This window comes from Lucilia sericata, unplaced genomic scaffold (assembly GCF_015586225.1).
Source record: "Lucilia sericata isolate MDLA Ls3-8-SP2 unplaced genomic scaffold, ASM1558622v1 Contig001742F_arrow, whole genome shotgun sequence".
Taxonomy (NCBI): domain Eukaryota; kingdom Metazoa; phylum Arthropoda; class Insecta; order Diptera; family Calliphoridae; genus Lucilia; species Lucilia sericata.
In genome coordinates, this window is record NW_023995645.1 from 4,923 (window position 1) to 77,011 (window position 72,089).

At 30.5% G+C, this 72,089-nt stretch overlaps 1 protein-coding gene and 1 long non-coding RNA gene across 7 annotated transcripts; both read left to right on the top strand.

Annotated features, from left to right (window-relative positions):
* The first annotated feature begins 2,934 nt into the window (after window positions 1-2,934).
* LOC119612578 lies at window positions 2,935-24,371 on the top strand. The gene is made up of 3 exons (XR_005232154.1): window positions 2,935-3,093; window positions 6,541-6,616; window positions 24,279-24,371. It is a non-coding gene; the product is annotated as an uncharacterized LOC119612578 (long non-coding RNA).
* A 217-nt stretch (window positions 24,372-24,588) lies between these two features.
* LOC119612577 (zinc finger protein 502-like) lies at window positions 24,589-33,620 on the top strand. Of its 6 annotated transcripts, none has more exons than XM_037968383.1 (6): window positions 24,589-25,363; window positions 27,872-28,727; window positions 29,333-29,518; window positions 29,611-29,897; window positions 29,966-30,070; window positions 32,628-33,620. In XM_037968383.1, the coding sequence occupies exons 1-6, from the start codon at window positions 24,854-24,856 to the stop codon at window positions 33,138-33,140; spliced, it is 2,457 nt and encodes an 818-aa protein (XP_037824311.1). In that variant the 5' UTR covers window positions 24,589-24,853; the 3' UTR covers window positions 33,141-33,620. The 6 variants fall into 6 exon arrangements, with proteins under 6 accessions (XP_037824311.1, XP_037824312.1, XP_037824313.1 ...); XM_037968384.1 differs by having other exon boundaries at window positions 29,966-30,067; XM_037968385.1 differs by having other exon boundaries at window positions 29,333-29,512.
* Window positions 33,621-72,089: the final 38,469 nt, after the last annotated feature.

Consider the following 72,089-nt stretch of genomic DNA (forward strand, 5'->3'; position numbering starts at 1 on the left):
AACCATCCTATCCCTCACTTCTTTATAAACTAATCTCTTACTACACAATATTATATAAAATTTTTTTAATTATATAAAAATCTAAATTGCTTTTTATCACCCCCCTCTCCCTCAAAAAAATCAATAAATTATGCAAAATATCAACAAAAAAACACTGACCAACCAAAAATATACAAAATCTTAAATCTTTACACAAACTCTTACTAACAACTAATGAAAATTTCAATAGCACCTCAAAGTAAAAGCCCCCCCAAAAAAACGAACATTATTGACTGGGTTAACAATTATTGGAATGGGGGAGACTTCACTTATGTATGTATGTACTCAGCAATAAAAGCAAAAAAAAAAAACATATGTACATACCAACACTTACAAAAACCATGTAACAACAATGTATGAAAAGTAAAGTGCAAATGCATGTTGTTTTTTCTTCTATATAGAGAAACCAGCAACAACTACAACAACAACTCAGAGTAATGTTCAATTATAGAATAGAGAATTTGGGGAGATTTTAGAAAATATTACTTGATTATGCTCTTGCTTATATTACTGTCAATGAAAAGAGCGTGAATGGACCTGAAATGAGTGTAAAGAAAAGAGCAGGAGAATTGTAAAAAGACCCCCCAAAATTCAAAAAGAGTTTCATTAGAACTTAGGAGAGTAATTTACTTAATCAAAATATTAATAGAGGATGCCAGATGATGGATTTGTTAACAGTAAAACATGGGAAAAACTTTATAGAAATCGAACTACAACGAACTAGAAATGAGCTAGAACTGAACTTTCAGTTGTAGTTCAGTAGAACTGAAATAGAACTGAACTAGAACTGAACTAGAACGAACTAGAACTGAACTAGAACTGACTAGAACTGAACTAGAACTGAACTAGAACTGAACTAGAACTGAATAACTGAACTGAAACTAGAACTGAACTAGAACTGAACTAGAACTGAACTAGAACTGAACTAGAAACTGAACTAGACTGACTAGAACGAACTAGAACTGAACTAGAACTGAACTAGAACTGAACTAGAACTGAACTAGAAACTGAACTGAACTGAACTAGAACTGAACTAGAACTGAACTAGAACTGAACTAGAACTGAACTAGAACTGAACTAGAACTGAACTAGAACTGAACTAGAACTGAACTAGAACTGAACTAGAAAAACTGACTACCTAGAACTGAACTAGAACTGAACTAGAAACTGAACTAGAACTGAACTAGAAACTGAACTAGAACTGAACTACTGAACTAGAACTGAACTAGACTGAACTAGAAACTGAACTGGAACTGAACTAGAACTGAACTAGAACTGAACTATAACTAGAACTGAACTAATAACTAGAACTGAACTATAACTAGAACTGAACTATAACTAGAACTGAATATAACTAGAACTGAACTATAACTAGAACTGAACTATAACTAGAACTGAACTAGAACTGAACTAGAACTGAACTAGAACTGAACTAGAACTGAACTAGAACTGAACTAGAACTGAACTAGAACTGAACTAGACTGAACTAGAACTGAACTAGAACTGAACTAGAACTGAAACTAGAACTGAACTAGAACTGAACTAGAACAGAACTGGAAATGAACTAGAACAGAACTAGAAACAGAACAGAACTAGAACAGAACTAGAACAGAACTAGAACAGAACTAGAACAGAACTAGAACAGAACTAGAACAGAACTAGAACAGAACTAGAACAGAACTAGAACAGAACTAGAACAGAACTAGAACAGAACTAGAACAGAACTAGAACAGAACTAGAACAGAACTAGAACAGAACTGGAACAGAACTAGAACAGAACTGGAACAGAACTAGAACAGAACTAGAACAGAACTAGAACAGAACTAGAACAGAACTAGAACAGAACTAGAACTGAACTAGAACTGAACTAGAACTGAACTAGAACTGAACTAGAACTGAACTAGAACAGAACTAGAACAGAACTAGAACAGAACTAGAACAGAACTAGAACTGAACTAGAACTGAACTAGAACTGAACTAGAACTGAACTAGAACTGAACTAGAACTGAAACTCTGTATTCTATAGAAATTGTCTCTCCCTGATGGAGCAAAAGTCTATAGAAACTGTCTCTCTCTGATCTAGAAATTTCTATAGAAATTGTCTCTCTCTGCTCGATATAACTCTGTAGAAATTTTCTCTCCCTGATCGGGCAAATGTCTATAGAAACTGTCTCTGTATGATCGAGCGAATTTCTATAGAAATTGTCTCTCTGTGATTGAGAAAATTTCTCTGATCGAGAAAACTTCTATAGAAATTGTCTCTCTCTAATCGTAAAAACTTCTATAGAAATTGTCTCTCTCTGATCGTGAGCATTTCTATAGAAATGTTTCTCTGCAGAACTGAAGTAATTCTATATAAATTTTCTCTTTATTATCGAGAAAATTTCTATAAAAATTGTCTCTCTTTGATTGAGAAAATTTTTATCGCAATTGTCTTTGAAGTTCGAGAAAAGTCTTTAGAAATAGTCTATCTGATCGAGTAAATGTCTATAGAACTTGTCATTCTCTCTCTGATCGAGAAGATTTCTATAGATATTTCGCTCTGTGATCTAGAAAATTCCTTTAGAAAATATATCTCTCTGATCGAGATCTTTTCTATAGAAATTGTCTTTCTCTCATAGAGAAAATTTTCTATCTGTGATTAAAAAAATTTCCATAAAAATTCTCTCTGTGATCGCGAAAAAAATTGCTACTGTTGATGGAAAATTTCTTTTGAAATTGGGAGTATTTGGGTTTGCAAAAATCTGGCAGCTTTTTTTTTATTTAAAATGTGTATTTTTTTGTTGATATGTGCAAAATTTTTGCAACAACAACAAACGATTTTGGGGTCTCATAAGAAAACAACAATTTTGCAAATATTTTGCACAACAACTTAAATTGTTTAGTTTAGTATTTGTTGTGAACTTTTTCGATAGAGATTATTTTGTTTTTTGTGTTGCTCCTCGTCGCCATCGTCATAATTCGTCGGTGTGTAGTGTTTATACTATTTTTTTGGCGTACGTACGGTACGGAACCAGAATCCAACCAATGCAGGGATGTGTATTTATAATTATGGTTAGGTTTTCGCTTTTTTGTTTCGTTATTTACACTATGAACTCGTGCGGTGGAAGGAAATAACAAAAAATTGTGTAGAATTGTTGTTTTAAATTTGTTTTTATTCGGCTGGTGGTAGTGTTTTTTTTTCGGAAATTTCTTTTAAACGCGCAAGTGGGGTAGTAAAAATAAAAATCATAACAAATCGTTTTAAACAAATAGAGAAAAAAATCTAAAGAAGAATATAAAAAACAACAACAACGGTTTTATGCAATATTTTGTTTGTTGTATATATAAAAATTTTAACTAGAAAATCAACAACAACACCACAACACGATAGACAGCAAAAAAAAAAAAAATAACAATAAATTTTTGTTATTGTATTTTTGCCGGTAAAAATAATATAAAAAAAATTTACAAAAACGCCAACGAGAAAAAAAAATAACAAAACATAAAAAAACATCATTTTAGAATGAAAAAGCATAAAATCAAAACAACTAACTAATAAAAGCAAAAAAAGAAAACAAAGTGTTTTAAAAAATGTTCAAAATTTCTCTAAGTGTATAAATATTTTTGTACCATGACAAAATTTTAAGCAAAAAAAAAAAAAAATTTTTTAATTTTTTTGTTATTTATGTATTAAAAGAAAATTATAAAAACAACAACTCGTTATTATAAAATTTAATTTTGTTTTTTGACATGTAACACGTCACTTTGGGTTCTGACACTAAAAGCAACTATAACAACAGTGTTTTTTTCTGTTTTCTGCTTCATGTAGGTATTTTAAGTACTTTTGCTTACAAATGCATAAAATTTTTTGTTAAAATTCCAATTTTTTTTAAATTTTGTTGATGGTTTTTAACACCTTTACACTAATTGGCAAAAATAAAATTTTATAAAAAACACAATTTTAGGTTTTACTGCTTTAGTTAAACTTAGATTAAAGAACGTATACTAACTAAACCTGGTTTGAATACAGTTTTTAAAATCTTCATTCTCTACAATGATGACAAAACTTCTTTATACTAGTTCAGTTTTACATCAGTTCTAGTTCAGTTCTAGTTCAGTTTTAGTTTAGTACTAGTTCAATTCTAGTTTGGTTCTAGTTCAGTTCTAGTTCAGTTCTAGTTCAGTTCTAGTTCAGTTCTAGTTCAGTTCTAGTTCTGTTCTAGTTCAGTTCTAGTCAGTTCTAGTTCAGTTCTAGTTCAGTTCTAGTTCAGTTCTAGTCAGTTCTAGTTCAGTTCTAGTTCAGTTCTAGTTCAGTTCTAGTTCAGTTCTAGTTCAGTTCTAGTTCAGTTCTAGTTCAGTTCTAGTTCAGTTCTAGTTCAGTTCTAGTTCAGTTCTAGTTCAGTTCTAGTTCAGTTCTAGTTCAGTTCTAGTTCAGTTCTAGTTCAGTTCTAGTTCAGTTCTAGTTCAGTTCTAGTTCAGTTCTAGTTCAGTTCTAGTTCAGTTCTAGTTCAGTTCAGTTCTAGTTCAGTTCTAGTTCAGTTCTAGTTCAGTTCTAGTTCAGTTCTAGTTCAGTTCTAGTTCAGTTCTAGTTCAGTTCTAGTTCAGTTCTAGTTCAGTTCTAGTTCAGATTGCTAGTCAGTTCTAGTTCAGTTCTAGTTCAGTTCTAGTTCAGTTCTAGTTCAGTTCTAGTTCAGTTCTAGTTCAGTCTAGTTCAGTTCTAGTGTCAGTTCTAGTAGTTCTAGTTCGATTCTAGTTCAGTTCTAGTTCAGTTCCTAGTTCACTTCTAGTTCCTTCTAGTTCACTTCTAGTTCACTTCTAGTTCAGTTCTAGTTCAGTTCTAGTTCACTTCTAGTTCAGTTCTAGTTCAGTTCTAGTTCAGTTCTAGTTCAGTTCTAGTTCAGTTCTAGTTCAGTTCTAGTTCAGTTCTAGTTCAGTTCTAGTTCAGTTCTAGTTCAGTTCTAGTTCAGGTTCTAGTTCAGTTCTAGTTCAGTTCTAGTTCAGTTCTAGTTCAGTTTCTAGTTCAGTTCTAGTTCTAGTTCAGCTCTAGTTCAGCTCTAGTTCAGTTCTAGTTCAGTTCTTGTTCAGTTCTAGTTCAGTTCTATTTCAGTTCTATTTCAGTTCTAGTTCAGTTTAGTTCATAGATCAGTTCTAGTTCAGTTCTAGTTCAGTTTCTAGTTCAGTTCTAGTTCAGTTCTAGTTCAGTTCTAGTTCATTTCTAGTTCAGTTCTAGTTCAGTTCTAGTTTAGTTCTAGTTCAGTTCTAGTTCAGTTCTAGTTCAGTTCTAGTTCAGTTCTAGTTCAGTTCTAGTTCAGTTCTAGTTCAGTTCTAGTTCAGTTCTAGTTCAGTTCTAGTTCAGTTCTAGTTCAGTTCTAGTTCAGTTCTAGTTCAGTTCTAGTTCAGTTCTAGTTCAGTTCTAGTTCAGTTCTAGTTCAGTTCTAGTTCAGTTCTAGTTCAGTTCTAGTTCAGTTCTAGTTCAGTTCTAGTTCAGTTCTAGTTCAGTTCTAGTACAGTTCTAGTTCAGTTCTAGTTCAGTTCTAGTTCAGTTCTAGTTCAGTTCAGTTCTAGTTCAGTTCTAGTTCAGTTCTAGTTCAGTTCTAGTTCAGTTTTAGTTCAGTTCTAGTTCAGTTCTAGTTCAGTTCTAGGTTAGTTCTAGGTCAGTTGTAATTCATTTCTAGTTCAGTTATAGTTCAGTTCTAGTTTAGTTCTAGTTCAGTTATAGTTCAGTTATAGTTCAGTTATAGTTCAGTTCTAGTTCTGATTTACATCAGTTCCAGTTCAGTTCTAGTTCAATTCTAGTTCAGTTTGCTATATTAAGAGTAAATTGTGATGGAAATCTTCTCTTTACATTATGGAAAATTTCCCGCCTTATTTATTTTCTCTCAGTGTATGATTTGTTTATAAATTAATATATTTATTCTGACAAACATAATTTCATTACCTTTTTTTCCTTACGTTCAATCAACTTAATTTTGAAATATTTTATTATTAATATCAGTTTATTGTTGTTGTTCTTTTATTTAATTTTTCATTATTGTTTATTTGTTGTTTAATTTAAGAGTAAATGAACGTATGAATTTTTTAAAATTTATTAATAACAAAAAAATTGTATAAATAATTATTATCTGTTATTAAATGAACTTTTTTTTTTTGGGTTGTATACTAAATAAATAATGCAATGAGTTATTTTTGGGCTCGAGAACAACCAAATATAACAACAACAACCATAAATGAAATTATGTAATATTCTTTATTTAAATTAAATTTTTAATAAATGCATTTTATATACATATATATTTTTTTTAAATTTTTGTTTGGTGGACTTTTGGTAAACAAAAGTTTATTATAGGAAATTATATGTTTTTTTTTAATGTAAATAAATAAATATTTATTTTAAAGGATTTGCATTTTAATTAAATTTATTAAATTATATAAAAGAATATTAAAATCTATCATAACTTTATGAGAAGAAGTTTTAATTTAAATTATTATTGGAATTTTTTTATTTCTTTATCTTTGCAGTGAACATTTTCTTGCATTACTATTGGATTAACTAAATCACAATCAAAAGAATATAAATTATTTAAAATTTATAAAGGTAAGTTTCAAAATGTTTAATAAAAACCTATGTATATTCCAAAGTCTTATAAATTTACATAAAGCAATAACAATGTCTATAGATATCTTCTCCAGATCATAGAACATTTTCCATTTACCGATGATCGGGAAAATTACTAAAACAATCTTCCCTTTATTGGAGAGAGAGTTCAGTTTTAGTTCAGTTCTGGTTCAGTTTAGTTCAGTTCAAGTTCAGTTCTAGTTTAGTTCTAGTTCAGTTCTAATTCGGTTTTAGTTCAGTTCTAGTTTAATTCTAATTCTGATCTAGTTCTGTTCTAGTTCTGTTCTAGTTCTGTTCAAGTTCTGTTCTAGTTCTGTTCTAGTTCTGTTCCAATTCTGTTCTAGTTCTGTTCTAGTTCTGTTCTAGTTCTTTTCTAGTTCTGTTCTAGTTCTGTTCAAGTTCTGTTCTAGTTCTGTTCTAGTTCTGTTTAAGTTTTGTTCTAATTCAGTTCTTGTTCAGTTCTAGTTCAGTTCTAGTTCAGTTCTAGTTCAGTTCTAGTTCAGTTCTAGTTCAGTTCTAGTCTAGTTCAGTTCTAGTTCAGTTCTAGTTCAGTTCTAGTTCAGTTTCTAGTTCAGGTTCTAGTTCAGTTCTAGTTCAGTTTCTAGTTCAGTTCTAGTTCAGTTAGTTCAGTCCAGTTCAGTTCTAGTTCAGTTCTAGTTCAGTTCTAGTTCTGTTCTAGTTCTGTTCTAGTTCTGTTCTAGTTCTGTTCTAGTTCTGTTCTAGTTCTCTTGTAGGTCTGTTCTAGTTCTTTTATAGTTCAGTTCTAGTTCAGTTCTAGTTCAGTTCTAGTTCAGTTCTAGTTCAGTTCTAGTTCAGTTCTAGTTCAGTTCTAGTTCTGTTCTAGTTCTATTCTAGTTCAGTTCTAGTTCACTTCTAGTTCACTTCTAGTTCTGTTCTAGTTCTGTTCTAGTTCTGTTCTAGTTCTGTCTAGTTCTGTTCTAGTTCTGTTCTAGTTCTGTTCTAGTTCTGTTCTAGTTCTGTTCTAGTTTCTGTTCTAGTTCTGTTCTAGTTCTGTTCTAGTTCTGTTCTAGTTCTGTTCTAGTTCTGTTCTAGTTCTGTTCTATGTTCTGTTCTAGTTCTGTTTTAGTTCTGTTTCTAGTTCTGTTCTAGTTCTAGTTTAATTCTAATTCTGTTCTAGTTCTGTTCTAGTTCTGTTCTAGTTCTTTTCTAGTTCTGTTCTAGTTCTGTTCAAGTTCTGTTCTAGTTCTGTTCTAGTTCTGTTCCAATTCTGTTCTAGTTCTGTTCTAGTTCTGTTCTAGTTCTTTTCTAGTTCTGTTCTAGTTCTGTTCAAGTTCTGTTCTAGTTCTGTTCTAGTTCTGTTTAAGTTTTGTTCTAATTCAGTTCTTGTTCAGTTCTAGTTCAGTTCTAGTTCAGTTCTAGTTCAGTTCTAGTTCAGTTCTAGTTCAGTTCTAGTTCAGTTCTAGTTCAGTTCTAGTTCAGTTCTAGTTCAGTTCTAGTTCAGTTCCAGTTCAGTTCTAGTTCAGTTCTAGTTCAGTTCTAGTTCTGTTCTAGTTCTGTTCTAGTTCTGTTCTAGTTCTGTTCTAGTTCTGTTCTAGTTCCTCTTGTAGTTCTGTTCTAGTTCTTTTATAGTTCAGTTCTAGTTCAGTTCTAGTTCAGTTCTAGTTCAGTTCTAGTTCAGTTCTAGTTCAGTTCTAGTTCAGTTCTAGTTCAGTTCTAGTTCTGTTCTAGTTCTATTCTAGTTCAGTTCTAGTTCACTTCTAGTTCACTTCTAGTTCTGTTCTAGTTCTGTTCTAGTTCTGTTCTAGTTCTGTTCTAGTTCTGTTCTAGTTCTGTTCTAGTTCTGTTCTAGTTCTGTTCTAGTCTGTTCTAGTTCTGTTCTAGTTCTGTTCTAGTTCTGTTCTAGTTCTGTTCTAGTTCTGTTCTAGTTCTGTTCTAGTTCTGTTCTAGTTCTGTTCTAGTTCTGTTCTAGTTCTGTTCTAGTTCTATTCTAGTCAGTTCTAGTTCACTTCTAGTTCTGTTCTAGTTCTGTTCTAGTTCTGTTCTAGTTCTGTTCTAGTTCTGTTCTAGTTCTGTTCTAGTTCTGTTTCTAGTTCTTTTATAGTTCTGTTCTAGTTCTGTTCTAGTTCTGTTCTAGTTCTGTTCTAGTTCTGTTCTAGTTCTCTTGTAGTTCTGTTCTAGTTCTTTTATAGTTCAGTTCTAGTTCAGTTCTAGTTCAGTTCTAGTTCAGTTCTAGTTCAGTGCTAGTTCAGTTCTAGTTCAGTTCTAGTTCTGTTCTAGTTCTATTCTAGTTCAGTTCTAGTTCACTTCTAGTTCTGTTCTAGTTCTGTTCTAGTTCTGTTCTAGTTCTGTTCTAGTTCTGTTCTAGTTCTGTTCTAGTTCTGTTCTAGTTCTGTTCTAGTTCTGTTCTAGTTCTGTTCTAGTTCTGTTCTAGTTCTAGTTCTGTTTTAGTTCTGTTTTAGTTCTGTTTTAGTTCTGTTCTAGTTCTGTTCTAGTTCTAGTTCTGTTCTAGTTCTGTTCTAGTTTTGTGCTAGTTCTGTTCTAGTTCTGTTCTAGTTCTGTTCTTGTTATGTTCTAGTTCTAGTTCTGTTCTAGTTCTGTTCTAATTCTGTTCTAATTCTGTTCTAATTCTGTTCTAATTCTGTTCTAATTCTGTTCTAATTCTGTTCTAATTCTGTTCTAGTTCTGTTATGGTTTTGTTCTAGTTCTGTTCTAGTTCTGTTCAAGTTCTGTTCTAGTTCTGTTCTAGTTCTGTTCTAGTTCTGTTCTAGTTCTGTTCTAGTTCTGTTCTAGTTCTGTTCTAGTTCTAGTTCTGTTCTAGTTCTAGTTCTGTTCTAGTTCTGTTCTAGTTCTGTTCTAGTTCTGTTCTAGTTCTGTTCTAGTTCTGTTCTAGTTTTGTTCTAGTTCTGTTCTAGTTCTGTTCTAGCTCTGTTCTAGTTCTGTTCTGTTCTAGTTCTGTTCTGTTCTAGTTCTAGTTCAGTTCTAGTTCTGTTCTAGTTCTGTTCTAGTTCTGTTCTAGTTCTGTTCTAGTTCTGTTCTAGTTCTGTTCTAGTTCTGTTCTAGTTCGGTTCTAGTTCTGTTCTAGTTCTGTTCTAGTTCTGTTCTAGTTCTGTTCTAGTTCAGTTCTAGTTCTGTTTTAGTTCTATTCTAGTTCTGTTCTAGTTCTGTTTTAGTTCTGTTTAGTTCTATTCTAGTTCTGTTCTAGTTCTGTTTTAGTTTCTGTTTTAGTTCTGTTCTAGTTCTGTTCTAGTTCTGTTCTAGTTCTGTTCTACTTCTGTTCTAGTTCAGTTCTAGTTCAGTTCTAGTTCAGTTCTAGTTCAGTTCTAGTTCAGTTCTAGTTCGGTTCTAGTTCAGTTCTAGTTTAGTTCTAGTTCAGTTCTAGTTCTGTTCTAGTTCAGTTCTAGTTCAGTTCTAGTTCTGTTCTAGTTCTGTTCTAGTTATGTTCTAGTTCTGTTCTAGTTCAGTTCTAGTTCAGTTCTAGTTCTGTTCTAGTTCTGTTCTAGTTCTGTTCTAGTTCTGTTCTAGTTCTGTTCTAGTTCAGTTCTAGTTCTGTTCTAGTTCAGTTCTCCCACCTGATCACAGAAAAATTTTCTATAGAAATCTTCTTGATATCACAAGCGAAATATCTAAAAAAAAATATTCTCTATATCACAGATATATTTTTGTAAAAATCTACTGTAGATCAAAAAGAAAATTTCTGTAGAAAAGTGGATAATATTGAGTGAGTTCGAAGGACCATTTAAATGGTTTAAAATTTGAATTGATTGTATGCAATCACTGCTATAGCTTCTTAAGTTTTCTTATTCAATTTAGATTTTAAAATCTTCTGATTATAGCTTTTTTATGTTAAAATATTGTTTAAATTACCTTCGTAGTGTTTTCATTTTAAAACTCCACCCACTTTTTTCCATGATGACTTAAATTACAACTGAATCTTGTTAAACGTTGCATTATTATGATTTTATTTATATTTTTCTCTTTGTTGTTGTTATTGCCACGCTTTAGTTAACGTATTTATGGTAACAGCTGCTATATTTTTGTTGTTGTTTCTACTCAAATGCGGCAAAAAGCAAAACCATAACAGAGGAAAATCAAACCTCTAGTTTAACGTAAAAGTGAGCATTGGAGTGGCAGTTAAATGTGGCAACTAAAACTTAAAACACACTTCAAATCAACTTCAATTCATTTTATTATTTCATTATGGAAAAACTAAATAAAACAACTACAAACCAAAACTAAAGTACATTCATGGTAATAAGACTTTAAAATGAAATAAATGGCTGAATAAAAAAAAATGCAAAAGAAACCTAGAGTTTTTATTGGTGGAAATTGGTTAGCAAACCAACAACTAATGTTACCAAAACAAGATACACCGTCGCCGCGTCATTTACACAAAAATGTTTGCCCACATTTGAATTGAATTGAATTTTTGGTTTTGTACTTGTATTTAGATACAAGTACTCAAATCGAAATGATGTATTCGAAACAAAAAAAAAAAAAAACTAACAAGTGCAAGATGCCAACAAAAAAAAATCGCATTTAACTTTCACTAAATATTTTTATGATGACAAAACTAGATCATTTTGCACAGAAATAAGTTCAACCAACCACCAACAGCTAAAACTTTAAAGTCTGAAAGAAATTCAAAAACCCAAATTAATAAATAACGACGATGCATTTACACACCAAAAAAAAACGAACAAAAACAATTTCACAAATTAACAAATAAATGCAAAAGTAACATTAAGAAAATTTAAAAAAAAGAAATCTATAATATTTTCCTCAAGTCATCAATAACACGTACATAATAAAAGACTTGTTGCTACAAAATTTGTTTTTGTCCGAAATAAAAAAACTCCTTGTTGGTTGAAAAGCTTCTTTCATGAATTACTTGTTGCTACGACTTCCTTGGCTTTGATCAGTAAAACTTAATGTCCTCTTAAAATTTATGGTTTTGTTATACATTTTTATTTTATGACCTAAAGATTTATTCAATATGAAGCAGAAAATTTACTGTACATCCTCTACCATATAGGAAAGATCTTTTCTAGATCTAGATTATTATATAGATTTTCTCAATCAGCGGGAGAAGATACCTATAGAAATCATCTTGATGATCTCTAGAACTAGAAGTGAACTAGAACTGAACTAGAACTAAACTAGAACTGAACTAGAACTAAACTAGAACTAAACTAGAACTAAACTAGAACTAAACTAGAACTAAACTAGAACTAAACTAGAACTAAACTAGAACTGTACTAGAACTAGAACTGAGCTTGAACTGAACAAGAACTGAATTAGAACTGAACTAGAACTGAACTAGAACTGAACTTGAACTGAACTAGAACTGAACCAGAACTGTACTAGAACTGAACTAGAACTGAACTAGAACTGAACTAGAACTGAACTAGAACTGAACTAGAACTGAACTAGAACTGAACTAGAACTGAACTAGAACTGAACTAGAACTGAACTAGAACTGAACTAGAACTGAACTAGAACTGAACTAGAACTGAACTAGAACTGAACTAGAACTGAACTAGAACTGAACTAGAACTGAACTAGAACTGAACTAGAACTGAACTAGAACTGAACTAGAACTGAACTAGAACTGAACTAGAACTGAACTAGAACTAGAACTAGACTGAACTAGAACTGAACTAGAACTGAACTAGAACTGATCTAGAACTGATGTAAAGCTGAACAAGAACTGAACTAGAACTGATGTAAAGATGAACTAGACTTGACTAGAACTGAACTAGAACTGAACTAGAAGTGAACTAGAACTGAACTAGAACTGACTAGAACTAGAACTAAACTAGAACTAAACTAGAACTGAACTAGAACTGAACTAGAATAGAACTAAACTAGAACTGAACTAGAACTGATGTAAAGCTGAACAAGAACTGAACTAGAACTGATGTAAAGATGAACTTGAACTGAACTAGAACTGAACTATAATTGAACTATAACTAAACTATAACTAAACTATAACTAAACTATAACTGAACTATAACTGAACTATATCTGAACTATAACTGAACTAGAACTGAACTAGAACTGAACTAGAACTGACTAGAACTGAACTAGAACTGAACTAGAACTGAACTAGAACTAAACTAGAACTGAACTAAAACTGATCTAGAACTGAACCAGAACTAGAACAGAACTAAAACAGAACTAGAACAGAACTAGAACAGAACTAGAACAGAACTAGAACAGAACTAGAACAGAACTAGAACTGAACTAGAACTGAACCAGAACTAGAACAGAACTAGAACAGAACTAGACCAGAACTAGAACAGAACTAGAACAGAACTAGAACTGAACTAGAACTGAACTAGAACTGAACTAGAACTGAAACTAGAACTGAACTAGAACTAAACTAGAACTGAACTAGAACTGAACTAGAACTGAACTAGAACTGAACTAGAACTGAACTAGAACTGAACTAGAACTGAACTAGAACTGAACTAGAACTGAACTAGAACTGAACTAGAACTGAACTAGAACTGAACTAGAACTGAACTAGAACTGAACTAGAACTGAGCTTGAACTGAACAAGAACTGTACTAGAACTGAACTAGAACTGAACTAGAACTGAACTAGAACTGAACCAGAACTGAACTAGAACTGAACTAGAACTGAACTAGAACTGAACTTGAACTGAACTTGAACTGAACTAGAACTGTACTAGAACTGAACTAGAACTGAACTAGAACTGAACTAGAACTGAACTAGAACTGAACTAGAACTGAACTAGAACAGAACTAGAACAGAACTAGAACAGAACTAGAACAGAACTAGAACAGAACTAGAACTGAACTAGAACTGAACTAGAACTGAAATAGAACTGAAATAGAACTGAAATAGAACTGAAATAGAACTGAACTAGAACTGAACTAAAACTGAACCAGAACTAGAACAGAACTAGAACAGAACTAGAACAGAACTAGAACAGAACTAGAACAGAACTAGAACAGAACTAGAACAGAACTAGAACAGAACTAGAACTGAACTAGAACTGAACTAGAACTGAAATAGAACTGAACTAAAACTGAACCAGAACTAGAACAGAACTAGAACAGAACTAGAACAGAACTAGAACTGAACTAGAACTGAACTAGAACAGAACTAGAACTAGAACAGAACTAGACAGAACTAGAACAGAACTAGAACAGAACTAGAACAGAACTAGAACAACTAGAACAGAACTAGAACAGAACTAGAACTAAACTAGAACTGAACTAGAACTGAACTAGAACTGAACTAGAACTGAACTAGAACTGAACTAGAACTGAACTAGAACTGAACTAGAACTGAACTAGAACTGAACTAGAACTGAACTAGAACTGAACTAGAACTGAACTAGAACTGAATAAAAATTTACTAAAACTGCATTAGAACTGAACTAGATCTGAACTAGAACTGAACTTGATCTGAACTAGAACTGAACTAGAGCTGAATTAAAACAAAACTAGAACTGACCTAGAACAAGACAAGATTTTTATAGAAATATTCTCTATGATTTCTCTATGAAGAATATAAATTATTCATTAAAATTATAGAAACCAAATATAATTACATTTTATCTTAAAACATTTACAAGCCTTTTGCAATAATATATACGTGTCGTGAGTACATTTACCTTTTAACAAGATTCATTATTGCCAATTTTAAAATTAAAATAAAATACCATTTCTTTGCAAAAAACAATCTAATAAATACGCACACAAAAAGACCTTATACCACCAGCCAGACAGACAGAGAGCAGCTACAAAAAATAACCGATGATTCATTAGCAAGAATATTGTACTTTTTTAGTTTTTGTATTTCGATTAGTTTTGCTTTTTTTTCTATTCTTTCTTAAAAGTGGAATTGTTCAACTCATTAGAATGTGCGAAATTTTGTAAGTTTTTTTTTCTAGTTTTGCGGTTTGGCAAAAAAATAAATACAATGTGTTTAGATTGTTGTAGTAGTGTATTTATACTCAGACTAGATTACACAATTATCATAAATTTCTAAAGGTTATTGATGGGGTTTTTGAGCTGTAGTATATGCCGGTAATTTGTTGTGGTTCTATGTGCCGATCGTTTAGTTTTGCGGAATTTTTTTCTCCTATAGTTTGGTTGGTTGTTTCTTTACAGTTTTGCAAAATGAAAGCTTTTTTTTGTGCATGATTTCAATCAGTTATATTCGGATTTTATTGGCTTTAAGTAATTGATAGATTTTGCAGTGGAGACTTTTAAATACCCTACAGTTTTTAGTTTTAATCAAATAGTTTTTAATAGTCCAAGTCTAGTCTGGACTATCGTCTAGTCTATAGTGTAGTCTATAGTGTAGTCTACAGTCTAGTCTATAGTCTAGTATGTATATAGTCTAGTCTATAGTCTAGTATATAATTAGTCGATAGTCTAGTCTATAGTCTAGTCTATAGTCTAGTCTATAGTCTAGTCCTATAGTCTAGTCTATAGTCTATAGTCTATAGTCCTAGTCTATAGTCTAGTCTATAGTCTAGTCTAATAGTCTATCTAGTCTAGTCTATAGTCTAGTCTATAGTCTAGTCTATAGTCTAGTCTATAGTCTAGTCTATAGTCTAGTCTATAGTCTAGTCTATAGTCTAGTCTATAGTCTAGTCTAGTCTATAGTCTAGTCTATAGTCTAGTCTATAGTCTAGTCTATAGTCTAGTCTATAGCTAGTCTATAGTCTAGTCTATAGTCTAGTCTATAGTCTAGTCTATAGTCTAGTCTATAGTCTAGTCTATAGTCTAGTCTATAGTCTAGTCTATAGTCTAGTCTATAGTCTAGTCTATAGTCTAGTCTATAGTCTAGTCTATAGTCTAGTCTATAGTCTAGTCTATAGTCTAGTCTATAGTCTAGTCTATAGTCTAGTCTATAGTCTAGTCTATAGTCTAGTCTATAGTCTAGTCTATAGTCTAGTCTATAGTCTAGTCATAGTCTAGTCTATAGTCTAGTCTATAGTCTAGTCTATAGTCTAGTCTATGGTCTAGTCTATAGTCTAGTCTATAGTCTAGTCTATAGTCTAGTCTATAAGTAGTCTATAGTCTAGTCTATAGTCTAGTCTATAGTCTAGTCTATAGTCTAGTCTATAGTCTAGTCTATAGTCTAGTCTATAGTCTAGTCTATAGTCTAGTCTATATTCTAGACTATAGTTACATTCTATAGTCTAGTCTATAGTCTAGTCTATAGTCCTAGTCTATAGTCTAGTCTATAGTCTAGTCTATAGTCTAGTCTATAGTCTAGTCTATAGTCTAGTCTATAGTCTAGTCTATAGTCTAGTCTATAGTCTAGTCTATAGTCTAGTCTATAGTCTAGTCTATAGTCTAGTCTATAGTCTAGTCTATAGTCTAGTCTATAGTCTAGTCTATAGTCTAGTCTATTCTATAGTCTAGTCTATAGTCTAGTCTAGTCTATAGTCTAGCCTAGTCTAGTCCTAGTCTAGCCTATAGTCTAGTCTATAGCCTAGTCTAGTATAGTCTAGTCTTAGTCTAGTCTATAGTCTAGTCTATAGTCTAGTCTATAGTCCTAGTCTATAGTCTAGTCTATAGTCTAGTCTATAGTCTAGTCTATAGTCTAGTCTATAGTCTAGTCTATAGTCTAGTCTATAGTCTATAGTCTAGTCTATAGTCTAGTCTATAGTCTAGTCTATAATATAGTCTTATCTATAGTCTACTCTATAGTCTAGTCTATAGCTTTTACACTCTTTTCAAAAAGTAGCGTGTTTAAAACAAAAAAGCTTAAAGTTCTTTCTCAATTTATTTTCCATTCTATAAAGAACTTTTTTTTCTATAGCAAGTAATATTTGCAATAGTTTGATAAAATAATTTAAAATAACCTTGAAGTTAATTTACCGGCAATTGCCAAAATCTTTTTATGTTTTTTTTTTTTTTTTTTCATTCTTTCTTTATTTATATATTTGCGCTTTTATACTTTATAAGTTATTTATTATTTGTTTATAAGAATGGCAAATAAAAAGAAAGACAGCAGAAAAACGATAAGAATAGAAATGTTTGTTTCTAAAAGATTTATCGCACAAAAATATAAACAAATACACAAACAGATAAAAACAAATCAGAACATTATTAAGACTGACAAACAGAAGAAGCGGAATGTTTATTTAAAGAATGTAAACTGTTTTTCTTAATTTATTTTTGCACAAAAATAAACAAAAGCTTTATAATAAATATAATTTTGGCGCCAAGATTAGATGAAAAATTAGCAAAAATTGTTTTTTGGCAACAAAAGAAGAACATTTTAGGTGTTCGGAAATAAACTATTTTAAGCCTTCTCTTTAGTAAGAATCAGTGTATACGTTTTAGTTTTCGAGCTTTATACAGTACGGTTTAGTATACGATAATTTAATAATGTTCGGCTTAACAATTCGAGATCGTTGTTCATTTTCAATTGCATTTCTTTAAACGTTCGCATTCCAGATCTTTTAACAGCACAACTTTCAATCACAGATCTTTAAACTGTCCCAATTTCTAATCGTAGATCTTTAAACATTGCAATTTACAATCGAAAAATCTTTTAAACCGTCGAATTTTCATTCTCAGATCTTTCAACAGTCTAATTGGCAACGGTAGATCTTTAAACAGCTCAACTTTTAAGCGTAGATCTTTAAACAGTCTAATTTAAAGTCGTAGATCTTATAAACAATCCAATTTTCCATCGTAGATTCTTAAAGCATTCCAATTTTCTATTTTAGATCCCTAAACAACTCAAATTTTAATCGTAAATCTTTAAACAGTCCAATTTTCAATAGGCGATCTTCTAAACAGTCCAACTTTCCATTGCATAACTTCACACAGCTCAACTTTCAATAGTAGACCTTTAAACAGTCCAATTTTCCATTGTAGATCTTGAAACACCTTAACATTCAATCGCAGATCTTTAAACAGCTCAATTTTCCGTTGTAGATCTTTTAAACAGTCCAACTTTCCATTGAATATCTTTTAACAGCTCAACTTTCAATCGTAGATCATTTAAACAGTCCAATTTTCCATTGTAGGTCATTAAACAGCTGAACTTTCGATTGAAGATCTTTAAATAGTCCAATTTTCACCCACTGATCTTTAAAACAGTCCACTTTTCTATTGTAGATCTTGAAACACCTTAACTTTCCAACGTAGATCTTGAAACAGTCCAATTTTCCATCGTAGATCTTTAAACAGCTTAACTTTCGATCGAAGATCTTAAAACAGTCCAATTTCACCGGTTGATCTTTAAAACAGTCCAATTTTCTTCTGTAGATCTTGAAACACCTCAACTTTCAATCGTAGATCTTTAAGCAGTCCAATTTAGCATTGTAGCATCTTTTAGCAGCTCAAATTTTACATTGTTGATCTTTAAACATTCCAGTTTTCAATCGTAGACCACTTAAACAGTCCAATTTTACAATTTTAGATCTTTAAACAGTCTAATTTTTAACTATTAGTCTTGTAAACAGTTGAATTTTTCATTGTAGATCTTTAGTCACCTCAACTTTCAATCATGGATCTTTAAAATAGTTAAATTTTGTAGACCTTTAAACACCTCAACTCTCAATCGTAAATCAATTAAACAGTCAAATTTCCGATCGAAGATCTTTAAACAGTTCAATTTTCACCCGTCGATCTTTAAAACGGTTCAATTTTCTATTGTAGATCTTGAAACACCTCAACTTTCAATCGTGTGTCTTTAAACAGTCCAATCTTCAATAGTAGATCTTTTAAACAGTGAAGTTTTCTGTTGTGGATCTTTAAACACTTCAACTTTCAATCGTTAATCTTTAAACAGTCCAATTTTCAATTGTAGTTCTCTTAAACAGTCCAATTTTCTATTGCAGATGTTTAAACGCCACAACTTTCAATCGTAGATCATTTAAAGAGTCCAATTTTCCATTGTAGATCTTTAAACACCTCAACTTTCAATCGTAGATCATTGCAGCAATCCAATTTTCACCCGTTGATCTTTAAAACAGTCCAATTTTCTCTTGTAGATCTTAAAAGACCTCAACTTTCAATTGTAGATCTTGAAACAGTCCAATTTTCCATTGTAGATCTTTACAACAGTCCAATTTTCAATCGTAGATCCCTTAAACAGTCTAATTTTCCATTGTTGACCTTTAAACGGTCCAATTTATAATCGTAGATTACTTAAACATTAAAATTTTCCATTGTAGACCTTTGAACATTCCAATTTTCAATCATAGATCACTTAAACCGTACAATTTTCCAATTTTAGATCTTTAAACATCTCAACTTTCAATCGTAGATCCTTAAACAGTCCATTTTTAGCTATTGATCTTTTAAACAGTCCAATTTTCAGTTGCAGATCTTTAAACTTCTGACCTTTTGATCGAAGATCTTTAAACAGTCCAATTTTCAGCCGTTGATCTTTAAAACAGTCAATTTTCTATTGCAGATCTTGTAACACCTCAACTTTCCAACGTAGATCTTGAAACAGTAACCAATTTTCCATCGTAGATCTTTAAACAGCTCAACTTTCGATCGAAGATCATTTAAACAGTCCAATTTTTTCATTGTAGATCATTAAACATTTGAATTTTCGGTCGAAGATCTTTACACAGTCCAATTTTCACCCGTTGATCTTTAAAACCGTCCAATTTTCTATTGTAGATCTTGTAACACCTCAACTTTCCAACGTAGATCTTGAAACAGTCCAATTTTCTATTGTAGACTTTTAAACAGCTCATCTTTCGATCGAAGATCTTAAAACAATCCAATTTCACCCATTGATCTTTAAAACAGTCCAATTTTCTTTTGTAGATCTTGGAACACCTCAACTTTCAATCGTAGATCTTTAAGCAGTCCAATTTAGCATTGTAGCATCTTTTAAGAGCTCAAATTTTACATTGTTAATCTTTAAACATTCCAGTTTTCAATCGTAGACCACTTAAACAGTCCAATTTTACAATTTTAGATCTTTAAACATCTCACCTTTCAATCGTAGATCGTTAAACAGTAAAATTTTTAGCTATTGATCTTTTAAACAGTCGAATTTTTCATTGTAGATCTTTTACCTCAACTTTCAATCATGGATCTTTTAAACAGTCCAATTTTCAGTTGTTGATCTTTAAACATCTGACCTTTCGATCGAAGATCATTTAAACAATCCAATTTTCACCCGTTGATCTTTAAAACAGTCCAATTTTCTATTGTAGATCTTTAAACACCTCAACTTTCCAATGTAGATCTTGAAACAGTCCAATATTCTATTGTAGATCTTTAAACACCTCAACTTTCAATCATGGATCTTTTAAACAGTCCAATTTTCAGTTGTTGATCTTTAAACATCTGACCTCTCGGTCGAAGATCTTGAAACAGTCCAATTTTTCATTGTAGATCATTAAACATGTGAACTCTCGATCGAAGATCTTTAAATAGTCCAATTTTCACCCTACATTATTTAAACAGTATAATCCTTAATCGCAGATCTTTAGCCAGACCTATTTCCTAGTAAACTTATTCAATAAATTCCGTTATCTTTCTATTTCTACTTTCTGCAATCTTTAAACTTGTTCCTCTCACTGTATTTAACCTTTATCCTACCTTTCGCATTCCCATTTATGGTACAAAATAGTTATTTTCTTTACAATTCTTCGTTTAATTAACAGCTAAAAACCACATTTCTTTAGAAGAAAACAAATCTAAATCATCTTATAATGACTTCATATACAATTCCTAAATATTGGCAAAAGTAAAAAATGCAATAATTGTTCACTATAACCACAATATATATATATATATATATATATATATTCTGTATAAGTAAATAAATGATCAAAAGTATATAAAACTTTATCTGTTTTTTTTGCACAAAACCAAAAAAGACCTTGATCCCGCATTAAACAGCAAAAAAAGCGAAATTGGCAAAAAAATAAAAAAGCAACAAAAAAAATTGTTTTAAAACGATTTCTTAAATTGCATGAAACATTGTCAAAGTGTTGGCTTAAATAAATTTTCAAAAGGAGTTCCCCTCTCACATTCTTTTTATGGATGGTATAATAGCAAGAGATGGTGGAGGGGGGTGGAGTAATAAGTCTTTAGGCTGCCAGCAGCAGGCACTCCTTAAAATAAAAAGTCCATTAAAAAAAAAGAACAGAACACAATACAGCACAGAATACTTCGTTTAACAGATGATCATGACTTTTATACTTGGCTGTTTAAGTCCGTCCATACATAGATTCGTGTGCCTTTTCTGTTGTTGTTGTTGTTCTTGTTGCTATTGGATCGTTGTTCATAAAATCTCTGTGTGTTCAGACTTTAGCAATAATACAAAAAATAATACTCATAGCTTGATCTTGCCCCCATATAATATCAACAACAACAACAACAATATATTTACAACATCTTTTTTTTGTTGTTGTTGTATTTTTATGGAGAGTATTTTATATTCATTTCATTGTGTTTTTCATTTAATTTTGCTGGATTTTTTTTTGTATAAATAAATTCTTTGTTTGATGATGAGTTACCCTTTGCCTTTATGTTATTAAATGTTATTAATAACCCTTAAACGGGACGAAAGTAATTTTAATCCCTATTTTGTATCCTAGATCTATAAACCATACAATTTGTAATTGTAGATCTTTAAACATTTAAATTTTCCATCAAAGTTCTCTTAAAAACCGTCAAATTTTCATTTGTTGATCTTGTGACAGACCAGTTTTCAATAGCCGATCTTTAAACACTTCAGTTTTTTAACAAAAATCTGTTTAAATAGTTATATTTTCCATCGTAGATCTTTTTGCTAAGAAAGATCTGATAAACATAAACATTTTCTACCTTAGATCAGTCAAACTACCAAAATTTTCATCACCCGATCTTGTGACAGTTCAGTTTTCAAACGCAGATCTTCAAATAGTTCTGTTTTCTACCAAAAATCTTCTTAAACGGTCTAATTTTTAATCTTGAAGCTTTAAACAGTTACCATTTCCCATTGTAGATCTTTAAACTCTCTAATTTTCCACCATTGATCTTTAAACAGTTCATTGTCCAATCTTAGATCTTTGGGCAGTCAAATTTTCAAATCCCAGATCTTTAAACATTACATTTGTTTAAATGAAGATCTTTAAACAGTTCTATTTAACATCGAAGATCCTTAAACAGTCCATTTCCTCAAAGAAAGATCTTGAAACAGATCGATTTTCAAACATAGATCTTTACATAGTTCAATTTTTAGCCATAGATCTGTTAAACCGACACAATTCATATTCAACGTTCTTTAAACACTCGAATTTGCAACCATTGATCTTTAGACAGTTTAAATCTTCTTCAATTTTTCATCGTAGATCTATTAACACTTCAATATCCCATCGAAGATCATTCAACAGTGCTATTTTCAATCGCAGATCTTTAAACAGCTCTTTTGTTCATGAAAATATCTTTCAACAGTCCATTTTGCGATCGTACATCAATCACAGATCTTTGAACGCATTCGTTATCAATCGTAGATCTTTAAAGAGTCCATTTGATCAAGGGAAGATAATTAAACAATCTTATTTTCAATCGTTTATCCTTGAACATAGCATAAATCTATTAAATCGTCCAATTTTAATCGTTGATCTTTCAACAGTTCCATCTTTCAATCGTAGATCTTAAAATGGCCCAAATTTCAATCGTAGATCTTTATACAGTCCAATTATTAATTTTAGATATTAAAACAACCTAATTTTTAATCGTAGATCTTTAAACAGTCCATTTTTTCAAAGACTGATCATTAAGCAATTCAATCATCAGTCGTCGATCGTAAAACAGTCCAATTTGTATGCACAGTTCGGTGAAGCAGTCCAATTTCTAATCGTTTATCTTCAAACAGTCCAATTTGCAATCGTAGATCTTTAAAAAGTCCATTTTTTTAAAGAAAGATCATTACACAGTCCGATCTTCAGTTGTAGATTGTAAAACAATCCAATGCTCAATAGAAAATCTTTAAACTGTCCAGTTTTCCTTCACCGATCTATTAAACAGTTAAATTTTAAAACGTTGATCTTTAAAACTTCCAATTTCAAATCGTAGATCTTTAAAAAGTCCAATTTTTCAAAGAAAGTTCATTACACTGTCCGATCTTCAGTTGTAGATCGTAAAACAGTCGAATGCTTAATAGAAAATCTTTAAACTGTCCTGGTTTCTTACACCGATCTATTAAACAGTTCAATTTTCAAAAGTTAATCTTCAAACAGTCCAATTTTCAATCATAGATCTTTAAAAAGTCCAATTTTTTAAACAGAGATCATTACACAGTCAAACAAAGATCATTACTTCAGTTGTACTTTGTAAAACAGTCCAATGCTCAATAGAAAATCTTTAAACTGTCCAGCTTTCCTTCACCGATCTATTAAGCTGCTCAATTTTTAAACGTTAATCTTCAAACCGTCCAATTTGAAATCGTATATCTTTAAAAAGTCAAAATTTTCAAAGAAAGATCTTTACGCAGTCCGATTTTCAGCCGTATAACGTAAAACAGTCGAATACTCAATAGAAAAATCTTTAAACAATCGAGTTTTCCTCCACCGTTCTACCAAATAGTTCAGTTTTCTAACGTTGATCTTCAAACAGTCCAATCTTCAGTTGTAGATCTTTAAAAAGTCCAATTTTTTAAAGAAAGATCCTTACACAGTCCGATCTTCAGTCGTAGATCGTAAAACAGTCCAATGTTCAATAGGAAATCTTTAAACTGTCCAGTTTTCCTCCTTTGATCTACTGAATAGTTCAATTTTCAAACGTTGATCTTCAAAAAGTCCCATTTTGCAAAGAAAGATCATTACACAGTCCGATCTTCAGTCGTAGATCATAAAACAGTACTATGTTCAATAGTATATCATTAAACAGTCCAATTTTCATCCACCGATCTCTAATACAGTCCAACTTTTAATCGTTGATCCTCGAACTGTTCAATTCTCAATCCTAGATCTTAAAAAAGTTAAATTTTTCAAAGGAAGATCATTACATAGACCGATTTTCTATAGTAGATAAATGATCTCTTAAGAGTTCAATGTTCCTCCACCGATCTACTCCAATTTTCTATCGTTGATCTTTAAACAGTCCATTTTTTCAAAGAATGTCTTTACACAGTCCGATATTCTTTACACTGTCCGATAAACATTCCAATTTCTTAGCGTTGATCTTCAAACAGTTCAATTTTCCTTTGTAGATCTTTAAAATGATAAATTTTCAATGTTAAATCGTGAAAACGTCCATTTTTTGCTAGCGGATCTTGAAACAGTCCTATTTCTCTTTGTAGAACTTAAAATAGTTAAATTCTCAATTGTAGAACTTGAGACAGCTCAATTGTAAATTGTAGATCTTTAAAAGGAACAATTTTCAAGTTTAAGAATGTCTCTTTAGACATTTAAGGGGTTAATTTCTCGGTTACTTATTCATATCTCTCTACACACACAAGGTTTTATAAAATTTTTTTTTGCAGTCTTTCAGAAAATGCAGTTTGCATATTAAAATCTTTGAGCTTTTTTTTTAGCTGTGAACTTGAAATGAATGAATGGTTCAATACTCTGGACATAAATCAAACAAACAATTTAAATTCCCTTTAAAAAAAGAAACGAAAATTTGAAAAAAAAATAAAATTTTTAAAATTAATACAAAATTTTAAATAGCAAATGTTTTATGTTAATAAAAATCTTTACATTTTCTTTTATTTACAGTTGGCTAAAACAACAACACTATTTAACAGTAATTGAGCAAAAAAAAAAGTATTTTCTATTCATCACTTGGCAAAAAGAAAATTTTGAAAAAACACACAAAATTTAAACAAAAACTAAATATTTTGGAGTAAAAAAAAATATTTTTTAAAATAACATAATAACAAATAATAATAAAATAAATAAATAAAACACAACATAATAAACACTAAGAAGAAAGGAACTAATAAAAAAGTAAAGTTTTATAAACAGAAAACGGCATAAAAAAGAGAAAACTAAAAAAAAAGAGTTAAAACCCCCTTAAAAAAAACCCCACAAATAAAACGAAAAAATAAACTAATAAAGAGTTAGCTATAAAACGAAAGCCTTTTAAGAAAAAGATATAAGAAAACACAACAACAAAAGTTACAAACTAAAACCCTAAAATGACAACTAAGCTGAGAGCATTAAGCACCACAACTCACTGAGAGTGTGTGTTCAATAGTAAAAGAGAAAATCTACAGAGTCATAGTAAATACTTAAACCTTCAGCATAAATTACATATAGCTTAGACACAAACCAAAAACCATCACAACAAAATGGCTATAAACTTTTCCGCTTCTTTTGCGGCCTGCATAGCTGCGGGCCTTAAAGTGCCGCGTCAAATAATGTACTGCATTACCCAGGATACGGGACAGCCCTATGTTCTCTATAAAGACTCACAGGAGGCGGAGCGTAATGCTGCCGCCATAGGTGGCTCGGCCACCCAGTGGGGCAGTGAAATGTATCCGGGCATACAGCAACAGGCTCAAACACATTTAAGCGCACAACAGCAACAGCAGAATGCAGCTGCGCAAATAGCGGCTAATGGCCAGTCGGCAGCGACAAATGGACCACAGCCTACGTCGCCGAATGGAGATCCTAATGTTCGAGAGAATGGTGGTGATGCAGGAGGAGGTGGTGGCGGTGGGGGTGCTGGTAGTGCGGGTGGTGTAAGACAGCAAGGTTCGCCCTCGACTAGTCCCTACCCGCCACAACAGCAACAGCAGCAGCAGAGAGCGAATGGCAGCAATGAGGATGATGTGAATATGAATCAGGTGAGGGGAAAGGTTAGTTCTGTCTAAATCAAATTTACTTAAGTTCAGTTCTAGATCAAATCTAATTCTAATTCGCGATCAGTTTTGTTCTGTATAAACAGTTCTCCTTCTGTTCTAGTTTAGTTCTAGCTCAGTTCTATTTCAGTTCTAGTTCAGTTCTAGTTCAGTTCTAGTTCAGTTCTAGTTCAAGTTCAGTTCTAGTTCAGTTCTAGTTCAGTTCTAGTTCAGTTCTAGTTCAGTCTAGTTCAGTTCTAGTTCCGTTCTAGTTCAGTTCTAGTTCAGTTCTAGTTCAGTTCTAGTTCAGTTCTAGTTCAGTTCTAGTTCAGTTCTAGTTCAGTTCTAGTTCAGTTCTAGTTCAGTTCTAGTTCAGTCTAGTTAGTCTAGTTCAGTTCTAGTTCAGTTCTAGTTCAGTTCTAGTTCAGTTCTAGTTCAGTTCTAGTTCAGTTCTAGTTCAGTTCTAGTTCAGTTCTAGTTCAGTTCTAGTTCAGTTCTAGTAGTTCAGTTCTAGTTCAGTTCTAGTTCAGTTCTATTCAGTGTTAGTTCAGTTCTAGTTCAGTTCTAGTTAAGTTCTAGTTCAGTTCTAGTTCAGTTCTAGTTCAGTTCTAGTTCAGTTCTAGTTCAGCTCTAGTTCAGTTCTAGTTCAGTTCTAGTTCAGTTCTAGTTCAGTTCTAGTTCAGTTCTAGTTCAGTTCTAGTTCAGTTCTAGTTCAGTTCTAGTTCAGTTCTAGTTCAGTTCTAGTTCAGTTCTAGTTCAGTTCTAGTTCAGTTCTAGTTCTAGTTCAGTTCTAGTTCAGTTCTAGTTCAGTTCTAGTTCAGTTCTAGTTCAGTTCTAGTTCAATTCTAGTTCAGTTCTAGTTCAGTTCTAGTTCAGCTCTAGTTCAATTCTAGTTCAGTTCTAGTTCAGTTCTAATTCAGTTCCAGTTCAGTTCTAGTTCAGTTCTAGTTCAGTTCTAGTTCAGTTCTAGTTCAGTTCTAGTTCAGTTCTAGTTCAGTTCTAGTTCAGTTCTAGTTCAGTTCTAGTTCAGTTCTAGTTCAGTTCTAGTTCAGTTCTAGTTCAGTTCTAATTCAGTTCTAGTTCAGTTTTAGTTCTGGTACAGCTCTAGGTTAGTTCTAGTTTAGTTCTAGTTCAGTTCTAGTTTAGTTCTAGTTTAGTTCTAGTTTACTTCTAGTTTACTTCTAGTTTAGTTATAGATTAGTTCTAGACAAGTTCTAGATCAAGTTCTGATCTAGATCTAGTCCAGTTCTAGTATAGTTCTAGTTCAGTACTAGATCTGGTGAATATGAATCAGGTGAGGGGAAAGGTTAGTTCTGTCTAAATCAAATTTACTTAAGTTCTAGTTCAGTTCTAGATCAAATCTAATTCGTGATCAGTTCTTGTTCTATATAAACTCTAGCTCAGTTCCTGTCCAGTTCTAGTTCAGTTCTAGTTTAGTTCAAGTTCAGTTCTAGTTCAGTTCTAGTTCTAGTTCAGTTCTAGTTCAGTTCTAGTTCAGTTCAAGTTCAGTTCTAGTTCAGTTCTAGTTCAGTTCTAGTTCAGTTCTAGTTCAGTTCTAGTTCAGTTCTAGTTCAGTTCTAGTTCAGTTCTAGTTCAGTTCTAGTTCAGTTCTAGTCAGTTCTAGTTCAGTTCTAGTTCAGTTCTAGTTCAGTTCTAGTTCAGTTCTAGTTCAGTTCTAGTTCAGTTTTAGTTCAGTTCTAGTTCAGTTCTAGTTCAGTTCTAGTTCAGTTCTAGTTCAGTTCTAGTTCAGTTCTAGTTCAGTTCTAGTTCAGTTCTAGTTCAGTTTTAGTTCAGTTCTAGTTCAGTTCTAGTTCAGTTCTAGTTCAGTTCTAGTTCAGTTCTAGTTCAGTTCTAGTTCAGTTCTAGTTAAGTTCTAGTTCAGTTCTAGTTCAGTTCTAGTTCAGTTCTAGTTCAGTTCTAGTTCTAGTTCAGTTCTAGTTCAGTTCTAGTTCAGTTTTAGTTCAGTTCTAGTTCAGTTCTAGTTCAGTTCTAGTTCAGTTCTAGTTCAGTTCTAGTTCAGTTCTAGTTCAGTTCTAGTTCAGTTCTAGTTCAGTTCTAGTTCAGTTCTAGTTCAGTTCTAGTTCAGTTCTAGTTCAGTTCCAGTTAATTCTAGTTCAGTTCTAGTTCTGGTACAGCTCTAGGTTAGTTCTAGTTCAGTTCTAGTTTAGTTCTAGTTTAGTTCTAGTTTAGTTCTAGTTTAGTTTTAGTTTAGTTCTAGTTTAGTTCTAGTTTAGTTCTAGTTTAGTTCTAGTTTAGTTCTAGTTTAGTTCTAGTTTAGTTCTAGTTTAGTTCTAGTTTAGTTCTAGTTTAGTTCTAGTTTATTTCTAGTTTAGTTTTAGTTTACTTCTAGTTTAGTTCTAGATCAAGTTCTGATCTCGATCTAGTTCAGTTCTAGTATAGTTCTAGTTCAGTACTAGATCTGGTTCAGCTCTGCATCTAGTTTAGTTCTAGATCTAGTTCAGTTTTAGATCTAGTTCAGTTTTAGATCTAGTCCATTACTTTAATTTTTCCTTTTCTCGCCCACAGGCATCTGGTCTCCATCAAAACTCCACCCAACAAACCAATCCAAACCAAAGCTCAAATGATCCCCAACAGCATCAGCAGCAGAACGGCAGTGCTGCCGGTTCCGCGGATAATCCCGCGGGGAATAATCCACATGTACAACAGAATGGCCAAACTAACGATCACAGCAATTTTCCTACAGCGAATGGTGAACTTTCGGGTTACTATGCGCCACGCCACCCGGGTCAGGGTGCCCTAATGGCACCGCCCGGTTTCCCACCCCTACACTATCTCAACAAACCCGTGCTGCCGGGACTCAACGGCAGTATGGATCAAAGTGCAGCCAATGGTCCCTCCAACGGCTTAGAGGGTTACACCTTGCCCGAACTATTACCCGGACAAAATGGCTCTGCTAATAGCAATAACCAGCAGAATGGCTCTAATCACAATACAACAACCTCCAATGGCACCGGCGGACGTCATCCCACCTCTAGCAGCAATAACAATTCGTCGGGCAGTCATAAACCCCCCAAACCTCATAGTGATCTTAGGCTATTCAAGTGCCTGACCTGCGGCAAAGATTTTAAGCAGAAAAGCACCCTACTGCAGCACGATCGCATACACACAGACGCACGTCCCTATCCATGTTCGGAATGTGGCAAACGCTTTCGGCAACAATCGCATCTGACGCAACATTTACGCATACACGCCAATGAGAAGCCCTTCACTTGCGGTTACTGCAATCGAGGCTTTAGACAGCGGGCGATACTGAATCAACATGTTCGCATCCATTCGGGTGAGAAGCCCTTTGCGTGTCCCGAGTGCGGCAAGCACTTTCGCCAGAAGGCCATCCTTAATCAACATGTGCGAACCCACCAAGGCGAGCGACAGTTCTTGAATAAATTCTTGAGAAAAAAATTAGAACAGAAATTTTGCAAAATTAAACAAAATCCCAAACCGAGAGTTACAGTTTAGGGCAACATTTTTGGCAAAAATTTATGAAAATTTTAGACAAAATTTTAGTTTTTTTTTTCATTTGGCTAATTTATTAAAGAATTATAGAAAAAAAGCACTTTGTTAACAAGGAATTGGCTTGATTTTCCAAAACTAAAGGCTTTATAGGCCTCCAAAAAGAAAAACTCACACAACTCGTTCGCCTTCTATTTCAAAATTTTTCTTACAAAATATTTTGTATCTCGTAAACCTTTAAGGCCTTTAGTTTGGAAAATCTTTTTTGTAAAGAAAAATCTGGCAAAAACTTTCAAAATTTTTTATAAAAATATTAACTGTATGGCTCTCATTATTTAAAAACAAATACTTTTAAAACTCTTAAAAAGGAAAGTGCTGAAGCACTTTGCCGTTTCTTGATAAACTTCTACTCTTAACTCTGTAGTTTAGCTTAGACTTTGAAAAAAACTTTCTTTGAATCCCTTTAACAACTTTTAATAAAAATTAACATTTATTTCATTTGTTTTAAACTTTTAGATGTCTCACCACATCTCATCTTTAAAAATGGTCCACATCCCACGCTATGGCCGCAAGATGTACCCTTTCCGGGCGAGGAGAATGATACCAAAAATGGTATTGCCGGCGATGGTTATCATGATGAAGATTCTCAAGGTGGCCAAGATGGTGGTATACACTATCCTTCATACTTTAAAGATGGTAAAGGTGGGTGCTGATGAAGACCTTTATTATCTTTTGAGCACAGCTGAAGGACCTTCGAATAACATTTTGTTTTTAATTTTATCTTTTGTTTTTAGGTCAAAAAATCTTACCCGATGTTCTGTCACACATTGGCATCCGTCCGGCAAATATGCCACTGTATGTACGTTGTCCCATTTGTGATAAGGAATTCAAACAGAAGACCACTCTACTACAGCATGGTTGCATACATATCGAATCGCGTCCTTATCCTTGTCCCGAGTGTGGTAAACGTTTCCGTCAGCAGTCACATTTGACGCAGCACTTACGAATACATACCAATGAAAAACCGTTCGGTTGTCTCTACTGTCCGCGTTTCTTCCGCCAGAGAACCATCTTGAATCAGGTAGGAAGGCGGGGAGTTGTTGACAGAGTTCCTTTAAGTATTATCCTACTAATTTGTTACTATTTCAGCATATACGCATACATACCGGAGAGAAGCCCTATAAATGTGCCCAATGTGGTAAAGATTTCCGTCAGAAGGCCATTTTGGATCAGCATACTCGAACTCACCAGGTAGTGGTAGAATTAAAAAGTTTATTTTAAGAAACTTTAACTTTATTTAGCTTTAATTTCCTGTCCAGTCTCTCTTCAGTGGGATTCTAACTTTATAGATTCGAAAGTTATAGTTGAATTCTGGTTGAACTCTAGTTCAGTTCTAGTAATGTTCTACTTCATTTTAAGTCCAGTTCTAGTTCTGTTCTAGTTCAGTTCTAGATCAATTTTGGTTCAGTCCCAGTTCAGTTCTAGTTCAGTTCTATTTCAGTTCTAGTTCAGTTCTAGTTCAGTTCTAGTTCGGTTCTAGTTCAGTTCTAGTCAGTTCTAGTCAGTTCTAGTTCAGTTCAAGTTCAGTCTAGTTCAGTTCTAGTTCAGTTCTAGTTCAGTTCTAGTCAGTTCTAGTCAGTTCTTGTTCAGTTCTAGTTCAGTTCTAGTTCAGTTCTAGTTGCAGTTCTAGTTCAGTTCAAGTTCAGTTCTAGTTCAGTTTCTAGTTCAGTTCTAGTTCAGTTCTAGTCAGTTCTAGTCAGTTCTTGTTCAGTTTAGTTAGTTCTAGTTCAGTTCTAGTTCAGTTCTAGTTCAGTTCTAGTATCAGGTTCTAGTTCGTTCTAGTTCAGTTCTAGTTCAGTTCTAGTTCAGTTTCTAGTTCAGTTCTAGTTCAGTTCTAGTTCAGTTCTAGTTCAGTTCTAGTTCAGTTCTAGTTCAGTTCTAGTTCAGTTCTAGTTCAGTTCTAGTTCAGTTCTAGTTTCAGTTCTAGTTCAGTTCTAGTTCAGTTCTAGTTCAGTTCTAGTCAGTTCTAGTTCAGTTCTAGTTCAGTTCTAGTTCAGTTCTAGTTCAGTTCTAGTTCAGTTTCTAGTTCAGTTCTAGTTCAGTTCTAGTTTAGATAGTTCTAGTTCAGTTCTAGTTCAGTTCTAGTTCAGTTCTAGTTCAGTTCTAGTTCAGTTCTAGTTCAGTTCTAGTTCAGTTCTAGTTCAGTTCTAGTACAGTTCTAGTTCAGTTCTAGTCAGTTCTAGTTCAGTTCTAGTACAGTTCTAGTTCAGTTCTAGTTCAGTTCTAGTTCAGTTCTAGTTCAGTTCTAGTTCAGTTCTAGTTCAGTTCTAGTTCAGTTCTAGTTCAGTTCTAGTTCAGTTCTAGTTCAGTTCTAGTTCAGTTCTAGTTCAGTTCTAGTTCAGTTCTAGTTCAGTTCTAGTTCAGTTTTAGTTCTAGTAGTCTAGTTCAGTTCTAGTTCAGTTCTAGTTCAGTCTAGTTCAGTTCTAGTTCAGTTCTAGTTCAGTTTAGTTCAGTTCTAGTTCAGTTCTAGTCAGTTCTAGTTCAGTACTAGTTCAGTTCTAGTTTAGTTCAGTTCTAGTTCAGTTCTAGTTCAGTTCTAGTTCAGTTCTAGTTCAGTTCTAGTTCAGTTCTAGTTCAGTTCTAGTTCAGTTCTAGTTCAGTTCTAGTTCAGTTCTAGTTCAGTTCTAGTTCAGTTCTAGTTCAGTTCTAGTTCAGTTCTATTCAGTTCTAGTTCAGTTCTAGTTCAGTTCTAGTTCAGTTCTAGTTTGTTCTAGTTCAGTTCTAGTTCAGTTCTAGTTCAGTTCTAGTTCAGTTCTAGTTCAGTTCTAGTTCAGTTCTAGTTCAGTTCTAGTTCAGTTCTAGTTCAGTTCTAGTTCAGTTCAGTTCTAGTTCAGTTCTAGTTCAGTTCTAGTTCAGTTCTAGTTCAGTTCTAGTTCGTTCTAGTTCAGTTCTAGTTCAGTTCTAGTTCAGTTCTAGTTCAGTTCTAGTTCAGTTCTAGTTCAGTTCTAGTTCAGTTCTAGTCAGTTCTAGTTCAGTTCTAGTTCAGTTCTAGTTCATTCTAGTTTAGTTTCTAGTTCAGTTCTAGTTCAGTTCTAGTTCAGTTCTAGTTCAGTTCTAGTTCAGTTCTAGTTCAGTTTCTAGTTCAGTTCTAGTTCAGTTCTAGTTTAGTTCTAGTTCAGTTCTAGTTCAGTTCTAGTTCAGTTCTAGTTCAGTTTCAGTTCTAGTTCAGTTCTAGTTCAGTTCTAGTTCAGTTCTAGTTCAGTTCTATTTCAGTTCTAGTTCAGTTCTAGTTCAGTTCTAGTTCAGTTCTAGTTCAGTTCTAGTTCAGTTCTAGTTCAGTTCTAGTTCAGTTCTAGTTTAGTTCTAGTAGCCTAGTTTTAGTTCAGTTCTAGTTCAGTTATAGTTCAGCCTAGTTCTAGTTCAGTCTAGTTCAGTTGTAGTTCAGTTCTATTTCAGTTCTACTTCAGTTCTAGTTTAGATCTAGTTCAGACCTAGTTCAGTTCTAGTTCAGTCCTAGTTCAGTCCTAGTTCAGTCCTAGTTTAGTTCTAGTTAAGTTCTACTTCAGTCCTAGTTCAGTAGCAGTTCAGTTCTAGTTCAGTTCTATTTGAGTTTTAGTTCACTTCTAAATCTGTTCGTAAATCTTTAAATTTTAGTTCTAAATCAGTTAAAATATTTCCTAAAATCTGACCTTTAAACTCTTCTAAATTTTTAAATGCTTCAGATTTTATTCAGAGAAGTAAAAAGGATTTATTAGTATTCTATAATTTAAATTCTTACAACCTATTTCATTTATTTATTTTCCGTTTCCAGGGCGATCGTCCTTTCTGCTGTCCCATGCCAAATTGCCGAAGACGTTTCGCTACCGAAAACGAGGTAACCAAACACATTGACAACCACATGAATCCGAGTGCCACGAAGACACGACGGGCCAACAATACCAACAGCAATACAACCCACTCAGCGGCTGCAGTGGCAACAGCAGCAGCTGCTGCCGCGGCCAATCATTTAATGAATGAAACGAAAAATGCAGCCGCTCAACAGTTTCTAAACAACAACAATCCCGTGGCGCAACCGGGTGAAAACAAAAACAATATATTACCGCGTTCAATGGGAGGTGGAGGTGGTAATACCGGATCACAAGTGAAAAATGAATTGTACTTTCCGCAATGTTATGGACCACCATTCCAGCATCCCTTTCAGGGACAGCCACAGGCAGCTCATGCTGGTCCCGGACAACCATCAGTATCGGTAAGTGTGGCAAATTCCGTAGCTCCCGGTGTGGTGGTGCAGCAAAATGCTGCCACGTCAGTAGTGGCTCAGTGACATCCCCCAAATGCGGGAACCACAGCAACTGTAACATCAGCCGGAGGTAGTGCAAGTGCTGCTAGTAGCACAACTGCTGCAGGAGCAGCAGCTGCACATAGTCATCATCAGCAACAGCAGCAGCAGGGAGCTCACAATGCTAGCAGCTCTGCTGGCCAAGCACCCCAAACCGTAACACTCTCCATAACACTACCACCTGTGGGTGGTATGCCACCGACGGCGGCTGCCGTAGCAGCAGCAGCTACGGCCACTTCTTCGCATCATCATCAGGGTCATACAACGCACGCTCACAATCAACCGCCGCCAGCGCATCCACCACCCACTGGGCCACCACCTACTCTCTCCCATGCAATTCCTATACATCCACATATACACTCAATATTCGGATCTCTATGATAATATCAACAAACTTAAGTATACAATGATTTTTCTTAAAAATTTTAAAACATATTTTTAAAACAATTTTAATTTTCTTTAAAACAAAAAACGAAGAAAAACTCTATGAAGAGTCCTTTTTTTAGGCATTTGCTAAGCGAATAACAAATTGAGCTAAAAAATACTGAAAAAACAAAGCAATTACATATACAAATTTTTCATTTTGAAACCATAATCCTCGTTTTTAAACGTTTTTTTAAATAACAATTTTAAATTTAAATTTTACTATTACTTTAATATAAAAAAAAGTTTTTAATTATTTTTGTTTCTTTTTCTTAAAATTTTTAATTAAGAAAAAGTTATACTAGTCTTTTTGAAAAGGACTCTAAACCGTAACAAAAAACAAACATTAATGACAAAAGTACGACTTTAACTTCCCATAATTCTATAAATTAAATATTACAAAGGAAAATTATTTTTTCTTTTTATTTCTTTTAAAGACTTTATTTACAAAACAAAAACAATTGTTAAAATCAAAACAGGAATGATTTATTTTCACAGTGTATTTGTACTAAAAGTAAAACAACTCTGTTGTAAATGATTCACAATAGCATGTCACAGACCTGGCAACGCAGTATAAAAGTAAATTAATTTAATTAAAAATTAAACATTTATTTAGTTCTAAAACAGTTGTAGTACAGTTCTATAACTATTCTAGCTCCGTTTATGATCAGTTCTAATATAAATCTAAATCAGTTTTAGTTCAGTTCCAGTTCAGGTCTAGTTCAGTTCTAGTTCACTTCGAGTTCAGTTCTAGTTTAGTTCTAGTTCAGTTCTAGTTCAGTTCTAGTTCAGTTCTAGTTCAGTTCTAGTTTCAGTTCTAGTTCAGTTCTAGTTCAGTTATAGTTCAGTTCTAGTTTAGTTCAGTTCTAGTTCAGTTCTAGTTCAGTTCTAGTTCAGTTCTAGTTCAGTTCTAGTTCAGTTCCAGTTCAGTTCTAGTTCAATTCTAGTTCAGTTCTAGTTCAGTTCTAGTTTAGTGCTAGTTAAGTTCTAGTACAGTTCTAGTTCAGTTCTAGTTCAGTTCTAGTTCAGTTCTAGTTCAGTTCTAGTTCAGTTCTAGTTCAGTTCTAGTTCTAGTTGAGTTCTAGTTCAGTTCTAGTTCAGTTCTAGTTCAGTTCTAGTTCAGTTCTAGTTCAGTTCTAGTTCAGTTCTAGTTCGGTTCTAGTTCAGTTCCAGTTCAGTTCTAGTTCAGTTCGAGTTGAGTTCTAGTTCAGTTCTAGTTCGGTTCTAGTTCAGTTTAAGTTCAGTTTTTAGTACAGTTCTAGTTCGGTTCTAGTTCAGTTTAAGTTCAGTTTTAGTACAGTTCTAGTTCAGTTCTAGTTCAGTTCTAGTTCAGTTCTAGTTCAGTTCTAGTTCAGTTCTAGTTCAGTTCTAGTACAGTTCTAGTTCAGTTCTAGTTCAGTTCTAGCTCAGTTCGGATCCAATTCAGATCTGGATCAGTTCTTATTCAACTAGTTCTAGTCAGGATCTAGAAAAGTTCAGTTCTAGTTGAGTTTTTTGTTCAGTTCTAGTTTAGTTCTAGTTCAATTCTAGTTTAGCTCTAGTTCAGTTCTACTTCAATTCTGGTTCAGTTTTAGTTCTGTTCGGATACGGTTCAGTTCTAATTCAACTAGTTCTAGTCCGGATCTAGTAAGTTCAGTTCTAGTTCAGTTCTGCAAAAGTTCTAGATCAATTTCTGGTCTGTTCTAGTTCAATTCTAAATAAATTTTAGTTTAGTTTTGAATTAGTTCTATCTCAGTTCTGGATTAGAAATAGTAAAGTTCTGGAAAAGTTTAGTTCAGTTCTGGTTGTGTTCTAGTTCAATTCTGGACTGTTCAGTTTAGTTCAATTCTGGATTAATTCTGAATCTGTTTTAGCTGAGTTATGGTTCCAGTTAAGTTCTAGATAATATCCTGAGGCAATTCTAGTTCAGTTCCAATTCGATTCTGAATTAAATACAGTTTTGTTCTTCATAGAAAGACCTTAAAGAAAATTGAGTTTCTTTCTATTAAATACACTGTGAAAATAATAATTTCCCTAAGAAATGTGCAAGAAATCTTCTTAAAACTTGAAAGAGCAGCTTTTAGTATACTTTTTTTTTTTAAAAAACAATTTTATTATAGAAATTTAATTTAATTTTGTAAGATTTTTTTATTTTATTTCGTTATTTAGTTAAGACAAATGATTATTTTGTTACTAAAAACTATTATTTTTTATTAGTTAGTAAGTTTAACTATTTTTTTGTATGCTAATTTATTAAACAACAACCATTTTTTTTATTATTTCTTTTATAAAAATTGTGATTATTTTGTAAATTTTAAAACTTAAACACGTCTTGTCTTCCTTTTATTTTTAAAAAAATGATTACAATTAAACGTGTTTAGTTTGTTGAAATATTGAAAAAAAATCCACACTTTTTGTTAAAAAAAACTCGTTCTACAACTCCAGAGTGCCATAATAACAAAAAAATATATATTAAAAAATTTATATAAAAAAGTATTCCTATAGTAAATATTAATAAAAAAAGTCATTAGAATTTTCTTAATTTTTTTTTTCAAACATAACCTTTAAACAATTCTCTTGGTGTGGATTTGAAAACTATAAAAAAGTAAATTAAAATTTTTTTTTAAAGTTTAGTTTAAAAAAAGGCATTTATTGAAAAAGAAATTAGTGTAAACAACTCTGTGTATTTGCTGAGCATTCACAATAGCTGTTTATGATATTGTGTTGTTTACAGTCGGGGAGTTATTAATTTCTTTAAAAAAATTGCACTATTTGTTTTTTTTTTTTTTCAATTACATTTTTGGTAATTTTAAGTTTTATTTTTAAAATGTAACAGAAAATTTCACTTGTTTTTTACTTTTTTTTAACTTTGATTTTTTATGAATATTTATAGTTTTAAGTTTTATTATTTAACTTTTAGTTTTATGTTCTTTCACAAAAACACAAAATATTTATATGAATAAAACAATTTTAAAAAAGCTTTTTTTTTAATTTTTTTTTAATTTTTATATAAAATACACTTACAGAAAATGGGGTATTAACTAAACACTTTTTGGTACAATCATTTGGCAAAGCAACAAAGAAAACCTAAACTTTTCGGCATAGAAATAACAAATGTAGGGAAAAGAAGGGCTGAAAGGGGAGATTTAAAAAGATGCAGAGAAAAATATTATAAAAAAATTTGAAAAATGAAAATTCAATTCTAATTAATATCTGAATCAGTTCTTGATAAATTCTAGTTCTTTACTGGAACTGTTTGAATTAAGCTCTGGATCAATTCTAGAACTATTCTGAATTAGTTCTAGTTCAGTTCTCGTTCAGTTGTATTTCATCTCTTTTTAAGTTTATAAATCTTTTTATAACTCTTCCGTCTTGTCCCTCTTTTAAGGCCATTCTTTTCCCTACAGAAAACTTTTTTTTAAAAATATTTAATTAAATTACAAAAAAAACAAATTTGATAAAAAAAATTAATGTAAATACAAAAGTTTTATAGTTGGAAAAGAAATTTAAGTAAATTAAACATAAAAAAACTCTAACTAAATTATTAACAAAATTATTTGTTTGGTATTTTTAAACTGTTGTTTTAATTAGACAAAATTTTATTAAAAAAAAAACATTATTATTTAGGCCCATATCATAAATTTAATACTAAAAAACAACAATTAATAAATTTAAACAAAATTCAAGTTTCGGCAAAAGATTTTTGGACAAATATAAAATACACAATACAAAATTTTAATAAAAAAAGCTTTTATTAGAATTTAAAGAAAAAAAGCATGATTAAAAAAAAAAAACAAAAACAATTTTAGGAAAAGTAAAATTTAATAAAAAAATAACATTGGCTTAATTTTAAAAATTTAAAGAAAATTAAACTCATGCTTTATAATTCTAATGAAAGCATTATGAAGAAAATTAGACTGAATGTCACTGTGATACACTTTAACTTTATATAAAGAAAAAAACCCATCCCTGTATATAAAACTTTTGTAAATTATAATATTAAAACTACAAATTTTAGGCCCTTAAAACAACAACAACAAAATTAATCAAAATTTTTTGTAAAAAGTTAAAAAAACAAATATTCTTAAAGAAAACTAAATTAAAAAGCAAAATTATCAAAATTTTTTTACTCCATTTCTTAAAAAAAAACATAAATTTTTTAAGTTTTTTTTTATTTTTTTCTACAAATTTTTCATTTAAAATGTTCTTTTTCAGTTGAAATGTATGTATATAAAAAATTTAACCTAAAAAAAGCTCCAAAAATATTTTTAACTTAAAATTACTTAACAACAACAGGACCTTTAAAAGAAAATAAAGAAAAGCTTTAAGAAATTAAAGTTTTTCTTTAACCAACTGGACTAAACGATAAATAATGAAAGAAAACAGGCTTAAACTCTTAAAACTCCTGACATTACTCTCAAGAAAGGGGTTTTTACAAAACTCTTTTTCAAATTACAATAATTTAACAAAAAAATAAAAAATTTTTAATAATCAAAGGCTTGGAACTTAAAACTTGCCTAAAAAACCAAATCCAATTAAAAAAAGAAAATAATAAAAAACTTTGATAACTCTTTGATAACGGACCGCAATTTTGAACAAAATTCAAAATTTTTGCTAACTTTTGGCCATTTAGTTTAACTACAAAATAATAAAATTTAAATTTATTTTTATTTTCCACCAAACAAAACTTCACAAAATGAAATAATTAAAACAAAACAAACAATATACCTTAAAAAAAATTTAAATAATTTAAAAAAGAAAATTTTCTTTTTATAAAAAAAAGAATATATTCTTTAAAATTATTTAAATATAATTGACCAAAAACACATAACAAATTACCAAACAAAACAAACAAAAGCAAGAAATATTAACAAGTTATTTTTAAAATGTTTAAATTTTAAAAATTTAAAGAAAACCACAACAACAAAACCATAAAACATATTAAACAATATGAATAAAATAAAAAAATAAAACCTAACAAATCTACAATAGCCCAATTTATGAACCAAAAGTACAAATAATTTTTAACAAGATTTTAAAATTGCAGTCTGAAAGCCATAATATTATAAAAAACATAATTAATAAAAACAAATATATAAAACTAAATAACTTTATAATCAAACTTCATAATATTAAAACAATTTTATAAAAAAAACAGGCAAACTGAACTTAACAAAACAGTTTTTGATTAATACACCAAAATATTTATGGAAAAATAACCAAAATTAACATAAAAATTAAAAAAATGTCTGGTCGAATATAAATTATATTAAAAATCTAAAAAAAGAAACTAATAAAGTGGTGGATAGTTAGAACTTGTTTTAAATCAAATTTTATCTATTTCCAAAATAATTCTACAAGATTTTGGACAAATTATCTTAAATTCTTATAATATCAGAGAAAATTATTGTTTTTAAAATATTTTTTTAACTTCGCTATTGAAAGAATGGTTTTATATCAATTTATTCCCTTCATTATAAACAATTTTAATGAATTTATCTTTAAAAACAACAAAAACGCAGATAATTTTACTTCAAAATTAAATGTATATCACAAAATATGTTTTAAAAACCTTTTCACAACTCTTCCCTTTATTAATTTTTATAAAATTCCATCAATTTCACGTTAAAATCTCTAAAACATACATTGTTTTATATAAAAAACCCTCATACCCACAATTTTCCTAAAAAATCACTTCACCATCCCTGCCATTAATCATTCACAATAATACATCAGCACATATAACGGTATTTTCTACAAGAGCAAAGCAAAGCACGACATCAGCAACAACAATAACAAAACAATCAGTAATTGCCAAACAACGCCACAGATACGTATTAAAAGTGAAGCCTTTAAATAAATTTAAATATTTAAGAAAATATTCCGAAAAATAACAAGAAAATTATAGTAAAATGTTAAGAAATGTATAGTGCATCGGGGAAAATAGAAATTTAAAGACAACTTCCAAAGCAAAGCCTTAAAATATATAGGAACTTTTGGAGGACTAAAAAGGCTTGTGGAAGACTAGTTTTTTTATATGAACTTTCTAAATAATTGCATTATTTCATGAAAAGAACTTTAGTAAAGTGTTATATTAGGTGTGTGTTCCAGTCAGACCGAAGTCTAAATTGTTCCAGCAGTATAATTGGCCAATAAAATTCAACAATTTAAAAAGGGGTAAGTAAGTCAGTCTTCTTTAAGGTTGTTTGCCAAAATTGTCTAGTATTTAGAGATTACAATTGTTTCACAACAACAACAGTTTAATTAAGCCATTGTTGCCCTCAAATGTTCAATTAAAATAATGTGAAATGTTAAAGAATTTACTTCAAACCAAAAGGACCAATTTCCAATCTACCAATAAGTTATTGCTACAGTTAGACATTTTGTACCTTTTAAGTTCCATGTAGTTCAGTTCTAGTTCTGTTCTAATTCTGTGCTAGTTCGGTTCTAGTTCAGCTCTAGTGTTATAGTTCAGTTCTAGTTATGTTATATTTCAGTTACAGTTTGTGCATGTTCAGTTCTATGTGTTTCTACTTCAGTTCCAGTTCTATTCTAGTTTTGTTCTAGTTCAGTTATAGTTCAGTTCTTGTTCAGTTCTAGTTCAGCTCTAGTGTTCTAGTTCAGTTCTGGTACAGTTCTAGTTCTGTTTAGTTCAGTTTTAGTTCAGTTTTAGTTCAGTTCTAGTTCAGTTCTAGTTCAGTTCTAGTTCTAGTTCTAGTTCAGTTCTAGTTCAGTTTTAGTTCAGTTCTAGTTCAGTTCTAGTTCAGTTCTAGTTCAGTTCTAGTTCAGTTCTAGTTCAGTTCTAGTTCAGTAGTTCAGTAGTTCAGATTCTAGTTTAGTTCCTAGTTCAGTTCTAGTTCAGTTCTAGTTCAGTTCTAGTTTCAGGTCTAGTTCAGTTCAGTTCCAGTTCAGTTCTGTTCATTTCTAGTTCAGTTTTAGTTTAGTTTCTAGTTCAGTACTAGTTCAGTTCTAGTTCAGTTCTAGTTCAGTTCTAGTTCAGTTCTAGTTCAGTTCTAGTTCAGTTCTAGTTCTAGTTCAGTTCTAGTTCAGTTCTAGTTCAGTTCTAGTTCAGTTCTAGTTCAGTTCTAGTTCAGTTCTAGTTCAGTTCTAGTTCAGTTCTAGTCAGTTCTAGTTCAGTTCTAGTTCAGTTCTAGTTCAGTTCTGGTACAGTTCTAGTTCAGTTTAGTTCAGTTTTAATTCTGTTCTAGTTCAGTTCAATTCAGTTCAAGTTTCAGTTCAAGTTCAGTTCTAGTTCAGTTCTAGTTCATTTCTAGTTCAGTTCAGTCAGTTCTAGTTCAGTTCTAGTAGTCTAGTTCTAGTTCAGTTCTAGTTCAGTTCTAGTTCAGTTCTAGTTCAGTTCTAGTTCAGTTCTAGTTCAGTTCTAGTTCAGTTCTAGTTCAGTTCTAGTTCAGTTCTAGTTCAGTTCTAGTTCAGTTCTAGTTCAGTTCTAGTTCAGTTCTAGTTCAGTTCTAGTTCAGTTCTAGTTCAGTTCTAGTTCTGTTCTAGTTCAGTTCTAGTTCAGTTTTAGTTCAGTTCTAGTTCGGTTTTAGTTCAGTTCTAGTTCAGTTCTAGTTTAGTTATAGTTCAGTTTTAGTTCAGTTCTAGTTGAGTTCTGGTTCAGCTCTAGTTCAGTTCTAGTTCAGTTCTAGATCAGTTCTAGTTCAGTTCTAGTTCAGTTCTAGTTCAGTTCTAGTTCAGTTCTAGTTCAGTTCTAGTTCAGTTCTAGTTCAGTTCTAGTTCAGTTCTAGTTCAGTTCTAGTTCAGTTCTAGTTCAGTTCTAGTTCAGTTCTAGTTCAGTTCTAGTTCAGTTCTAGTTCAGTTTCAGTTCTAGTTCAGTTTAGTTCAGTTCTAGTTCAGTTCTAGTTCAGTTCTAGTTCAGTTCTAGTTCAGTTCTAGTTCAGTTCTAGTTGGTTCTAGTCAGTTCTAGTTGAGTTCTAGTTCAGTTCTAGTTCAGTTCTAGTTCAGTTCTAGTTCAGTTCTAGTTCAGTTCTAGTTCAGTTCTAGTTGAGTTCTAGTTCAGTTCTAGTTCAGCTCTATTTCAGTTCTAGTCCAGTTCTAGTTCAGTTCTAGTTAAGTTCTTGTTCAGTTCTAGTTCAGTTCTAGTTCAGTTCTAGTTTAGTTCTAGTTCAGTTCTAGTTCAGTTTTAGTTCAGATCTAGTTCAGCTCTAGATTAGTTCGTTTTTAGTTCTAGTTCAGTTCTAATTCAATTCTAATTGAGTTCTAGTTCGGTTGGCTCATTGGTTTCTACATTTTAAATAGAAGTTTGTTAAACTTTTTCTTTGCTGGATAAAAACAAAAATTGGTATAAAATGGCGCCACTGAAAATAAATTGGAAATTTTAATTATTTAGTGAATTTGATAGCAAATTCACTAAAAATTTTAATTATTATGGATCTTTCTGGTAACAATTGTTAGCGTCTAGACTCTAGAGATAAACTAATGTAGTTGACTTTATTATTCTCAAATCATTGTTTTAACTAAACACCATTTTATTAATTTCTTATAAAACAAAAACCAAAATCAAATAATGAAAACACGCAAAAATCCTTTCTTCTTTTAAATAAAAACAAAAACTAATAAAAAAAAAACAAAATATTTAAATGAAAAAAATATAAAACAAGTATACGTATTTAGTGTTTAGAAAAACTCATAAAAATAAAACAAAATTCTTTTTTGTATTATTTATTATTTATAAATTTTACTTTTAATTAAACATCCGGCTACAAAACCAAATTACAAATTCAATTTGCCTAAACAAACAATAAAACTGATGAAAACAAATATAATTAAATAAAAAATTAAAAAAAAATAAGAAAATGGAAACTCAAAAAAATCAATAAAATAGCCGCTTTCTGCAATAGTGATAATAGTTTTTAAGTCAACAAAATGAAAATAAGAAAAAAATAAAACAACAAGCCAATTCAGTTAAATTAATTTAAAAATATGAACAAATATTATTATTATTATAATTATTATTATAAAACCGAGAAAGAAATTTCAACAATAGAGCAGTAGTAATTAAATTTAATAAAACAAAATAAAAACAGTATTAAGATTTTAAGTAATAAATATTTAAATGTTTATTTATTTCTTAAAATAACATTAAAAGCAAAAGAAGAAAGTAAAACCTAAGAGTCTAACAACAAATATTAACATTAAATTTAGTTGAAATCATTTTTATTTTAGTTTTTATTTCAAAACAAATATTTTGTCTTGTAACATAATGAAAAAAAAATTGTAACACACATTTTTACATTTTAAAAAATTAATAATTTAATTATAAACTACTAATTATTATTAACAAAATACCAAAAACACATATTAATTAAAACATAAAAAAAATCATAAGTGTTGTAATGATTAAACATTTAACAAACAAAATATTTAATTTAAAATTAAAAAAAAAAAATAGTAAAATGTTTAATTGAAAAGTACTAAAACAAAAATTACAGAATTTGATAACATTAACTGATGGTAAATCTATCAAAAATACAACAACCCTGAGAAATAGGAAAAAAAGTTTCAAACTTGAAAAAAGAAGAAATGTTTCTATTTATTACACAAAAAAATCTCTCTTAAAACAAAATAATTTATTTTTTAAAAAAAACAACAATAGCCTCATTAGCCATAGTAAAGAAAACAAACCAAAAAGTTAAACAAAATTTAATTTGAAAATATGCAAAAGCCCCACGCCAATCCTGGTTAAACAAACAACTCTTAAGGATTTTTTCTTTTTTTTTACAAATAATTTATTTTAAACTCTAAGGTCATGGTTTACAGTATCATCTCTAAGGGAGGAATTTATATTGAATTTGCTTTCCTATGGGAGGAGTTTAAGTTTTTTTTCTTCAGTTCTAGTTCAGTTCTAGTTCAGTTGTAGTTCAGTTTTAGTACAGTTCTAGTTCAGTTCTAGTTCAGTTCTAGTTCAGTTCTAGTTCAGTTCTAGTTCAGTTCTAGTTCAGTTCTAGTTCAGTTCTAGTTCAGTTCTAGTTCAGTTCTAGTTCAGTTCTAGTTCAGTTCTAGTTCAGTTCTAGTTCAGTTCTAGTTCAGTTCTAGTTCTAGTTCAGTTCTAGTTCTAGTTCAGTTCTATTTGTGTTTTAGTTCTGTTCTAATTCTGTCCTAGTTCTATCCTAGATCTGTTATAGTTCAGTTCCAATTCAGTTCCACTTGAATTCTAGTTCAGTTCTAGTTCAGTTCTACTTCAGTTCTAGTTCAGATCTAGTTCAGTTCTAGTTCAGTTCTATTTCAGTTCTATTTCAGTTCTAGTTCAGTTCTAGTTCAGTTCTAGTTCAGTTCTAGTTCAGTTCTGGTTCAGTTCTGGTTCAGTTCTAGTTCAGTTCTAGTTACCAGTGCTAGATCGCTCTAGTTTCGTCTAGTTTAGTTGCTTAGTTTAGTTCTAGTTCAGTTCTGGTTCAGTTCTAGTCAGTCTAGTTCAGGTTCTAGTTCAGTTCCTATTCAGTTCTAGTTCAGTTCAGACGTCAGTTCTAGTTCAGTTCTAGTTCCAGTTCTAGTTCAGTTCTAGTTCAGTTCTAGTTCAGTTCTAGTTCAGTTCTAGTTCAGTTCTAGTTCAGTTCTAGTTCAGTTCTTGTTCAGGTTTCTAGTTCTAGTTCAGTTCTAGTCAGTTGTAATTCAGTCTAGTTCAATTCTAGTTCAGTACGTGTTCAGTTTTAGTTCAGTTCTAGTCATTCTAGTTCAGTTCTAGTTCAGGTGTAGTTCAGTGCTAGTTCAGTTCTAGTGCAGTTCTAGTTCAGTTCTAGTTCAGTTCTAGTTCAGTTCTAGTTCAGTTCTAGTTCAGTTCTAGTTCAGTTCTAGTTTCAGTCTCTAGTTCAGTTCTAGTTCAGTTCTAGTTCAGTTCTAGTTCAGTTCTAGTTCAGTTCTAGTTCAGTTCTAGTTCAGTTCTAGTTCAGTTCTAGTTCAGTTCTAGTTCAGTTCTAGTTCAGTTCTAGTTCAGTTCTAGTTCAGTTCTAGTTCAGTTCTAGTTCAGTTCTAGTTCAGTTCTAGTTCAGTTCTAGTTCAGTTCTAGTTCATTCTAGTTCAGTTCTAGTTCAGTTCTAGTTCAGTTCTAGTTCAGTTCTAGTTCAGTTCTAGTTCAGTTCTAGTTCAGTTCTAGTTCAGTTCTAGTTCAGTTCTAGTTCAGTTCTAGTTCAGTTCTAGTTCAGTTCTAGTTCAGTTCTAGTTCAGTTCTAGTTCAGTTCTAGTTCAGTTCTAGTTCAGTTCTAGTTCAGTTCTAGTTCAGTACTAGTTCAGTTCTAGATCTGTTCTAGTTCAGTTCGATTTCAGTTTTAATCCAGTTCTGTTCTAGTTCTATCCCTAAGGGAGAAGGTTATAATTTCCACCCTTAGAGAAGAGTTCAAATTTTATTCCTTAAGAGAGGAGTTTAAGCTTTAGAACTTTAAAACCGCCGGCCGCCCCTTAATTCTTTAAATTTATTTTAGTTTTCTATAATCAAAATAAGGTTCCTTGTAACTTAATAATAATAATGCAATATTTATATAGAAAAACTTTATCAGAAACAAGAAAAATATAGTTAATATTTATTAAAATAAATGTATAAAATAATATTATTTTTATTTATTTATAAAACTATTATTTATTTTAAATACATTTTTTTGTTAAACAATAAAATATTTTAACTTTATTAAACAAACACAAGCGCCTATTAACAGAATTAAAAACAAAACATAAAATAAAACCAAAGTGTAAAACCATAACAAATATGAAAATAAAGAAGAAACGTAATAAAACTAGTTTTTATTTATAAACAATTCTACACAACTCATATAAATAAAATAGTTTATAAAAAACCCCCCCAACAACAAAAGCCAATTGTTAAAACAATAATAAAATCTTTAAAAGTTTATTAAAATATATTGAAATAGTTAAAAAAAAATAAACAAGAAAATAAGCAATTTACCTTAAAATATATAATTAATTAAACTTAAAATGTAATATAAACAATAGAACGAAAGAAGAAGCAAAAGAAAAACGTATAATATTTAAAATGAATATCGCTATTCTACCTCGATATTTATTATTAAAAATATATTATTTAATTAATTTTAAAAATAGTTTAGTTTTTTTGAATTTTAAAATATAATTTTAGTTTATTTTATTTTGTTTAAGTTTTAAATTTAAGTTACCCAACCCTGTGTAAGAAAAAGTGCTGCCAAGTTTTTGTGTAAGCATATGTACATTAACAGTGTGGACAACACATGCATTAAATAAAATCGCAGACCAGTAACAAATAACAAACTTAATGCCTTCAATAATGTACAAAATTGACATTATATAATCTTTGGACCAGTTTCACCTTGACTGGATCAACCATATGTTTTAACTATTCTATAAACAAATTACGAAATTACGGAATACCACAGGGCGTTGGTAACAACAATTATTAGACTCTTAGGGATTTGAACTGATGAAAGATTTAGATCAGTTTGTTACGCAATATTTCGTAGGCTATATATACATACATACGTCTTTATTTAGTTCCAGAAAGTAGCTCAGAGTTTCGTGATTCTCTCTTGAATCCATTTTGAATTATATTGGATCCCCTTAAGATACATGAAAAGTAAAAAAGGGCTCCCGGAATAAAGCGTTTGTACCTGAAAGATGTGACAAAAATGTCTTGCTAAATATATATTAATTGTCGCAACAGAATTCGCATTTGAAAATGTATGTGTTTATAGCCCTAGCGACAGCTTGGCTGTCAATGTATATTTGAATACTAACTCCATATATGCCATGGGCTCTAAGTCAATTTGCTGCCTTTTTTACTCAATGTTCATGCTATAGAACACTATACTTTCGTTGCATTGGGCCCTAGATAGAAATCCACATTATCCTTAGTTTTAGAGTCGTTAGTGAAAATCTTTTACGATCACTCAATGGAGTATTTATTCCATTTCATTTGAATTGTATTAAATCATTACGTAAATCCTGGTTTGGAGATGACCCACTGAGTCATATCCCACGCACTAATGACCTTAAATTTAGTTGCAGAGTTAAGGTCAACTTTATGTGCCATTTGATCAAGGAGTGACCATTATGCTTAAAGCTGAGGTCCGAATTATGCCTTAGAACTTTATTCAGAGACTATCTTTTCGCACAACCTTCCACACCATATTGCACTCCAAGCTTAACTTTCAGATATTTTGAACTATCAAGCCTTTTTTCGTAAAGAACCCAAGTTGATTCATTGTTGTATAAACACCTCGTTTGCTTCTGGTACTTTAGGAACTGATTTAAGTGCAATTTGCCTTCCCTGCCATTGATATATCATCAGCAGATGCGATAAAATCAAAACCTAAATACCCAAATTCCATGAGAAGCTTTACATGTCCATGTTGTGCAATTCTGTCCATAGACCTATAGGTCCACTTTGAATATAAATTTAATTGAGTATCATTACAGACTAGTCCATGGACTAGGCAATACATTAGTCCATAGACTAGTGAACAGGCTAATCCATAGACTAATCCACAGACAAATCAAAAGACTAGTCCACAGAATACTCGATAGTCTTGTCCATATAGCAATTAACAGACTAGACAGTATACTTCTCCTCAGACTAGACAATATACTAGTCAATGGACTTGTTAAAAGTCTAGTCCATAGACCAATCAACACATTAGTCAATATACTTGTCCGCAGACTAATAAATATACTAGTCAACAGGCTAGCCAATAGACTTGTCCAAAATCTAGTCCATAGATCAATTAACACACTAAATCGCGGACTAGTAAACAGAAGAGTTAACTGATAAATTCTTAGACTAGTGAACAGAATAGTCCATAGAACAGTTAACAGAATAGTAAACTGACCAATTCATAGACTAGTCAACAGAATAGTTCAGAGACTAGTTAAAAGGCTAATACATAGACTAATCCACAGACAAATCTATAGACTAGTCCACAGACTACTTTATAGACTGGTCCATAGACCAGTCAACAGACCAGTAAGTATACTTCTCCACAGACTAGTCAATAGACTTATCCATAGTCTAATCCATAGAACAGTCAACACTCTAGTCAATATACTTGCCCACAGACCAGTCAATAGACTAGCCCACTAAGATTAGTCAATAGACTTTTCCAAAGTCTAGTCCAAAGACCAGTCAATATAATTTTCCACAGACTAGTCAATCTACTAGTAAAACAGACTATTCAATAGACTTGTCCATATACCAATCAACATACTAACCCCAGATTAGTCAATATCAACAAACTTGTCCATAGACCAGTCAACGGACTAGTCAATATATTTTTCCACCGACTTATCAACAGACTAGTCAATTCTCCACAAACTTGTCAATATACTAGTTAACAGGCTAGTCAATAGACTTGTCCATAGTCTAGTCCATAAAACTGTCAACACACTGGTCAATATACTTCTCCACAGACCAGTCAATAGACTTTTCCAAAGTCTAGTCCATAGACCAGCTAAAGCAATAGTCAATATAATTGTCCACAGACTAGTCAACAGGCTATTTAATAGTCTAGTTTATAGACCAGTCAACATACAAATCGATGTATTATCCGCAGACTAGTCAATAGACTTGTCCCTAGTCTAGTCCATAGATAAGTCAAGGGAATAGTCATTATAATTGTTCACAGACTAGTTAATAGACTAGTCCTTAGTAATGTCCATAGACCAGACAACAGACTTATACCCAGTAATGTCCGTAGACCAGATAATAGGCTAGTCAATAGGCTTGTCCATAGTCTAGTCCTCAGACCAGTCAATAGGCTAGCTTGAAGACTACTCAATAAGCTTTTCCATGCAACTACATATGGTCGGAAATAGGACGCTAAATATCGCTATATAAGTAAATGAACTGTTAGATTGTTATTACTTTCATAACGAAACTTGGTAACACTTTTCCAAACAGTGGGTTAGAGTTGCTAAAAAAGAGCAGAAACATATAATTTTATTATTTAAATTAAATTGGTTGTTCCTATATAAATATAATTAAATATAAACTCCTTAAGATTTCTAATCTATAAAGAGATGATATTTTCAAAATAAATTTTGTTTAACTTAACAAATCAAATCAACAATGTGCCCATAGAACCATAAAACAAACAACAAATTTTTTCCGTTAAAATAACAAATTTTTTTACAGATTTTTTTATTGCCATAGAAATATTATATACAATATACACAACAAGAAATATTATTAACAAAAATAAAATAAAAAATAATAATTTATAAAAATAAAAAAATAAATGTTTTACAATCAACAATATGAAAATATATAAATAAAATGAATAAAACCATAGTTAAATGAAAAAAATAAAATAAAAGAAGAAATAGTTAAAAGAAAGAAAACCACAACAAAAACTCAACAAAAAAAAAATAGTAAAATTAAAAGAAAAATAACAAAAAACCAAAAAATTTCAATAAAAAAAAAACTGAAATAAACAAAGATTTTTTTAAGTTTGTTTTTGTTTGTTTTAAAAAAAATACACTGAAAAAAACATAATTTGTGTTAATTTTAAGATTTAAATAATTATAAAGGAATAAAACTAAATATATAATAATATTTAATAACAATTTAAAAAGAAAACTAAACTTTTTCTCTAAAAAGGAAAAAGAGAAAAAAATATGCAATAACAAAATGAAAACCAAACCATAGAATAAAATAATAAAATAAAACAGTGAATTTGTTATATTTTTGTTTTTTAAAAACAATATCAATTGACAGGGATTATATGAAAATATAAAAACAGTAAAAAAAAAATAACTTAAAAAGAAAAAATACAATAGTAACAAATTAAATGAATTATTATTTTTTGTTTTATTTTTTAATATAATTTTAATTAAGTTTTTTTTTTTTTTTAACTAAAACCTAAAAAAATAGCAAAAAGTTTTTTTTAAATTTAAAATAATTTATTTAATTAAGTTTTAAAACATAAAACATTTGCTTTTAAACAAAAAAAACTTTGTTAAAATCAAATTTTTTAAAAGAAATTTTAACAAAGTTTTGGCTACAATTCCAGCAAAAATTGTACTAATAAGGAAATTTTTTTATTAAAAACAAAAACAAAAATCCTATTTAGTGTATATAATTTTTAAATATTTAATTTTTAGTAAAAAAAAATCCTTTAAAAATTTATGTTATAACCTAACCTAACATAACCTTTCTCAAACTCCCACGCCCCTTCCCCCCCAAAACCACAAATCAAAGTAATTTTAAATAAAAAATAATTGTATAAAAAAAAGCCACAAAGCAAATATTTAATTGATAAATTAAAAAATAAAATAAAACATTAAAACCACAGCAAATAGTACCATGATTACATTAAAATAAATATATATATCATTAACAAAAAATATATATATTTATTTAAATATAAATATTAAATATAAAAAAATATATATTCATATAAAATAATTGTTTTAAATACAGTTTTATTTGTACTTTAATAATAATTACAGCCTTAAAAGGAAATAGTTTTAATAATAAATTATACTGGTCACCCCCCCCCCCCCCCCAAATTCCTTTAACACCACGCCCCTTTTTACTTACCTCCCCCCTCCCTAACTAACTAGTTTTAATATTTTTTCTTCAGGCTCAAATTCGAGTCGCAAGTTCTTTTATATATTTTAAATATTTTATTTTATATTTTTTGTTAAAAAAAAACAACAACAACCAATCACATATGAACCCTTAAACACACAAACAAAAATCAAATCTTAACTATATTTATCTATATATATATATTTCTTACATATCCCTTCTCAAAGTAGCTCCTAAACAATATCAAAAAAAATCATATTTATTTTATATAATAGTTATTAATTTGTTAATTTAAACAATATTTTATGTTTAATCATGTTTTCTTTGTTTTTTTAATTATAAACAATTTATATAAATGCTATATAAATAAATAATATTTTCATTATCAGAAAGTGAGACAAATTGAAGAAAATTTAAATATAACCAAAAACACTTTTCGTTATTTTTTTAAAAAAGCCTAGACCACCACCAACTGTGTGACAGTGACTGGTTAGGGAGAAGGTTAAAATGGAAGGAAAAAAATACACTTCGACCGATTTCGGGCCTATTGTGGGCTCAATTTAATGATATATGTGGATCTCTAATCTCCACGAAAGCTTAGCAATGACAAAGAACTGATAGAGTGTTTCATTAAACGCTTCTCATTCCCTACTTTCGTCTGAATGCGTCCAATTATTCATCTGAGGAAGCTTGATCTCTTTTAAGTCCTACCCTCCGTTCTGCAAAAAATAAACCTAAACCGATTGTGAGCCTGCCTGTTGTTCCCTGTGAAAGGAATTATTAATTTCCCGATCGAGCGTTTCATTGTTCTCTCTGCATGCTCTACATTCGTCTGAATACGTCCAATTATCCATCTGAGGAAACTTGTCGTCTTGATCTCTTTAAAGTCCTACCCAGCGTTTAGCAAAAAATACACCTAAGCTGATTGCGAGCCTACTGTGCCCTGTGAAAGGTATTATCGATTTTCCGATCGAGCATTTCATTGTTCTCTCTAATTATCCATCATACTAACCACGTACTTTTTTCATTCTGAGGAAGTTTCTCGTCCAGATCTTGTTGAAGCTCTACCTACCGTTCAGTTAAAAATTCACCTCGGCCGCTTTTCTTTCATTGGAAAGTGTTGGAGAAAATACCTTTTTTTTTCAAGGAAACTCAGTTTCCTGCTTATAGTTCAGTGTTAATGAGGGATCGTCCAATATCAACGAAAGCCCGGTAATGACTGACTCTATATTCGTCTGAATCCGTTCGTCTCATTATTCATCATACTTACCCCGAACTTTTTTCACTCAGTGCACGCTTCTCATCTTGATCTTGTTAAGGTATACCCACCGTTCCGTTAAAAATATATCTAGACCGCCTATAGGCCTGCTGTCTGCCCCAATTTCATGGAAAATTTTGATGAAAATATCTTTTGTAATGATCGGAGATTCTTACCCCAATATTTTTTCACTCTGAGGAAGCTTTTCGTCTTGATCTTGTACAGGTATACCCATCGTTCCGTTAAAAATATACCTGGTATATGGTCCTGCTGTCTGTCCCAATTTTAGAAAATGTTCTTGATAATACTTTGTAGCGTTCTGTGAATGAAATTATCAATAAATGTTCAGAAACTCAGTTTCCTGCTGGTAGTTCCTAAGAATTTTTCAATAAGTGTTAATGAGGGATCTGCAATATCATTGGAATCCCATCGCCCTCTTCGCATGCTCTATTTTCGTCTGTATGCGTTCATCCAATTATACATCATATTAACTACTTACTTATTCGTTATGAGAAAGCTTCACGTCCTGATCTCTTTGGGGTCCTACCCACCGTTCCGTTGATCCCAGTGGTCTTATGGGATTCTTCTGTAAATGATTATAGCAACAATATTAGCTTTTTATTGCGTTATCATTGTGTTGCCTGTTTTTAAAATTTAGCCCTTGAACGGGTTTGCTACATTCTCTTTATAGCAGAAACATTTGCTATTTTATTGCCAATTAACATAGTTTAGCCTAGTACCTATATAATGGAGATCTTTCCACTGATCTTGCAAAATGTTCACTCAATTGATATGGATTCCACAAACCGCTGTATCTAACATGATCGACTTCTGACAGTTTCTTCCTCGAACCTTTGTCTTTGTTCGACGAATGGGCGACAAAAGAAACTGATCCCACTAAACTTGCGAAAAGTTGAGCCATAAAGACTAGAAAGCTGCCTTAGATACCCTTAAATGAGATTAAGTATTAGTACCATTGTGACCTCGATTAAGTAGACGGACACTACCGGCGTTACTAAGGAGTCGGTGAACTGTCTAGGCTGAACAACGAACATTACAAGAATTACACTTTTACCGGACTGGAAAGGGGAAGTTGCTCATGGTGACCTCTATGAGAAAGACAAAGACGGGTATTTCAACGAAAGTGAGAACCGATCACGTGAGCTCGATCGATTAAACTTTGCGAAGGGAATTGAAAATGACGATCCGATTGGGGAATAACAACAAGACTCAAAGCCCTTGTTTTATATAGATTTAGATAATTTGTATTAATATTTTTCATAACATTTTAATCCCTCCTGACCCACTGTCCACACACAGTTACACTGCAAGAAATAACCATTCTGCATAAAATTTTTTTAATTCTCTATAAAAAAGTTTTTCGTTTAAACAAAATGTTCTTTCATTTAATTTCCAAAAAAAAAACAATAGCATTAATAAACACAACAACAACAAAAAACAACTGCAAATAATAGTACAATAATTGAAAAATACAAAACAAAAATAAAATTTATAACAAAACTGATTTTTTTCTTTAATAACAATAAACAATAAAATTTATTTTTACAAAACTACAAACCTACAAACAAACAATAGCCAAGCTACAACAAACAACAAAACCAAATAAAATATTGCAAAGAATTTTTTACAATATATTTTTTACAGATTGATACAACTTTACTACAAATCAAATCAAAAAACCGAAATAACGAAACCATATACAAAACAATAGAATTTTTACAGTGAAAACAAAAAGAAATAGACCATATATACAAAACTTTAGTTGTAAATAAAAGAAACATTTTATATATATATTTTTTTAAATATAAATTTTCTTTTATTTACAACTCTTGTACCAAACAGTTGCCTCTTAATTTTATTTTTTAATTTTCTATTGAAAATATACAAACTACAATAAAAACAAAAAAAGAAAAAAACATATTGACAAAAAAAATCAAATAAAATAAAACAATAAATTTTATATTACAAGAATTACAGTATCAAGTAAAAACAATTGATTGATTAATTGACAACACTAACTCAAATCTCACTTTACTGGTAAATTGTACCCACAGGTATGGAAAATGGACATTACGAAATTGTACTAAATTTTAACAAATGATTTTAAGTTTTTATCTCTTGACTAGTCCATTAACTAGTTTATGGATTTGTCCGATGACAGGGGTATGGATTAGTTTTTAGATTAGTCTATGGACTAGACTATATACTAGTCTAATGACTAACCTAGTGACTAGTCTATGGACTAGTCTGTGGACTAGTCTATAGACTAGTCTATTGACTAATCTGTTGACTAGTCTATTGACTAGTCTGTTGAATAGTCTGTTGACTAGTCTGTTGAATAGTCTGTTGACTAGTCTATGGACTAATCTGTTAACTAGTCTATGGACTAATCTGTTAACTAGTCTATGGACTAATCTGTTAACTAGTCTATGGACTAGTCTGTTTACTAGTCTATGGACTAGTCTGTTTACTAGTCTATGGACTAGTCTGTTGACTTGTCTATGGACTAGTCTGTTGACTTGTCTATGGACTAGTCTGTTGACTTGTCTATGGACTAGTCTGTTGACTTGTCTATGGACTAGTTGACTTGTCTATGGACTAGTCTGTTGACTAGTCTATGGACTAGTCTGTTGACTAGTTTATGGACTAGCTTGATGACTAGTCTATGGATTAGCCTGTTGACTAGTCTGTTAACTAGTCTATGGACTAGTCTGTTAACTAGTCTATGGACTAATCTGTTAACTAGTCTATAGACTAGTCTATGGACTAATCTGTTAACTAGTCTGTTGACTTGTCTATGGACTAGTCTGTTGATTAGTCTATGGACTAGTCTGTTGACTAGTCTATGGACTAGTCTGTTGACTAGTCTGTGGACTAGTCTATGGACTAGTCTGTTGACTAGTTTATGGACTAATCTGTTAACTAGTCTATAGACTAGTCTATGGACTAATATGTTAACTAGTCTGTTGACTTGTCTATGGACTGGTCTGTTGACTAGTCTATGGACTAGTCTGTGGACTAATCTGTTGACTAGTCTATGGACTAGCCTGTTGACTAGTCTATGGACTAGTCTGTTGACTATGGACTATGTGAGTCTATGGACTAATCCGTTGACTAGTATATGGACTAGTCTGATGACTAGTTCTTGGACCAGTCTGTTGACTAGTCTATGGACTAGTCTGTTGAGTAGTCTATGGAATAGTCTGTTGACTAGTCTATGGAATAGTGTGTTGACTAGTCTATGGACTAGACTATTGACTAGTTTGTGAACTAGTCTATGGACTAGTCCGTTTATTAGTCTATGGTCTTATCTGTTGTCTCGTCTATGGTCTAGTCTGTTTTCTCGTCTATGGACTAGTCTGTTGACTCGTCTGTGGAGTAGTCTGTTGACTCGTCTATAGACTAGTCTATGGAATAGTCTGTTAACTAATCTATGGACTAATCTGTTCACTAATCTATGGACTAATCTGTTCACTAATCTATGGACTAATCTGTTGACTAGTCTATATACTAGTCTGTTGACTTGTCTATGGACTAGTCTGTTGACTTGTCTATGGACTAGTCTATGGATTTGTCTGTTGACTAGTCTATGGATTTGTCTGTTGACTAGTCTATGACTAGTCTATAGACTAGTTCACAAACTAGTCCACAGACTAGTTCACAAACTAGTCCACAGACTAGTCCATAGACTAGTCCATAGACTGGTCCATGGACTAGTCTGTGGACTAGTTTGTGAACTAGTCTATGGACTAGCCTGTTGACTAGTCTGTGAATTAGTCTATGGACTAGACTATTGACTAATCTATGTTGAATAATCTATGGACTAGTCTCTGAACTAGTCTGTTGACTATTCTATGGACAAGTCTGTTGATTAGTCTATGGACAAGACTACTGAGTAATCTATTAACTAGTTTGTGAACTATTCTATAGACTATGGACTAGTCTGGAATAGTCTAGGGTCTAGTCTATGAACTAGACTACTGACTCGTAAAAGTACTTAATCTACTTTCTTTCTTCGAGGTGAAAAAGTACAATAGTATTAAATTTTCCACAACTGAATTGTACTACAAATGCAAAATAAGTATTTAAAACAAAAACCGAAAAACAACATTAACAATTTTCATTAAAAATAACAACAAATCATTAACAACAACAACAAGCTTTCTGGTTCAAAATCAAAAACAAAACTTTAAAACCAAACAATAGTTCAGGCTGATAAAAAAAAACAAATTTTCAAAATTTTCTTTAGTTTTTTAAATTAAAAAATTTTAGGTTTTTTATTTATTAATTTAAGTAAAGAATATTTTTTATTATTTATATTTAATTTTATAAAAAAAATCTAAACCAATTTTAAGTTCTGTTTTTGTAAAAGCAAATTTTCTAATTTCCATAAAATAACAACAACAATTTCAAAATTACAACAAACTCAAAGAAAACCCCCCCAAAAACCAAAAACAAAAAAAAATCAAGCAAAAATTTAACAAATTCAAGGCATAAAAAATATTAAAATAACAAACAATTTATATGTTTGTTATAAACAAAAATATTAACAACAACACTGGCATAAATATTTCAAAAAATAAATCTTAACAAAAATACCCAAAACCGGCAAAAATATTTCCATAAAAATTACTAAAAAAAACCAAAACATTTTCCAAAATGCAAAAAAATTAAAAAACATTTATAATAAAATATAAAATTATAAACAAAAATTATATAAAATTTTAACCACCCTTAAGAAAAAACCAAAAAAAAAAATTATAATTCTCATTTAAATATTAAGATTTATACTTATTAGACATTAAACTCCAAACCAAAATAATGGTATTAAAAAGTAAAAGTTAAAAAAAAAAACAAAAAATACATTTTAAATTTAAGCTTACAAAATTTCAAAACTTTTGGTCTTGAAAAAAATCCAGAAAAATACCCAAATTACTTACACTTTAACACTAAACACTTTTATTAAAACAAAAAAAAATATTTAGGTTTAACAAACTCTCTCTCTCTCTCTCTAACCAACAAAATGATGACTTATGTCTAAAAACAAAAGAAAAAAACATTTTTATTATTAAAAAGAAAAATATAAACAAAATTAAGAAGGGCTTACTGATAACCCATCATTTGCAAAGTTTGCAACACTGTGTGAAAAGGGGCGTTAAAACAAGGCGTTAACTTTAGAGTGAAATAAAAAAGTAAAACTTCAAAATCGTTTAAGCTTTAAACTTTTGATATGATAAAAGCTTTCAAAATGTAAAATGAATCAATTTCATTCCATTTTAACCATCAAACTTTAACATATTCAGATTCCAGCCAGGTATAATACTTTTTTTTCTAGCGAATATCTTAGAGCTTTTGGTCACATTATAGTTCTATCAATTTGGGGATCGTGTGTTCGAATCCCATCAGACTCTGTCGTCTGATACACATAACCAGCTTAAGGTCATGTTCTGTAATTTATATTATAACAAAATTTCAAACAATTTAAAAACTTCTCTGAATGTTGTACAAATTTCGATCCGATCATAAATTCGTTCTACATCGATCACAGGGCAATGGAATATAAGCTTTCAATTTAAAACTTAGCATCTCGTTATCTGAGATGCCACTACAATCTCTCATTTGAACTTCTAGATATCAAAACTTTATTTTGAATTTTCTTCAAATGATGCGATTACAAATTCCTTTAACTTTGATCGCTGGGTAGTGGACAATAGGCTTTCATTTGACATCTTTGAAACATTGGAAACTTAGCATCTCTTATTAATGTTCAGATTATGTTACCACGATCTTTTATATGATCATCTACATATCAAAACTTTATTGAATGTCCTCCAAATTACAGATCCAGATTTTACTCCTTTATCTAGAGTAAGTTTCTATAGGAAAACTTGCTTTAGTCAAGATTAAGTTTCTATAGGAAAACTTGCTCTAGTCTAGAGTAAGTTTCCATAGGAAAACCTGCTCTAGTCTAGAGTAAGCTTCTATAGGAAAACTTGCTCTAGTCTAGAGTAAGTTCCTATAGGAAAACCTGCTCTAGTCTAGACTAAGTTTCTATAGGAAAACTTGCTCTAGTCTAGAGTAAGTTTCTATAAGAAAACTTGCTCTAATCAAGAGTAAGTTTCTATAGGAAAACTTGCTCTAGTCTAGAGTAAGTTTCTGTAGAAAAAAGTGCCCTAGTCTAGTGTAAGTTCCTATAGAAAAACTTGCTCTAGTCTAGAGTAAGTTTCTATAAGAAAACTTGCTCTAATCTAGATTAAGTTTCTATAGGAAAACTTGCTCTAGTCTAGAGTAAGTTTCTATAGGAAAACTTGCTCTTGCGTAGAATAAGTTTCTATGGGAAAACTTGCTCTAGTCAAGAGTAAGTTTCTATAGGAAATTTTGTTATAGTCTAGAGTAAGTTTCTATAGGATAATTTGTAATAGTCTAGAGTAAGTTTCTATAGAAAAACTTGCTCTAGTCTAGAGTAAGTTTCTATAATAAAACTTGCTCTAGTCTAGAGTAAGTTTCTATAATAAAACTTGCTCTAGTCTAGAGTAAGTTTCTATTGGAAAACCAGCTTTAGTCTAGTCTATAAGAAAACTTGCTCTAATCTAGATTAAGTTTCTATAGGAAAACTTGCTCTAGTCTAGAGTAAGTTTCTATAGGAAAACTTGCTCTTGCGTAGAATAAGTTTCTATAGGAAAACTTGCTCTAGTCAAGAGTAAGTTTCTATAGGAAATTTTGTTATAGTCTAGAGTAAGTTTCTATAGGATAATTTGTAATAGTCTAGAGTAAGTTTCTATAGAAAAACTTGCTCTAGTCTAGAGTAAGTTTCTATAATAAAACTTGCTCTAGTCTAGAGTAAGTTTCTATTGGAAAACTAGCTTTAGTCTAGAGTAATTTTCTTTAGGAAATTATGCTCTTGTCTAGAGTAACTTTCTATAGGAAGTTATGGTCTAGTCTAGAGTAAGTCTCTATAGGAAGTTATGGTCTAGTCTAGAGTAAGTTTCTATAGGAAGATATGGTCTAGTCTAGAGTAAGTTTCTATAGGAAAACTTGCTCAAGTCTAGAGTAAGTTTCTATAGGAAGTTATGCTTTATACTTGAATAAGTTTCTATAGGAAATTATGATCTAGTTTAGAGTAAGTTTCTATAGAAAAACTTGTTCCTGTGTAGAGTATGTTTCCATAGGAAAACTTGCTCTTGAGTAGAGTAAGTTTCTATAGGAAATTATGCTCTAGTTTAGAGTATGTTTCTATAGGAAAACTTGCTCTAGTCTAGAGTAAGTTTCTGTAAGAAAACTTGCTCTAATCTAGAGTAAGTTTCTATGGGAAAACTTGTTCTTGTGTAGAGTAAGTTTCTATAGGAAAACTTGCTCTTGTGTAGAGTAAGTTTCTACAGGAAAACTTGCTCTTGCGTAGAGTAAGTTTCTATAGGAAATTATGCTCTAGTTTAGAGTAAGTTTCTATAGGATAATTTTGCTATAGTCTAGAGAATGTTGCTATAGGAAAACTTGCTCTAGTGTAGAGTATGTTTCTATAGGAAAACTTGTTCTGGTCTAGAGTAAGTTTCTATAAGAAATTTTCTATAAGAAAACTAAGTCTAGAGTTAGATTCTATAGAAAAACTTGCTCTAGTGTATTGTAGATTGTTTTAGTAAAAAAAATTTAAGATTTTGAAACAGAATTCGGTAAAACTTTCCATTTCAAACCCTGTTAAAGCACATTCCGCTTTAAACACATCTCTAAAAGTGCTGCCAAGTTTTCTTACTAATCACAGTGGTGCAAAAGAAAAACAAAATTGTTACAACTCAAAATTGTATGTCTCGGCTAAGTCAAAAAATAAAAAAACACTGGATATTCAAAATTCTAAAATAAAATAAAGTAAATTTTTGGAGCTAAAAAAAATATTAAAGAAAAAACAAAAAAATACATTTTTTATAAAACAAAAATATATAAATATTTAGAAATAACCAAATAAACATAAGCATCATTTTATATTTAAAAATATTACAAAAAAACAAATTTAAAAATTAATATAAACTTTTAGGTCTTAAAATCTAAAATTAAAAAAAAAAAACATTAAAATTATAAACAAAAATCCCCCCCTCCAAAAAAAAAAGAAAATGTAAAATTTTGACTTACAAAAAAAAAAAAAACAAAATTCAAAATTTATATTTGTTGTAATTAAAACTATAATTCCACCAATAAAAATAACCAAACTAACTCCAAAAATACATAAATATTTTAAAGAAAAACCAAAACAAAAAAAAACTTCCAAAGAAATTTTTGAAAATTAATTTTCTTGCAAAATAAACAGAAAAGAAACTGTACTCCTTTTTTCATTGGTTTAGATTTTAAGCATCATTTTGTTACAAAAAAAATTTTAATAAAAATTAAAAAAAAAAACAAACACATATTTTGTCCAAATTTCAGATACCGAAATTTTATAAAAAACAACAAATAAAACTCTAAATTAACAACATATTATAATATTAATATTAAAAAAAAAAACATAAAAAATATAAAAAATACAAAATCATATGCATCTAGTTTAATGTCGTAAACATTTTTTTTTAACTTTTTTTGTAATAATTATATTAAAAATATATAAATATTTAAACAAAAAAAAAAAAACACACTTCAACACACACACCAAATCACATCCAAAAAAAATAATGAAATTAACAAAAACATATTGTAACGTGGTATATTAATGAAAAAATAAAACAAACAAAAAAAAACATACGAAAAATAAAAATATTACATTTTTGAAATCTCCAAGAAAAAAAAAAATAAATAAAAATACAAACTCCCCAAAAAGTATGCAATATTATTGCTAAATCCAAAAAATAAAATAAAAATTATATTATTATACAAGAAAAAAACAAAAAAAAAAAGTGAAATTACAAAATAAAGTGAATCTTGTAATATAAAAAAAATATGTGTTTTATTCGAAAAATGTGGACTAAGAACTTGCTCTAGACTAGACGAAGTTTGTATAGAAAAACTTGCTCTACACTAGAGTCAGTTTTTATAGAAAAACTTGCTCTAGACTGAACAAAATTTTAATATAAAAACTTTCTCTACATTAGAAGAAGTTTTTATAGAAAAACTTGCTCTACATTAAACAAAGTTTAAATATGAAAACTTGCTCTACACCAAAGGAAGTTTTTGTAGAAAAACCTTGCTCTACACTAGATTAATTTTTTTAGATAAACACTACACTAGAGAAAGTTTTTATAGATAAACTTGCTCTACACAAGAGAAAGTTTATATATATATATATATATATATATATATATATATATATATATATATATATATATATATATATATATACTTTCTCTACACTAGAGGAAGTTTCTATAGGAAAACTTGCTCTAGAATAGAGTAAATTTCTATAGGAAACCTTGCTCTAGACTAGAGGAAGTTTTTATAGGAAAACTTGCTCTAGACTAGAGGAAGTTTTTATAGGAAAACTTGCTCTACACTAGAGAAAGTTTTTATAGAAAAACTTGCTCTACACTAGAGAAAGTTTTTATAGAAAAATTGCTCTACACTAGAGAAAGTTTTTATAGAAAAACTTGCTCTACACTAGAGAAAGTTTTTATAGAAAAACTTGCTCTACACTAGAGAAAGTTTTTATAGAAAAACTTGCTCTACACTAGAGAAAGTTTTTATAGAAAAACTTGCTCTACACTAGAGAAAGTTTTTATAGAAAAACTTGCTCTACACTAGAGAAAGTTTTTATAGAAAAACTTGCTCTACACTAGAGAAAGTTTTTATAGAAAAACTTGTTCTACACTAGAGAAAGTTTTTATAGAAAAACTTGCTATACACCAAAGGAAGTTTTTATAGAAAAACTTGCTCTACACTAGAGAAAGTTTTTTATAGAAAAACTTGCTCTACACTAGAGAAAGTTTTTTATAGAAAAACTTGCTCTACACTAGAGAAAGTTTTTTATAGAAAAACTTGCTCTACACTAGAGAAAGTTTTTATAGAAAAACTTGCTCTACATTAAACAGAGTTTAAATATGAAAAATTGCTCCAGACTAGAGGAAGTTTCTATAGGAAAAATTGCTCCAGACTAGAGGAAGTTTCTATAGGAAAACTTGCTCCAGACTAGAGGAAGTTTCTATAGGAAAACTTGCTCTAGACTAGAGGAAGTTTCTATAGGAAAACTTGCTCTAGACTAGAGGAAGTTTTTATAGGAAAACTTGCTCTAGACTAGAGGAACTTTTTATAGGAAAACTTGCTCTAGACTAGAGGAAGTTTTTATAGGAAAACTTGCTCTAGACTAGAGGAAGTTTTTATAGGAAAACTTGCTCTAGACTAGAGGAAGTTTTTATAGGAAAACTTGCTCTAGACTAGAGGAAGTTTTTATAGAAAAACTTGCTCTACACTAAGGAAGTTTTTATAGGAAAACTTGCTCTAGACTAGAGGAAGTTTTTATAGGAAAACTTGCTCTAGACTAGAGGAAGTTTTTATAGGAAAACTTGCTCTAGACTAGAGGAAGTTTTTATAGGAAAACTTGCTCTAGACTAGAGGAAGTTTTTATAGGAAAACTTGCTCTAGACTAGAGGAAGTTTTTATAGGAAAACTTGCTCTAGACTAGAGGAAGTTTTTATAGGAAAACTTGCTCTAGACTAGAGGAAGTTTTTATAGGAAAACTTGCTCTAGACTAGAGGAAGTTTTTATAGGAAAACTTGCTCTAGACTAGAGGAAGTTTTTATAGGAAAACTTGCTCTAGACTAGAGGAAGTTTTTATAGGAAAACTTGCTCTAGACTAGAGGAAGTTTTTATAGGAAAACTTGCTCTAGACTAGAGGAAGTTTTTATAGGAAAACTTGCTCTAGACTAGAGGAAGTTTTTATAGGAAAACTTGCTCTAGACTAGAGGAAGTTTTTATAGGAAAACTTGCTCTAGACTAGAGGAAGTTTTTATAGGAAAACTTGCTCTAGACTAGAGGAAGTTTTTATAGGAAAACTTGCTCTAGACTAGAGGAAGTTTTTATAGGAAAACTTGCTCTAGACTAGAGGAAGTTTTTATAGGAAAACTTGCTCTAGACTAGAGGAAGTTTTTATAGGAAAACTTGCTCTAGACTAGAGGAAGTTTTTATAGGAAAACTTGCTCTAGACTAGAGGAAGTTTTTATAGGAAAACTTGCTCTAGACTAGAGGAAGTTTTTATAGGAAAACTTGCTCTAGACTAGAGGAAGTTTTTATAGGAAAACTTGCTCTAGACTAGAGGAAGTTTTTATAGGAAAACTTGCTCTAGACTAGAGGAAGTTTTTATAGGAAGACTTGCTCTAGACTAGAGGAAGTTTTTATAGGAAAACTTGCTCTAGACTAGAGGAAGTTTTTATAGGAAGACTTGCTCTAGACTAGAGGAAGTTTTTATAGGAAAACTTGCTCTAGACTAGAGGAAGTTTTTATAGGAAAACTTGCTCTAGTCTAGAGTAAGTTTCTGTAGGAAAACTTGCTTTAGTATAGAGTAAGTTTCTATAGGGAAGCTTGCTCTAGTCTAGAGTAAGTTTCTGTAGGAAAACTTGCTCTAGTCTAAAGTAAGTTTCTATAGAAAAACTTGCTCTAGTCTAGAGTAAGTTTCTATAGGAAAACTTGCTCTAGTCTAGAGTAAGTTTCTATAGGAAAACTTGCTCTAGTCTAGAGTAAGTTTCTATAGGAAAACTTGCTCTAGTGTAGAGTAAGTTTCTATAGGAAAACTTGCTCTAGTCTAGAGTAAGTTTCTATAGGAAAACTTGCTCTAGTCTAGAGTAAGTTTCTATAGGAATACTTGCTCTAGTCTAGTCCAGTTTATAAAAAATAGATGTTGTCAACACTGATTATAAAACCTCTGTTACATTTTCTGATAAAGATGTGTTTGTGTTTTGTTATCGATAAATATCTGTTAGCAACAGTCTGTTTCAGATATATTTGACATTATATAAAAGGTTCGTGGATTTGCTAAAGTTACAATAGGAAACCGTTACAATGAATTTTAAAAAAAATGTGTTTTCTGTTAGTTTTAAAGACCTCATTAATTTTCGTATGGGAATAAATTGTTTCCAACTATTTTCTGACAACCTCTCATGACCTAAAACTATACCTTATAGTAATTTCCCACCCCCCAAGTGTGCAAATATAAATAAAACTCTGTTTTTAGTTATTTTTCTATTACTACATAAAATTTCATTTTATTTATGTATTTTTCATTATTATTGTGACATGATTTTTAATGTTATATATGTATAATTTTTCTTTTTTCATTAATTAATTTATCCATCAATTGTAATATATATAGATTTTTATTTTATTTTAAATTATGTTTATTAATTGTATAAATATTTTATAAAGTTTTTTCTTATTTTTTGTTTTATTTATTTATGCCAGTGTACGTGTTTAATAGAGACATTTAAGTTTTGGTTTGTAGATTTATGAGTTTAATTTGTAAGTGTTTGTGTGTGTGTTTTTTTTTTCATCATTCAAATTTAAATAAATGGAAAATAAATTTACAATTTTTATATAATTATTATTATTATTACTGTTTTGTTTTAATTAAATAGTTTAATGAACAATTAGTATACGAGTACTTAAACAATATATAGTGTTTTTTCTTATAACTTTTTATCTCCGTCTTTTTTTTTATTTTTTGTTATAATAATTATTTAAATAAATAATAAAAATAAGTGTTAAATTATTAATATTTTGTAAGCTTATATAATAATAGCACAGATATTTTTTTTAGTTAAGAATTAATTTGTTTATTGTAAATTAAACAATATAGCAAATTATATAACATAATTTACTTTTTTGAAGCAAAACTTTCCCCAGATTAAAATAATTTACCTATAGAAACTTACTCTAGACTAGAGCAATTTTTCCTATAGAAACTTACTCTAGACTAGAGCAAGTTTTTCTATAGAAACTTATTCTAGACTAGAGCAAGTTTTCCTATAGAAACTTACTCTAGACTAGAGCAAATTTTCCTATAGAAATTTACTCTAGATTAGAGCAAGTTTTCCTATAGACACTTACTCTAGACTAGAGCAAGTTTTCCTATAGAAACATACTCTAGACTAGAGCAAGTTTTCCTATAGAAACTTACTCTAGACCAGAGCAAGTTTTCCTATAGAAACTTACTCTAGATTAGAGCAAGTTTTCCTATAGAAACTTACTCTAGACTAGAGCAAGTTTTCCTATAGAAACTTACTCTAGACTAGAGCAAGTTTTCCTATAGAAACTTACTCTAGACTAGAGCAAGTTTTCCTATAGAAACTTACTCTAGACTAGAGCAAGTTTTCCTATAGAAACTTACTCTAGACAATTTTCTATAGGAAAAGTTGCTCTAGTCTAGAGCAATTTTCTATAGGAAAAGTTGCTCTAGTCTAGAGCAATTTTCTGTAGGAAAAGTTGCTCTAGTCTAGAGCAATTTTCTGTAGGAAAAGTTGCTCTAGTCTAGAGCAATTTTCTGTAGGAAAAGTTGCTCTAGTCTAGAGCTATTTTCTGTAGGAAAAGTTGCTCTAGTCTAGAGCTATTTTCTGTAGGAAAAGTTGCTCTAGTCTAGAGCAATTTTCTATAGGAAAAGTTGCTCTAGTGTAGAGCAATTTTCTGCAGGAAAAGTTGCTCTAGTGTAGAGCAATTTTCTGCAGGAAAAGTTGCTCTAGTCTAGAATAAGTTTCTGTAGGTAAACTTGCTCTAGTCTAGAGCAATTCTCTATATCGAAAATTTCTCTAGTCGAAAGCTATTTTCTATAGGAAAAGTTGCTCTAATCTAGAGCAATTTTCTATAGGAAAACTTGCTCTAGTCTAGAGCAATTTTCTATAGGAAAATTTGCTCTAGTCTAGAGCAGTTTTCTATAGGAAAAGTTGCTCTAGTCCAGAGCAATTTTCCATTGGAAATGTTGCTCTAATATAGAGCAATTTTCTATAGGAAATTTTCTATAGGAAATTTTCTATAGGAAATGTTGCTCTAGTCTAGAACAATTTTCTATAAGAAAAGTTGCTCTGGGCTAGAGCAATTTTTTGTAAGAAAACTTGCTCTTTTCTATAGGATAAGTTGCTCTGGTCTAGAGCAATTTCCTATGGGAATAGTTGTTTTGGTCTTAAGCAATTTTAGGTATAAATCATAGACAGAGCAAGCAATTTGGTTAACAGTGAAATTAAGAAATGAATTTAAGATAAAAGGTACTAAAAAAATTCCTTTACAATATATTTCTCTATTGTACCAGTTGTTTTAGCGTTTTTTTTATTTTAGAGCTTAAAAATAAATATTTAAAAATTAATCACAGAATAAGAACTAGAACTCAATCACATGCTTTGTTGTGTTTGTTACTTTAAACTGGTGGTACTTTTTTCTTCTATTAACTTTTACTAACTTTAAGGTACCATTAAAAGGTACTTTTTTTGTTTTGGTTATTACAATTAAGCTTCTAGCTCTCTTCTATAATAATGGTGGCAAATAAATATTTACAAAGTTTTTTGATAAAAATAAGCAAAGTTTTTTGTTTTTGTAGTTGTAATAATTTTTTTTTATAATTTATTACAAATTTAAAGATTTTTTTTCTAAGAAAATCATAGAGCAATTTTGAATACAAATACTTTTTTTTTTTTTTTGGTAATATTTTACGTTTCAAATTGTAAATGTTTTTGTTTTTTGTTTTTTTTTGTAGGTAATTATTGTTTATTTTTTTTTTTTTAATTATTTAATTAATATACTTATTTAGTTATAATAAATATTACTTAAATTACTAATTATTGTTACCTTTGTGGATGAGATGATGTGTGAAATGTAGAATAATTATGATTTTGAATTGGGGGATTTTTGTAATGAAATGGGGGTTTTTAAAGGGGAATTTTAAGGGGAAAATTTCTAGAAAAAATGGTTGAGTTTTTGATATGAATTCGTGTTAAATTTGTGTTTAATTATCATATCGTTAATATTAATTTATTTTATTATTTAAAGATGCCGTTTATTTGTTATTAGTTTATTATTTAATATTAAATTTAAATTTGTTTGTGGTTTTTTTGTAATAAAAATAGTATTTTTTTTTTTAGCTTTTTGCAATATTTATGATGCATGAGATGATATAATTTTTAATGATATTTTAATGCAGAACTTTTTTTATAATGATTTTTTTTTATAGAGATTTTTTTGCTTGTGGCTTTTTTTTATATATGAGAGCATGTGATAATAATATAGATTAAAATGAACTGAAATTATATGTTTATTATTAAAGGATTTAATTTGTGATTGCGAAAATGATATTGAGCAATGATTTTTTTTTCATATATAAGTTAATAAGGATTTAAGTGGCTTTGTTGGTTAAATATTAAGGGTAATCACAGTTTTTGCAAAAGAAAAGTTAACCTCAAAAAATCCTTCAAATTTAAAAAAAAAAATTGTTAAATTTAAGTAAAAAATGAAACCAAGCATTTCTACCTTTTAAAATTTTAAATTGTACAACAAACTGTGAGTATACCTAATGTTTTAAACCAAATAATGATGTAATTATATAATTTCTTTCTATAAAAAACTAACTGTTCAGATACTAACGGACCAAGTTTTTCCAAATTATTGTGGATTTTTGTTATCGACTATAACTGATAACTGTGATTTTTATAAAACAATTTTAGGTTAGAATTTTCCTTGATCGATAGCTAATGACTTTTAAGCGCTTTAAGGAATTAATAACGTTTTCGAAAGAAAATAAACAATATTTTCTTTAAAAACTTGCTCAAGACTAGAAAAACTTGCTCTAGACTAAAGCAACTTTTTCTATAAAAACTTGCTCTAGATTAAAGCAAGTTTTCCTATAGAAACTTACTCTAGACTAGAGCAAGTTTTCCTATAGAAACTTACTCTAGACTAGAGCAAGTTTTCCTACAGAAACTTACTCTAGACTAAAGCAAGTTTTCCTATAGAAACTTACTCTAGACTAGAGCAAGTTTTCCTATAGAAACTTACTCTAGACTAGAGCAAGTTTTCCTATAGAAACTTACTCTAGACTAGAGCAAGTTTTCCTATAGAAACTTACTCTAGACTAGAGCAAGTTTTCCTATAGAAACTTACTCTAGACTAGAGCAAGTTTGCCTATAGAAACTTACTCTAGACTAGAGCAAGTTTTCCTATAGAAACTTACTCTAGACTAGAGCAAGTTTTCCTATAGAAAATTGCTCTAGATTAGAGCAAGTTTTCCTTTACAAAATTAATCTAGACTAGAGCAAGTTTTCCTATAGAAACTTACTCTAGACTAGAGCAAATTTTCCTATAGAAAATTGCTCTAGATTAGAGCAACTTTTCCTATAGAAAATTGCTGTAGACTAGAGCAAGTTTTCCTATAGAAAAATAGCTCTAGACGAGAGCAACTTTTCCTATAGCAAAATCACTCTAGACTAAAGCAACTTTTCCTATAGAAAATTGCTATAGACTAGAGCAACTATTCCTAGAGGAAATTGCTCTAGACTAGAGCAACTTTTCCTATAGAAAATTGCTCTAGAAAATCGCTCTAGACTAAAGCAACTTTTCCAATAGAAAATTGCTATAGACTATATCAACTTTTCCTATAGAAAATTGATCTAGACTAGATCAACTTTTCCTATTAAAAAATTGCTATAGATTAGAGCAACTTTTCCTATAGAAAATTGCTCTAGACTAGAGCAACTTTTCCTCAGAAAATTGCTCTGGACTAGAGCAAGTTTTTCGTATAGAAAATTGCTCTAGACTAGAGCAAGTTTTCCTATAGAAAATTGCTCTAGACTAGAGCAAGTTTTCCTATAGAAAATTGCTCTAGACTAGAGCAAGTTTTCCTATAGAAAATTGCTCTGGACTAGAGCAAGTTTTCCTATAGAAAATTGCTCTGGACTAGAGCAAGTTTTCCTATAGAAAATTGCTCTGAATTAGTGCAATTTCTCCCATATAATATTTCTCTAGACTAGTGCAACATTTCCTATAGAAAATTGCTCTAGATTAGAGCAAGTTTTCCCATAGAGAATTGCTCGAGACTAGAACAAATTTTCATACAGAAAATTGTTATAGACTAGAGCAATTTTTCCCATAAAAACTTGATCTAGACTACAGCTACTTTTCATACAGAAGGTTGCTCTATACTGGGGCAACTTTTCCTATAGAAAATTGCTCTAGACTAGAACAACTTTTCCTATAGAAAATTGCTCTAGACTAGAACAACTTTTCCCATAAAAAATTGCTCTGGACTACAGCAACTTTTCCTACAAAAAATTGCTTTAGACAAAAGCAAATTTTCCTATAGAAAATTGCTCTAGACAAAAGCAACTTTTCCTATAGAAAATTGCTCTAGACTAGAACAAATTTTCCTATAGAAAATTGCTCTAGAGTAGAGCTCTATTCTAGAGCCAAAGTTTTCTTTAAAAACTTGCTTTTGTGTAAAGTAAAGCTTTCTTCAAAAACTTGCTCTTGTATAGAGCAAAGCTTTCTATTATTTCTTTCACTTGTTTTCATTTCCTTTCCTAACTTTCCCTGGATGTTAATGATCTTGTGAATTATTATTAAGGGTGTTCATGTATGTATTGTGTTAAATATTAAGGATGTTCGTGGTTTAAAGCTTAATGAATGTTTGAGTTTAAAGCTTAATGAATGTTTGAATGAATTTTGAATATGAATTTGAAAAGCTTTTAAAATCTTGAATATTAGTTTGTTACTGATTTTTAAATTTACTTTTTTTTACTATTTAAGGTTTTTAAAACTAGTTATTGTTTTTTTTAATGAATTATTAAAATTCTTTAACCTTTTTTTATTAATAAATATGACAATTAAATCTAAAACATTTAATTTTTGTTTTAATAAAGTCAAATAGTTTTAATTGTTTTAAGTCTAAAAAGGGAGGGATTTTATGGTAATTTTTTTTCAAATTGGTAGTTTTTTTTAAAATGTGTTTAAGTGGTCTTTAGTTAGTTGTTTTTTTTATTAAAAAAGTGGGAAAAAGTGAAATATTTTATGAAAGTTTAAACACTTTTTTGTTAAAGCTTTTTTATGAAAAAATTTCTACTACAAAGAAATTTCTTGAAAACCTATTTTTCATTTGAAGTGTAAATTGGTGTTTTCTTAATGCTTTATTGTTTTAAATTATTTATTTAATTAAACTTTTTTTGTAAAACCTGCGGTTGATTGGCTTTAAGTGCTTAAATTGGTTTTCTTTTGCTGTTTTTTTAGGTGCTTTTCTTTAAAGTGCTTTTAAAATTTATTTTTAAATATTTTGTTTTCCTTTAATAGGTTTTTTTTTTTTTAATATTAACTTTAGTTTAAAGTTCAAAAACTTAATTTATTTCTTTTAAAAACTATTAAAAATTGTTTTTAAATTTTGCTTTTTGAAATAATTTTATTAATTTTTTAATTTTTTTTTTTGTTTCTTTCACAAATTGTCTATATTTCCACAAAATTAATTTTTTGGGCTTCTTTTTAGCGCTAGAAGATTTTTTTTTTTTGTATTGTTGATTTCTGTTCTAAAATAATTAAACAAATTTTTTCTTTTTATTTTAACATTAATTAAGTATTTTGAGTCTTTTTTTTTGCCAAATCCTAAATATAAATCAATAAAATAAAGTTTTAATTCAATAAACTAATAAAAACAAATATTTGCCAAAAAACAAAAAGTAAAAATAAATAAAACAATTTTATAACAAGTGCTTTTTAAATAAACTTTATTTAAACTAAAAGTACAAATCATACAAGTTTTTATAATGGTTTTTTATTTGTGTTGGTTTTTTTTTTTCAACTTAAAATTATATCACAAATTATTAATTAAAAAAAATTGTCGTTTTTATGTTGTGTTTACATCAATGAAGTTTTGTTTAAATGTGTAAAAAAAATATGTGTCCTTTTTCAATAATTGCTGATGGAATGTGGTTTTAAACTTCTAGACTAGAGCAACTTTTTCTACAAAAACTAGACTAGAGAGCAGCTTTTTCTATAAAAACTTGCTCTAGACTAGAGAGCAGCTTTTTCTATAAAAACTTGCTCTAGACTAGAGAGCAGCCTTTTCTATAAAAACTCGCTCAAACTAGAGCAACTTTTTCTATAAAAATTCGCTCTAAACTAGAGCAACTTTTTCTATAAAAACTTGCTCTAGACTAGAGCAACTTTTTCTATAAATCTTGCTCTAGTTTAGAGCAACTTTTTCCATAAAATCTTGCTCTAGACTAGAGCAAATTTTTCCATAAAAACTTGCTCTAGACTAGAGCAACTTTTTCTATAAAAACTCTCTCTAAACTAGATCAACTTTCTCTATAAAAACTCGCTCTAAACTAGAGCAACTTTTTCTATAAAAACTTGCTCTATAAAAAACTTGCTCTAGACTAGAGCAACTTTTTCTATAAAAACTTGCTCTAGACTAGAGCAACTTTTTCTATAAAAACTTGCTCTAGACTAGAGCAACTTTTTCTATAAAAACTTGCTCTAGACTAGAGCAACTTTTTCTATAAAAACTTGCTCTAGACTAGAGCAACTTTTTCTATAAAAACTTGCTCTAGACTAGAGCAACTTTTTCTATAAAAACTTGCTCTAGACTAGAGCTACTTTTAATATAAAAACTTGCTCTAGATTAGAGCAACTTTTTCTATAAAAACTTGCTCTAGATTAGAGCAACTTTTTCTATAAAAACTTGCTCTAGATTAGAGCAACTTTTTCTATAAAAAACTTGCTCTAGACTAGAGCAAGTTTTTCTATAAAAAACTTGCTCTGGATTAGAGCAAAAAAAAAAAAATTGCTGTAAACTAGAGCAACTTTTTCTATAAAAACTTCCTCTAGTCTAGAGCAAGTTTTCCAATAAAAACCTCCTCTAGTCTAGAGCAAGTTTTCTTTTAAAACCTCCTCTAGTCTAGAGCAAGTTTTCCTATAAAAACCTCCTCTAGTCTAGAGCAAGTTTTCCTATAAAAAATGCCTCTAGTCTAGAGCAATTTTTCCTATAAAAACTGCCTCTAGTCTAGAGCAAGTTTTTCTATAAAAACTGCCTCTAGTCTAGAGCAAGTTTTTCTATAAAAACTGCCTCTAGTCTAGAGCAAGTTTTCCTATAAAAACTGCCTCTAGTCTAGAGCAAGTTTTCCTATAAAAACTGCCTCTAGTCTAGAGCAAGTTTTCCTATAAAAACTGCCTCTAGTCTAGAGCAAGTTTTCCTATAAAAACTTCCTCTAGTCTAGAGCAAGTTTTCCTATAAAAACTTCCTCTAGTCTAGAGCAAGTTTTCCTATAAAAACTTCCTCTTTCCTCTAGTCTAGAGCAACATTTCCTATAAAAACTTCATCTACACTTTGCTCTAGTCTACAGCCAAAGTTATCTATAAAAACTTGCACTTCTGCGGAACATTGTTTTCTATAAAAACTAGATCTAGTTTGGACCAACTTCTAGAAAAACTTTTCCTTGAAATATTTTTTTAAATTTTTGTATTTTCTTTTCGTTGCAGGTTTTATAAAAAAGCCCTTTAAAAGGTAAGTCCAGAAAACGTTGATTATTATAAACCTTAAAATGATTAAAAAAAAACGAGATTTTATAAATCTCAAGAACTAGATTTTAAAATGTCAAGTAACTGCTATTACAAAACTGCCTTTAAATTTAGATTTTTTTATTACTTTTTTTATAATTAAAGCAATTAATTTAAATTAAACAAAAAATGGTCTACTTAAAAATTAAACTTAAAAACTAAAAAAAAGAGAAATATAAATAAAAAAATTAAATAAATTTAAGTATAATAAACAAAGATAGAAAAAGGCAAATTATTAAAAAAA

Excerpts from the sequence above, each read along its gene's own strand:
- LOC119612577 (XM_037968383.1), top strand. The coding sequence starts at position 24,854 with ATGGCTATAAACTTTTCCGCTTCTTTTGCGGCCTGCATAGCTGCGGGC. Across the intron at positions 25,364-27,871 it reads TGAATCAGGTGAGGGGAAAG|GCATCTGGTCTCCATCAAAA; the intron begins GTTAGTTCTGTC and ends TCTCGCCCACAG. Across the intron at positions 30,071-32,627 it reads ATACTCGAACTCACCAGGTA|GGCGATCGTCCTTTCTGCTG; the intron begins GTGGTAGAATTA and ends TTCCGTTTCCAG.